The sequence below is a fragment of the Poecilia mexicana genome, unplaced genomic scaffold (assembly GCF_051168715.1).
Source record: "Poecilia mexicana isolate PSO_F unplaced genomic scaffold, ASM5116871v1 scaffold_22, whole genome shotgun sequence".
In the NCBI taxonomy this organism is placed as follows: Eukaryota; Metazoa; Chordata; class Actinopteri; order Cyprinodontiformes; family Poeciliidae; genus Poecilia; species Poecilia mexicana.
The window spans coordinates 20,068,709-20,140,797 of NW_028263391.1; the positions used below are offsets into that span (position 1 = coordinate 20,068,709).

At 38.8% G+C, this 72,089-nt stretch overlaps 1 protein-coding gene and 1 long non-coding RNA gene across 3 annotated transcripts; one reads left to right on the forward strand and one right to left on the reverse strand.

Moving 5' to 3' along the window:
* Positions 1–9,861: 9,861 nt before the first annotated feature.
* LOC106910252 (uncharacterized) lies at positions 9,862–59,406 on the reverse strand. Of its 2 annotated transcripts, XR_015762001.1 has the most exons (5): positions 58,418–59,406; positions 57,924–58,020; positions 23,662–23,764; positions 15,327–15,550; positions 9,862–10,236 (listed from the first exon to the last, which is right to left on the reverse strand). It is a non-coding gene; the product is annotated as an uncharacterized LOC106910252 (long non-coding RNA). The 2 variants fall into 2 exon arrangements; XR_015762000.1 differs by lacking the exon at positions 23,662–23,764.
* On the forward strand, positions 34,123–38,909 carry LOC106910251 (leucine-rich repeat transmembrane protein FLRT2). Its single transcript, XM_014976836.2, has 2 exons — positions 34,123–34,611; positions 35,720–38,909. Exon 2 carries the CDS (start codon positions 36,113–36,115, stop codon positions 38,066–38,068), a length of 1,956 nt encoding a protein of 651 aa, XP_014832322.1. The 5' UTR covers positions 34,123–34,611; positions 35,720–36,112; the 3' UTR covers positions 38,069–38,909.
* Positions 59,407–72,089: the final 12,683 nt, after the last annotated feature.

Sequence of the window (72,089 nt, forward strand, 5' to 3'; positions counted from 1 at the left end):
ACTGCAAGTCTGAATAAGCTGTTCAATTCTGAAATCTGATGACTGCACAGATGTGTGAAAGAAGCTGTTAGAGACATGGCAGCTGTTAGAAGAAATATGCTCTACTACCAATAAAATGAATGATTAGAAATGCTTTTTTTTTTAAATTCACAACTTAACAGTGGTTGGGAGTTCTTGCTTGTCAGTGTGAGAAAGGTCTCTTGCACTAAGTACTGCTAGTCATTACTGCTCTAAATAATGCACATTAAACATTTGAGCAAAGCAAATTTTACTATTTTTTATTCCTGTCAGTTAGATACTAAACACACCAACATGCCAATACACTAGCAACTAGTTCCTAGTTACAAGTGCTAACTAGGAACAGGAAGTCCATATTTTTATTTCTGTTTTATTCAAAATTCCTTTATTTTTGCCTCTAGAAGTGATCTTTAACTCTCAGTCTTTACCACTCTGCAGGATGTTTCCCCTCCAACAGAGCAAAGCTTCAACTTTGGTCCTATCACTTGTAGCTCCACTATAAACGTGTAAAACAGCAAGTTCCACATGCTGACAGCCTTTTCTCTACTCTGTTGCCTCTCCTCTTTTTGTTCTTTTGTTCCCGAGAGGCCTGGGAGGTGAGAATTCAAACGTGGCTCCATCATCTTTAAAAGAGCCAGACCAAGAGGGATCAATGTGTGATAATTCCTCTCATTTCATGCCTTGAGATTTGAGAAGGTTTTTAAAAATGGAGACCACAAACCAGAGGTTGGTGCAGTGCCGCAGCAAAGAACAGAACGCTGAGTATTTTTGCAAAAATAATCCTACAAGCATTTTGCTGTTATTTTTAAATAATTTACTGAATTCCTTGTAATACGCACACTTAATTTTGTGCACAGTCCTCCTGATATTCTGCTCTCTGATTATTTATTGCCTCAGTTTTATTTTTCCCCTGCTCCTCTCCTGCCCTCAGCTCAACTGGTGCACCAATATGCTGCAAATGTTTCCCAGCAGAACTGAATCCAATTGAAAATATGTGACCAGGCTTGAAAATGGTGCTGAGAAACACTTTACACCCAATCTCACTGAGCTGTTGCTGTGTACTGTGAGCCACTGTTTTTGCATCACTGTGTGTTTATGTCACCTAAATATTTTCTGGTATCACTGATTATTTTCAGTGGATTGTATGTCATGCAAGAATATTTCATTATTCATGAAATATGCTGTCTACTAAAACAGCCGCTGTCAGTAAAAGTCACAAATACTTGGAGTCCAACATCCGAATCATTTGTTAGAAAGAGTTTTTGGTTTCTTTTCTAGAGACATGAGTCACCAGATTTTTTTTTTAACATCCTTCTCTTCTGGAGACGTTCACACTGAACTCAGATCAGCTTGCAGTGACAGATCATCTTTTTAAGGATCTCTCTTATCCAGCTGTAAAAAAGAAAACCGTCACCTCGCATCTTTTTTTCTTTCTCTCTTCTTCCCTTCGTCTTTTTCCTGCCTCTGAAAGTCTGCCAGAGTGTCGCTGCCACACACTCCTGAGGACAGCTGCCAGTGACGGAGGATTCAAAGGTGCTGCCGCCATTATAAATAATCTCAGAATTGGAGCGCACCTGTCAGACGCCACTGCAGATTCACAACTTCACCCCTGGGGGATAATGATAGCCCTGGAAACTGATAAATGTGGAGACTGTAATCAGGCCCGCCAGCTCACCCAGGATGGTCTATTCTAGGAGGTGTAGAGCAGTCAGGGAGGGGTCCGGAAAGATCCTCCGTAACCTTGTGCAGTCATCCATCCCACTCCTCTCGTGGAGGAGACGTCCAGAGAGGCAGGCTGGGATTTTCAGACTCACATACAGTTAGAGTCACAGAGGGGGGTTGTTTGATCAATTCTCCAGGATATTGTTCTTGTCAGGCTGGAAAATTCCCTAAAACAGCATTTACAGCTGTGTGAGACAGTAAAAGTTGTACTAATGAAATTCTGTCAGAAGACTTGGCTCCCTGAGCAGGCGTGATTCTGAACAGCTCTGACATCACGACTCGCCGACCAGAAAGTTTTAAATCTTCTCTTCAGCAGAATCCTATTACTGCAGGCAGAATCGGGCCAATTAAAACTATTTAACTCCGCCATTAATATTTCATTCATAGATTAAAGCTGCCGGAGGCAACTGTGGGGTCCTCGTGCACATTCGGATACGGCATTGTTATTTCAGGACTGAACATCGTTTTCAGAAGACTTGAACTGTGTGTCCCTTAAGGAGAGGAGCGAGCAGAAGATTTTCAGACTCATCTGTAAGCTGCTCGCCACATAGTTAAAACAGCCTCTTTAAGCCGCAGTGGGGAGTTTTGAGAAAACCTTGGACTTTTTGAGCAAACACATCGTACAGGTCCCTACCTCCTCCCCCTCCCCGGTGGAATATGCCATGAACTCCAGAAATTGACAGTTTTTCTGTAGCATTAACTTGTTTCCCTGCCAATAACACAGCTGAAACACATCGAAAATCTTGAATTTGAACAACGGTGCCTGCTATGCAGGGGAAGGGTGCATGTAGCATTTACATGAGCATGATTGTCAGACTAAGGCTCTGGGTCTGATTGGTTGTTTCTGACCAGGAGATGTAAGATCATCTTTTATCCGTCTCTAACATCATTGTTGAAGAATTTTGATCAAATCTTCTTTACAGGCAGATTCACTTTACTTTTATTTAGAAACATTACTTTTCACAGAACTCTGTTACAGGACCAAAAAAACGTTTTTGAATCAGGTTGAGGTCTTGATTTCCACTGGGTTGGTACATAAGTCCATATAATAAGTCTTCATTATATGGAAACAATACACCTTACTGGTGTATTGTTTTTATGCTCATATAGTCTCTTTAACTTTCCTAAAGCATTTCACAGTGCATTTTACTGTGAATGTACTCAGTCTTGTGGTTGTCCTTGCATCTCCCTTTTTTTAGCGAGAAGAGAGCTTGCCCTCCAATTTCTCCAAAGTACAGTTTCTCTGGAAGGATTACCAGCACTTTTGTCTAACTTTTCTCAAAAAAAAACAAAAAAAAACATAAATATTCATAATTTTTCAACTGTTTCCAAAAATCCAGAGACTTTACACACCAACAGACTTCTGAAGATTCTGAGATGATTGTCTTTGATTTATTATTAATTCTCTGGGCATAATGTGCTTTGACCTTGATGTGAATCTGCTGGGGTGTCCATTCCTGATAGAATTAGCATCTGCTTTTTCCCATTGAGGAATGATGGATTACAAACACGTTGGGAATGGCATTGAAACGCTTCCCAGATTGATGGGCAGAAACAATTGCTGAGCAAGGCCAACCTATCAACCCTCCACCACCGTGTTTGACAGCTGATGTGACTTGTTTATGCTAATATCCCAAGTTTCCTCCAACTATAGCGCCCTGTGTCAGGTCCAAGTCTTTTGACTTCGGTTTCATCTTTCTGATCGACATTTTCCTAGCACTCTCTTGGTGCCAACTTTACAAATCATCATTGTCATCATCTTCTTTTCAAATGAAAGATTCAGAATACCCACTTTGTGCAGTCCTGTTGCATTTCCTTCAACGTTGTCTCTAACATTCCAAACTCTTCTCTTAATGGTCTCACTTCTTATCTCTGTATTTCTGCCTGATTCCTATCAGATCAGCTGTGTTCTGTCGTCTCTGAGGTCTAACTTTTTATCTGCAGTTCAAATCTAAAGATCAATTGGATCAACTTGTTTTATCTCCTGCTACTCCACTGTAGTGTCTGAGTCTGTGTGTGATATAGAGACACTGTGTCAGCGAGGGGGTATCGGTGCCGCTCCTGCAAGTGGAGTATGCAAAGATTAATGTGCTCATTGCTTTACCTCATAAATATTTAAAATTCTATATTTTTTCCAACCAGGAGGGGTTTCTGTGGTTTATTTTGCTATCGAAGGAGCAGATTAACACCATAAAACGTATTTAAAGTTAACTACCTCAAACATCATGGATTTTCAAAGCAGCTGTGTGAGTATTACGCTGCTCCCTCTTGCTGGGCAGCCTCATGAATGTATATCATATATAAAACTATCTCAGGTGTGAAAGACAGAGCATCTGTAAAAGCTTTGGTATTGTTATCCATCCTTTTATTAATTCTCAAAAAAAAAGAACAGCATAGCAGGAGATAAAAGGCAGCAGCTCAGAAGTGCCTGTGTGTACGTTTGGAGGATTTCAGTGTTTCTAAACCTCGGCGTGTGTTCCCCAGCAGAGCAGCAGTCAGGCCACATCGTCACAGCGTGACACTACAACCCACAGGAGGGTATCTGCCAACGTTTCTGCAAACACACACCAACTATATTTGGGTATTGCAAAACACGGGCCGACATCTTGCAAAACCAAAGTGGCTAAGTGTTTTTGGAAGATCAGTGTTTTGATATTTAACCCTTTAATCAGAAAACATCAGTTTTATTACATTGATTTGATTTGACTTTGGGAGTTTCATCGTCACACATGAAAGGTTCATACATAGAAATGATGAAACTGGATGAAAATTCATTAAATTCATTGAGTTGGCAATAGTTTAGTAAACAAATTTAGTAATTTGGGATTCTTATGGTATTTAAAAAAAAAAAAGATATCTTTTATTTTTTTGGTATGTGGGTTAATATTTTGCAATGTTTTTATTTGATCTCCAGCATGTTAAGCAGATATTCATTTTCTTATGAAATACCATCTTTAAAAGTAGATATTTTTATTTGTAAACACGGAGAAATGCACAAAAACCTCGTCAAGGACACAAACTAGTCAACTAGTCAATAATAAAACTCTACACTAAAAACATAAATTAATATATTATTTGCCTTATTTTTAGGAGTTGCAATATGAACAATCTTTTTTTAAGGCTCAAAAATAAAAACAATAAAATAAAATCTAGTTCACTGTGACGTAAATGACTATCAGATGAATATTTCTGGATGGAGTGATGATGTGATGCTTTCTGACAGTCATCTCATTTCCACACAGGAAGCTGCTGATTCCTCCTTCCTTTAATACTCATCTGCATGCTGACATGGTCCTAAACGCCCTTATTTGGACCCAAGGTTAGCTCTCTGACATTTCCAGCTGATTAAGAATTTGGCTGGGCCGTGACCTTTGCGTAGCGTGAATGTGGCTGTCATTGCATTAGTGCCTCCATTATCATGCAGTCACATCTAATCTCACCTGGAGCTGCATGCTGCCCTGTTGGATGGGACCTCTCAGTGCATGTGTGGATCATTTGAATACACCAGAGAAGGAGACGGCACTGAGGGCGAGGCGTTCAGGTGAGGCCGAATCAAATCAATGTCATTAGAGGGAATGGATTCATTATTTCTGGCTGAATTACGCCCCAATCGCGCTTCTGTTTAATAAGCTAAATGATATGAGGGGGAAATAGGTGCTGATCCTGTAACATTTACCTCCTGCAGCTGGAGGAAGGGCTCAATTTCTGCAGTTAGGCTGGAGGATGTGAGTGACACTGAAAGGAAGAAGGTCACAGAATGAAAAGATTGAAGTGAAAGATAACAGAAAGCAACATCTGCAGTCTGTTGCTGTCTGGTTTTTGAATGCTTTACATTTAATGTTCAAAGGATAATTTTGCTTTTTAAAGCTACAAAGATTGTGTAGTTGCTGTGGTTTACATCCCACATAATCCAACTACAGAAGAAAAAGTTTTAGAAATTTATTTTAGATTTTGCTGTAGAATTTTAAAAAGTCAGTGGTGACATAAGGAAAGCTTAAAAAAAAGACCAACTCCCTTCCAGACTCTAAAACTGTCTGTTAGTTTTCTCATATTACTCACCCTCTAACCAGTTGATCACAGAAAGTTACATTTGAGTTCCTCATTTTGACAATTATGAACTTTAATGGATTTAATTTAATGAAATTCTTAGATCTCCAGACATATGTGCAGCTTTTTATCAAAAGAACTTGAGCAGTAATTAATTGTTCCTTTTAAGATCAGTTGTTTTTCCCAAAATGTGTGGCATACATCCTTATTTAGCCCAAATGAGTCAATATTCTGTGAATCCACTTTACTTTTCTTTGTATTTAGATTTGCCAGTGAGTCTATATCAGTTTTTTAAAAGCTCAAGCTCAGTCAGATTTATCAGAGTGTCTGAACATGGAGTCTTTGATTTAAATTTAATCAAATTTAAATGTGTGAATTGAAATGAACCTCTCTAAACCTCTACACCCTCTTCAGTCTCACGTTTCTTTTCTATCTTTAAAAGGCTGTTTTTTGATCATCATTGTATTTAGCTCCTTTCATCTTCTTCAGAAACTAAGCTCTCCATCCCTGGAGTGAGGCTGTGAGTCATGCTCTCCTTGCCCAGCCTTTGACTAGACAGTCAACACCATTTCTTTGCAGGTTCGCAGCTCTACCATGCTGTTTTTATTTTTGGGTGATAGATAGATGGAACCGAGCGCTGCGAGACGTTCAATACTTTTTCTGGTTGTCTTATGACCTAAAACTGCTTTAAACGTCATCACAACTTTATCCCTGTGCTGTCTGGCTTCTATGCAGGCTTTGCAACACTGACAAACATAATCTTTGTAAAGAAAAGTTCAAATAACTGCATGGGTACATAGAAACTGTGAGATGGTATGACAGCCCTGCGCCTATCTCTCATTGGCTACAGGCAGGATATAGAGTGTTTACATTGTCTGAGATCACCTACAAAGACATTTCACTACACAACAGTCTGGTCTTTTCCACCTTAAGAACCAGTGTACTGTACTGTCTGCAGAAATGTCTGCACACATCAGATCGCTGCCTTGGAGAAAGTCGAGGAGCTTCGTCATCCCCCGCTAGAATTCTCCCTTCGCATCGAAAGCAGTTTTCTTTTAAAAGATATTTTAAAATTTCTTGGGCTATTTGACAGCCAGAAAGCACTATAATGAAGTTGACACAAAGATGGTATAAATAGGTGTTAGGTAATTCCGTACGGCTTTGTTCATGGAGTTAAAATGAAAGGATACAGCGTGGGACTTCTCACCCGTCCTCCAGCTCTTTTGACTTGTTTTAATGACCCATTTCCTGGCTTTTATCTCAGTTTTCAGTGTCACCTTTCTGAAGAATCTCTCTTGCATCATTAACTCAAAATCATCTATGTTGTCAACAAACTTTCATCTGTCAAAGAACAACATGGGATGTCGTTTCCAGGGACTTTTCAGACCTGCCAAACATCGATTCTTACATCAGTTATTGAGATTCCTCCAGCAGCTCCAAGGACCAGATCTGTCCTAATGATCAGAGAGATGACTGAGATTTATGTCAGTCTGGGGCTAAGGAAGCGAAACATGCAAATACATTCCGGATAATGATGCCGGGCTCCTGAAGGCGAATCAGGAAAATAATGTACACTCATCGTCTAACTGAACTGTCTCCCACTGGGCCAATCAGAGCAATCTGCAGAATGCTGGAGCGGAGTGATGCTGTACATCGTTTCCGCGAGTTTCATCCATGTTTAATTAGCCGGTGGAGCCGTTACGGCATGCAGGAGGCTGAAATGATATGAGTAAAATGAGAGACAGCAGAAACACAAACACCCAGCTCAAACCGCAGCCCTGGTATTGATCATGTTCAGTGTTGACATTTCAGTTGGAAGATTCAGTGATTCCTCGTCACTTTTTCCTGAAAACACTCGCAGATAAATCTGCCTGCCGCAGAGAGAGCGCCGCTTCCTCTGCGAGCTCACTTTCATCTGCGCACCTTATTTTACTGAAAGTCGGAGGCGGCTGGCTCACAGAGGAGGAGGAGGAGGAGGAGGATGCAGAGCAGAGACAAAACCAAGAGGAAGCAGAGGAAGTAAAGCAAAAGCAAATCTCAGCAGCCAAAAAATAAATACATAAATAAATAAAAAATGAATAAATACAAATCCTGAACCCTGCATTTCAGGGTACATTTTTTTAAATATGTGGCATAAAATTTCATTGCAGCATGCTTCATTTGTGTTTGGAAAATATTCTAAGGGCATATGCACATAAAAAAAATAATCTGTTGTAAAATTATACTGTATTCTGGTCTGCATCAAGACACTGGTCTGCTTAGGTTTACTGCAATTCGTCAAGCTTTTGGAGCACCTAAGGTTTAGTACATGAAGATCCAGATGGACTTTACAGAGTTTTGCATCATTACATCCAACGTGATCCAATACTCTTTTTTTGTTTGTTTATTTCTGGTTTAGCTGCAATATTTCCCACCAAAACAGCAGTAAAAAAAATCAGTACTGCTCCAAAAACTGGCTGATTTTTCCAAGTTTTTGCTACATGAAAAGAAGAAAAATTAAGGAATAAAGTGAAACAATTTGCATTTGGTACAAGATTGCCACCATGTTTATGATTTTGTGAGGATATACTCTTTGTGTCACATTAATGCTGTAAACATCGATCCACTCATTCCTTTTAAATCAACTTAAAAGTGGTAAATTTGCACAGATGTTGGTTTGAAAAGGAAAACTCTTGATCCCTCTGCACATGGACACTCCCTAAAACCTCCAGGATACAAAGATACAAGAACGGATTCTTGTTCCCCATAAAGTGCCGACAAAGTATTGAAGTGCCATCATGTTTCAGTTCAAATAAAGCTCCTCAGCTGACTGCTTTCGCTGTGGAGTAGAAACTTTACTCTGTTACTCCTCAGGTTGACCAGAAGCTCATTTCCCCAACTTGTTTCTAAGATAACCACCTAAACGTAGAAGTTTGGATCATTTTTACCACAACAAACCCAATGCCCTGAACAAAATACCGATGTAGAGCAGGAAGAATTTCCCCAGTTTTTAGTAGGGAATCATGGCATCAGAGGTTACAGATGCATTACTCATATTATGAAATAGATTGTTTTTTAGGACCTTAATTTGGTGTGAATTAATATATAAAGCAACTGTAAAAACGTTCTTGGTCCAACTTTCAAAGGAAAGCAGGCATTTTACTTAGCACTCAGCTGTCCATGTAGCCAACAAATGATCAGCAGATGAAGACCTGGATTAACTCTGGAATCTTCCATCGCTGTTAATGACTGATTAGCTTCAGGCGCAAAAGTAACAGAAGACATTGTAGTTTCATTGTGCAGTATATTCTCTCATAAATCAAAACTTGTCCCCTCTGTAGGAGTCCCACCTGCTGCAAAAGTGATTCAAGCTGAGTGCAACTAAGATAAATATTTAAACATGAGGTCAGATTGGTCAGATCTCTTCTGACTATAAGAGGCTTTATGTGTTTTATTTATTTGTTTTTTTACAAGCTACAGCAAACACTTTGCTCTCTGCTCAAGAACTGCATAGTTTCTGTCTGATATGTGGAAAAGTTTTCTCTTTGTGGGTCCTGGAACAGCTCAGTGTCTCCCTGTGCTTGGAGGTCAGCTCTGTGACATTCTGCATGATGAACAGCTGTCAGGGAAGAAGGCAAAGGAAGCTGCTGGAAGCAGATGCTGATTGGTTATCGGTGAGGATCGGCTCAGCCGCTTGCTTCACTGTCACCTCCTTATCACCGCTGCCAACAAACTGTCAGTCCAGGTCAGGCCAGGTCTGACCTTTCAGCACCACTCCAGGTCCATCAAGTCATATATTTGTTTATTTTTCAATGTTTCTGGAATGCCGGATCATTTATCTTTATAAAAACAAAAAGTTAAACAATGTTTTGTTTTAATTCTGCTTCAAAATTATGCAGTATTTGGGTTTAAATTCAAATAAAGCACATTGAAATTTGAGACTGTAAAACATTTGGAAAAGTTAAAGTAGTATGACAGTTATCCCTAATTTCTCATCAGTTTTTTTTTTTTTTTTTTTTTTTTTTTTGCTTGCTTGTTTGGAAATGTTTTGGGAATCCCGCTGTGATCTTGGCACAAAAAAGTCAATTTCAACGGTTTTCATTTTCTCAGTTTTACTCCGTCATAAATCAGTTTACACCATCAGAAAAAGACAGAGTCATTCATGATTCAGGTCGCCTCTTGTTTGGACTTCTGTAAGCATAAGGATAACTGATGAGACAACCTGAACTCTGCTGTGAAAGGCAGGACGCCGTCTGTCAGCTCGACTCTGCGCGTCCGGCTGCTGAAAAGCCTCAGATTAATAATTCAGGCCGGTCTCAGTCTCATCAGGTCAGCAGGTCATTTCCTCCTGGGAGACGCTGGATGGTTATCAGCAGAGATGAGGTTACAGTTTGGGCTGAAAGAGGGGGGGAAACGCTCGCACAAAGAGGAGTCCGCTGTCCTTGTGGTGAAGGCAGAGCAGGCGTGAAGCTGTCGGGATAACAACAGGATCAGTATCAGTCAGACGTGGACGTCAACACGTCTGCCTAATGAGTCTGACATTGGAAGTCTGAGACAGTTAGATATGACACGCCTGACAGTCAAATGACCTGAAGACGCTCCACTCCTCTCTCTGATTGTTCTGCGAGTCGGTTGTTTGGAGCAACAAACTAAAATTAGACTGGAGTTACACTTTACTCACAATCGGCAGCAATTTTAGACTCTTTTTGATCACTTGGCTTTAAGCATGCTCTGAATTCAGACTCCAAACTTTAGACCCATTTCCAACTTTCAAAGAGAAACGGCATGAAAACCAATTTGGTGTTATTAGAAATGTTGCAGGAGCACGACTTCCTTCCTAATCCCTTGGGAGGCTTCCAATTTTCTTAATATCCAGCCACGTTCTAATGGGTCACAGAGGTCCTGGAGAGCTGAGTCAGCTCCTAATACATAACTGAAAATTAAAACAAAATAAAGTCGTCTAAAGGTAAGACACTTTGCAAGCTCTAATGAGAAAAGCATATTTTGCAAATAACCTTTTTTGGTATAAAACAGTCAGTCCTGTGTTCATCAAAACATATTCTAATAGAAAGAAAAAGACAAACTAAGGAAAGGTTATAATGAAATAAGATGAAATAATTTCTAGGCAAAATAGTTTACATGAATGACCTAGTTACTTTGTGGGGTGAAAAATGTACCCAGCAGGATGCCATCAACATGTTTTCTTATCCCTAAAATATAGTTTGCAATTTCCTTTGATGTAGAGTTATTGCTTTAGTCTCAGGTCTGAACCCTTAGTAATCCCTCCCCAGTGATAAGTTTGATTTTTGACTGCTTTAATTTATACCACACATCAAAAGAACAACAGATTTGAATTCCTATGAAGTTTCTTGTTTAAAATGATTTTTATGAACACGGTTTTTAACTCATAGTTTTCATGTCTTTTTATCTGGAGAACTTTGGCACAAGAGCTTCTTATGATACTTTGAACGATTTGTATTTGTTGAAGGAACTGTTCTACAGTGGACCAGTTCAATATTTCATCAACTAGCTTTAGCTAGCTTGAGTTTCAGAAACATATTGGTTTGACTGAAAACTTTGTGCTGCAACCTAATCAAGAAATTCAGGATCTAAAATTTCTCTCCATCTCATTTTAAAACGTTTATGTAAATCTTCCCTAAAATGACGGAAACCTGTTTTTTCTTCCATTTTGTCTGTTTTCAGCTGAACGTCCCCAAACATTAACATGACAGTGACTGATGCTCGTTAGCAGGATGTTCATTATTGGAGCACAAGAATGTGTTTTGCATCTGCTCCAAATAAATCACAGCTTGGCTCTATTCACTGCTGTGTTGTGATTCATATCATCTCCCATAATCATAACTCATTCTGTCACCATAATTAGTTAACTGTGTTTAATCACATGTAAAATTGATCCCGGGATAAGTAATGTTTCTGGAAATCTCCTCCCAACTGTGATTGCGCTGTCCGCTCATCTGTAACACTACCGCGCTAATGACTGCGCTCACGTTGTGGCCGTCTGGTTTAGCGACATCCTCATGTTTTGCTAAAACCAGGAGTCCAGGGCAGTTCTTGATCAATAATTCCTTTTGCCTGCTGCCATGAAGTTCCAAGGAAAAACACAGTGGAGGCTGGCAAGTCTCAGAAACATTCAGGCGTGTCGTTTCTGCAGGACAGATCCTCCCGAGACGGACACAGATTCCTTCAGGCTCTGTGTTTTTATTTTTGCCTCCCTTCTTGCTGCATGTTTTTTTTTTTTTTTTTTTTTTTTTTTGGTGTGTTTCGGTGTGAAATGCGACTCTAATTAATTAGTCCTGGAAGATCTTTATGAGTTTATGAAAACAGGATGTCCCCCTGAAGCATTGCAGGTTTTTGACTCTTTGCTTCACTGAATTTCACAGTTATTCAAGTTTGTAGTTTAGCTAGAAGTAGGTGAAATTTTTAGCAAGTATTTTATTTTATGCTTCAGTGACAATTTCATGGTTAAATTGTGTCTGAAGAAATTTTTAGCAATTAATCAGATGAGAAAGAAATTAAACTATCCCACCAATAACTAATTCGTAGTTATTCATCTTTTTCCATGAGACAGACTTTTTTTTATTGTTACATCTTAGTTAATCGTAAGTTGTGTGAATTAGCAAAGCGCGTCATATTTGCTCACCATGTTTATTTCCATCTGCATGATTCTGTGCTGAGTTATCTGTTCACATAATACATTTATTTAAACTGTATGTCAGTATTCCTTTGATATTCAGCTACATCTCAGAAAGAAATGCAGCTGAGTTTTAATTATTTTTATTTATTGGGTATAAATTTGCTCAACCTGGAGCTTGAAGCCGGATGAATACTGAGCCGGATTCTTCTACAGCTTTCTTTCAGTTGATAGGACAGTTCCTTTTTACCTTTGCAACATGCTAGGCTTCCTTAGATATTTTACATTTTAATCTGGAGAGACGCAAACAGAGAAAAGAAGCGATTAGAGAGTTTTATTTGACTTGAAAGTAGGTTTGTTTGGCACAAGACGTATACGCTGCGAATCACCACCAGCTTGAATACACAGTTTAGGGCGAAGGACCTAAATTTGACTACATTTCATTATCATTTTGACAGAACTGGCATGTAACTGGAAGGGAATGCATCTGAATAATTTGGGCATTTTGTAAAAGTGGACATGAATTGGACTTGTTTTGCTCTGAAGTGCTGAAGCGCTGCATTAAGAATAAATTCAACTGAATTTAGAGTTGGAATAATGTGTGGCTAAAGGTTTCCATTAAGTTTGAATTTTGGACATAATATAATCTTCTGGGAGTTTTCTAAACAAGGTGCAGCTTCAGTGATCAGTTCAGAAGGATATGAAGACATGTATGAGAGTTTCCGCTCCAGAGTCACACAGTTATGTGGATCTGCGTAAAATTTGGATCCAAATTAAATTGGAGGCCATGATAATAAATAATTATAATAGCACATACCATTCACCATCATTTAAAATTACGTAGGTGCAAATTTTGTTGACCTGTGGGAGGCCTCAAGGCTGTGTACTTAAATCACAGTACATAGTCATGTACTGTTGCATGATGGTTAAAAAAAATAGAAAAATCTCAACATTTCAAATCTAATTTCCCCTCCTCTTCTCCGTCAGCCAAGATCTGGTGTAGATAAAAGAAAACTAGATGCTGACCCTTTCTGCCACAGGAAATGTCCTAACTTTTGTCCTGGCAATCTTTCAAGGCAAATTAAATCTTATTTTTATTTGCTCTCGGTTCAAGTTACTCAACTAAACAACAGCAATGATCATTTCAAAGTTAAAGGTTCTAATAAAGGCCCTTGGAGCTTTAACTAAAAAAAAAAATAATAAAGCAGGAGTTTAGCTCATACGGTAAAATCATCAGAAGAGTCAAGCATATAATGTTTTGGTGTCTGTTTACTCCATGCAGAGCAGACACACACCAAAAGAAAGAGTTATTTTTCTTCTGACTTCATGCTGGTATTTCCCCATCAGTAGGAAGTCGGCAGCAGCCACCAACCTGGATGATTATTTATTTACTGCATACATTATGGATAAAGACCAGAGTCAATATGGAGCATAAATATTGTCCTGGATTGTGGGAGTAATCCGAAACTACTTCTTTAACAGCTGTGGCTTTTCCACTTATCTTCTTTTACAGGTTCAGCAGAGAAGAGAAAATAAATTATTTGTCTAAAAAAAAGGAGACTTTATTGTAAATTTTCCTCAGAGTTCTGTGAAATATGTAGCCATGGGACTTCCACCGGCTCCCAGGGGTACGGACTTGTGTTTGTGACAAGGAAAATTACATGCATGGGTGTGGGGTGTGTTTACAGGCCACAGAGTGTTAAATGAAGTTTTATTTATGGATGACAGCAGAAGCTGGGAAGTGAATCCTATCCTCACGGTCATTGAATAAGCGATCTGAACTGTCCCTCCACAGTGATCGGGCTGTTGGGTCCGGTCCTGTTGTGGGCAAACCAACTCTTTTTGAACCAGTGAGTTGGGCTGGACAGACACCTCCACCTGTCACCACCATCCGATGTCATCCCCACCCCCTGATGGAGGCGAGGAAGATGAATGGGTCGAGTTGCCAGGTGAGCCCCTGTGCAGGTTCAGATCCATTCATTCACGCCAGCAGACTCTTTGTTCAAAGTTCATTTAAATGCTAATTTGGCCTTAGGAAACTGAACCCTGCTGGCTTCTTAACTGAGGAGCTTTGGTCTCAGTCATATCCATCAGTCACCGTTTGAAGCTCGGTGCAAAAATATTCCCTCTGATTACATGAATTTTATCCTGATTACACTACCTGTAGAGGCAGACCTTCTGTCTTCCTGCAGACTTAAACAACATTCACAAAGAGACGTTCAGTGGAAGGCTGGATGTTTCTAAAACCTATGAGCTGTTTGTGCTAAATATGCTGCGATCAGTGATTAGAGCTGATCAGCAATCAGTGAGAATCTGCCTCATTTAACGGTGAAGACGACTTTAAGACGTGACGGAAACTTTCTACTTGATTTACAAATCTTAATACTTCCAACCTCTGTTCTGACCGAATCCATGTTTCCATTAACAGACTTCAAAAATTGTACAAATGTCTGTATGCAAATTTTTGATTCATGCTTACAATTTGAACTAGTAGAAAATTATATTTAACTGCAATCGGGTTAAATGTACACACCAAACAGATTTCCCCCTCCTCCTACATTCTTATCCCTTGGTTCACAAAACAAGATTTTAACTTTCAAAACCCAAGAGGCTGTAAACATGCCAATAAAAATATAATAGAAATAACAGGTTTGGCCTTAATGTATAGTGACAAGGCAAATACAGAACATAATTTGGTGCTCAACTCTTTGTAAAATGGAATCATTGAGATTTTTGTGAACATCTCCCTCAAAAAGATATGCTTGTTTTTTTTTGTTGTACAGGATAAATGTCACATTAAACCTGGAAATATTTCTGATTTATGTCACAAAGCCCGGCATTTTAACAGGCGTGTGCAGACATTGGCGCTATCAGATTGCCGTGGGAGGAAGCTTCAGAGGATGTTTACCTTTCGTTGTCCTCCTTCTGAGGAAACCTTTCCAATTCTTGAATTCCTTCTGGATCCATTCTCTCTGCCTCTTTGTCCTCAAAGTTTTCTGGTGAACTTATCAAAGCATTTCCTCCGTCAATCTCCTCCCACTCCTCTGGCTGTCCCTTCGATCCTCCACATCCCATCACCAAGTTCTCCCACCTGTCCGTCATCCAGCGCTGCACCGTCCGTCTCATCACGGTCTGGAAGAAAAGAGAGTGGAATCATAAACACAAACCACCATCTACCGACCCCAGATTCCCTGGAAACCCAATCAACTCATCTGGCAGAAAGGATTTTGCCCTTTTCTCAGTCTCAGTTCAACCCATGCCTTACTCTTCATGGGAATCGGCCACGCTGGAATAAAGTCAGAGATTCCATCACTGAGTCTTCGTTTAGATTGAAGGAGCTGCCTCAATTATTTATTCTCCAGCTGAATCAGAACAGAAAATGCATTCAAAGCTGTGGCCATGAAGATTATATCAGATGGGTTTTGTGCAACTTCCTGAAAAGCTCATTTCGTGCCAAAAAACTTGGCAAAAACAAAAAAATTGACTATTAAACAGTGTAGTTCTGCCACCGGTTGTGATCAGTGTTACTTTAAATTCACTATTCCTGTGACTGAGCATCTGTGGGTGAACTTCTGAAGTTCCCCCAGCTTCCTCTTTCACCAGCATCATAAACCGGAGCATTAAGCTGCAGTCTTATTATTTCCCCCCCATTCTGGCCAACATTAAAATATTTAAGAACACCTTCAGCAGTAGTTTTCCTGTCCTTGACCAGAACATGCGCGCCCAGCCCCTCCGGCTGTGCTGGATTATTAATGGAACAGCAAAAAGAATTCCAAGGACTTGCTGAGGAAAATCTCCAGCAGCTCCGCGCAGCTTCAGTCAAACACTTTGAGCTGAGGTGTCTGAGCTGCAGAGCCGCTCGGAAAGAGGAATGATTTATGTTTGGATGTCCTGTGAAATGAACACCTCCTTCAGTGAAATAACAGACTCAGAACCCCACCTCAGGGCTAGAATGATCTCACCGCACTTTAACAGCACACAGATGGGACATCTTTATTATTCTACTCCTCTGTAAATCCACAGTTTTCCAAGTCTGGATAAAAACAACAACCACCTATCATGGAAACTTTAAAGGGGAAACTGATGGTTTTCTTTTTCTTCTTTTTTTTCCATCTTATATAAGGTCATAGTGCTGGATGCTCATGATAAATTGGACAGGAGCTGGAAATAACATGATGTACAAGTGAAATTATCCTCTGCACGAGGAAAGCTCCGGCTTTCGGCTGATGTGAATACAAATCCATGGAGCTGTTGAACACATCAGAGGAGTCACGCAGAAAAAGATGTTTGACTAAATAACCAAAACACAGTTGTGTCTCAAAGAGCACTGCAGAGATATACGCAAGGAGAGCGCTGTATTTCAGGGCATTACCGGAAAGCTGAGTGGAAGGAAGAAGTGTGGCGGAAAGAGGTGCATGACCAACAGGGATATTCAGAACCTTGAGCGGAAAACAAAGCAAAACCTCAGAAGGAGTTGACTGTGAGCGGAGTCATTTCTTATTGAACCACCACACTGAGAATGTGATCCAAAAGTCTTACATTTGTTGTGTTAAGTTATTTCAGAACCAGCATCAGTATAACATCTACCTGAGCGAAAGTGAACACATAAACTGCTGTTCAATTATCCAAAGTCCTCTTCTCGGATGGAAGTAAAGAAAAACATGTATTCTGCATTTTATTTTGTCTTAGTGTCTGGGAGAAGAATGAGGAGGGACAGAAAACAAGATGGTCCTGCTTCAGGCTGAAACATCCAGTCAGTAAAGGGTTTATGAGCCGTGTCATCTGCTGCTGGTCCAACATGTTTTATCAAGTCCGAGATCAAAGCAGATGTATTGGACATTTTTAATTACTTTACACTTTCAGACAAGATAATTCACTATGTTTTGGACACCTTCATCACAGATTATTTGTTTTGCTTTTGTTTCTTATCCTGCAGGAATCTAAGAACTTCCCTGTTGCTCCCTGCCGATGTTTGACTCTAAATCAGGAACTCCTTTTCTTGATTTCCCAGAAAACAAGCAGGGTACCATGTAATGCGTAGCTACTCCGATAGCTCCTAAACAAACCCACTACCGCCACCTGCTCTGTGCCCACAGTCTCTCCTCTCATGCTTTGGGCCAGTTACTTGTCCTGAATGTGGAGAGCCTCTAAAGAGAGTTCTGCCCCCAAGGCAGCACTCAAAAATGCAAGGGGAGCACACCACTGGAAAACCAAGCTCAAATGGTTTCTGTGGGGTTTTTTTCCCCACTTATATAAATAATGTGAGATGTATTCTGGCTGAAGGAGTACTTCTTCCTTTCAGGTTAAAATCTGAGACCAACAGAGCAGCAGGGATTCTTTTTCTACATCTCTGACCTGCTTTTTGTCTCCAAGTTTAAGGCTTTAGTGGCTTAGGGTTTTTGTTGCAGGCAGATCTTATGGTTTGTTAAAAGGTTTTTACTGTCTTTGAAGTCCACAGGCGACTTGAGCGGCAGAGAATATGATATGAAAAACATCAGACTTGTGTTTTAGGTGGAAAAACTATAAAAGATTCACTGATTAGGATGAAGAAATTAAACACGCCCACCCTCTACACCCACCTTAAAATCCGTCCACATGTTACACTCACATCGAAATTTTGAATAATGGCATCAAGTTTTCAGTCTTAATGCAGGAAAGGAAATTACAAAACAATTCCAAAATTTAACGATTACTTAATAACGGTTAATTATTACATCGTTAACTTGATTAGAGAGATTTATTCAACTTATTTTGCATCAAGAGTTATCGAATAAAGAATGATTTAAAACGGGATTTGGTAACAGTAACCAGGGTTTCCCAAATACTGAATCATTCCACCAATACATTTGTAACTGCAGGCAAGTTTCAGACTGACTTTAGAAATTTGTTCAGCGTCTCGCTGGATTACAGCGGCTTCTTCTGCAGAGGGCAGCCAAGATTACCGAACACTTAAACTAAAAAACAATTAGACATTACTGAAAGAAAAGGTAACTGACTAAAAGTCACCTGGAGCAAAAGGGAGGAACGAGGAAAGGACACAGCGTGACTAGATAGATGTCCCGTAGCTGTGCACCACGCAGCTGTGTGATGCACTTCAGCGTCTCTTCAGGCTGGAGAGGAGCTGGAGGAAGCTTAGTTCAGACCAAAAATTGTTTGCTGTACTAATCAGTTAATCTCTACCGCTGCTCAACACACGCACTCAGCTTCCACATCACTGAGTCACTGAGATGTTCAGAGCAAATTGTTTCTGACTGATGCACTTTGCAATTACAGCTGTGCAGGACAGAAATGACAGGACTGGCTGCAAAACATGCAGAGTTCAGCAACAGGTGAGTCCATGGTTTCTATGGGGAAATGATGCTGGTGGCTTAACCAAACTGTTTATCTATTTATTAGTGTTCTGTTTGACATGTTTCTTATTAGAGATTCAAATATGTTAGAGTCTTTTAAAGTGTGTTTCAGTTTGGTACCAACAATTTGCAGTTAAAATTAAAACCTGACAGCATTTTATGTGCACACTACCTTTCTTTTTTGTACTTTTTTGCTTTTACGGCTTCTCATATCTCAACTTATTTCACTTTTCCCTTTGCTCTATAAAGTGCGTAGTTGCACAAAACAGGCTGAGACTCCTGTAATGTGGCCTTTTGAGAGTCGCTGCAGCTGCCAGCAACACTGTGGCCTTTCACTGACTCTTCTCAATGACTGTAGGTTGGAAACCCTGGCATCACAGACAGGCTGAGGAAGACATGAAGTTGTGTGACTGAACTCATTTCTCCTGCATGTCCCCGGATGAGTTCAACAGACGACTGGAGGTTTGCGTTTGAAAAGACGTTGGCAGGAACTGAAGCAGAAACAGAGGAAGCGGCAACGTCTGCCAGAAACTGGGATGCATGAAATCTTTAATTAAAGCTCAAGTCTCAATCAGCACTGCCAGTGCCAGCTAAATAATTCTTCCTTTATTAGGACACCCAAACTTGGGTCTGTCTCTGGCAGAGGTGCCAAAAAATGCTCTTTTACTGCTCATGTGTGAAATGAACAAAATGATGCAATGTCTCGTAAATACTTGCATAAATTCTGAGAAGATATCACAGCGCAGCAACAGCAGCTCCGCTATATTTCATGCAGGATTCTTTGTGTTTCTTGCTGCAAGAAAACTGCAATGATCTATTCTTTCTGTATGTCTGATATGAGGAAGATGCTCAGAGATGATTGCAGGGACAGTTTCCTCCTTGTCAGCCTCATGGGAGACAATTTCAGGATATTCCAGCTAGGCAAGTAGCAATCATAAATTGCAGTTACTTATGCTTGATCACCAAAAATAAATAAATAATAAGAAATATAAGAACAGTTGTAGTTTGCCATGAAATTTGTATGAACAGTGTTTGTAAAATTCACACAGAAAATCTCCATTGACTGGAACAGTAATGTGGAGACAGGGAGTGATGAGGAAAAAAAAAAACATCCTGGTTTTATCAACATAGCTTAGCAATACTTTACAGCAAAAACATCATTCACCATTTAAACTGGTCACAGATGGATTTTAGATCCATCTGAATTTGTATTCTGATATGTTTTAAATGATCATACTCCAAGTTTTTCTGCTTCTGTTTATTTTCTATTTTACCACGCAGAATCACATGTGAAACTCAATAAAACACACATAAAAATTTGGATTGAAATTAGTGTCATTATCAGACATTATTTTATCCTGACCTTGGGTTTAACTCCAACATCATGGAACAGGTTTCCATTAAATACCAGACATGCTTCACTTGCCATCTGTCCTCACTGGCTTTTCACATAGTTTGGGTCATTCATTTCCATTTGTTGGAAATGAATATCCATTTTATTGGACATACTTTTTGCTATATTTTATTACTATCTATGTTTTGATTTGTTTTCATGGTATACAGCACTGGTCAAACAAATTGTTAAATTAAACGTGTTTTATAAATAAATGTGAATTTATGTCCACTTGTATAGTTTTTACATCTCTCTCTCTCTCTCTCTCTCTCTCTCTCTCTCTCTATATATATATATATATATATATATATATATATATTATTTATTTTTATTTTTCTATTTTCTATAAAAGCATACAATATGAGGTTCTGGGACAACTCTGGTACAGCCAATCAGTGCCAAGGAAAATAAATGGTGCTCCTTGATTGGTGGATTTGCAAACGCTAGTATGTCAAGTAGCGCTGCACCAAGGCATTTTAGCTGTCCAAGCTGCATTTCTTCTTTAAAATATTTTAGATATACGCTACAAAACCATCTATGGAAATAATCCACAAATAGGAGAATCCATGACTAGTAAACCACTATTCACAGTTTATTATTCAAGGGTACAGTGGAGCCTTGTACTGTGTTTCAAAGTCTTAGTAGCCTCAAGGATGAAAACCTAGATGATTTTCAGCCAGGCGCACGTCTTCTGAAGGTTCTCAGTTTTAGTCAGTACATCAAGCCTGTAGGAGATAATAAAGACCATACTCCTGTTCAGACGTCCAAGTTCCAATTTATAGGAGATCCAAGAGATGATCCGAAACATGCTTCCTGCATAGTAGAGGAGATTTGGTCAAACTAAGGGAACCATGTGTTTGAGTGATGACAGCTCGTCACTCGGTGCTGCTTTCAGAGCCGCTCTGACTTAGGCTGAACCAGCCACCGCTTTAATGGATATTGTTTTCATTCTGTATTTGCTTAGGAGGCCTTCCACTGACTTTTCCGGTTAATATGTGGAAGTGTGTGTTGGCCGGGAGGCTGCAGCTGAGCCCTGCCAAAATACACTCTCTCACTACTCAGGATCATTCAATTGGCCTCCATAAATCTGAGCAGAGAGCAGCCAATATCCTGATATTCTACACTCTGCATCTGTGGGACTGTATTTCTGTGGATTCTTATTTGTTCAATTCATCTTGTAGGTCCTGAGTGTGTGAGTTTTCTGCGAGAGCTGCCTCGGTTGTTCTTTATTGTTCCCATTTAATATTCTGTGGTCATCTTCTGCCAGTAACAGGCAGTAAAAAGACTTAATGACATGTTCTGACTCCTAATCAAACCTTAAACTGAAACAAGGAGGATGCTCAAACACACAGAATTACCTGAACAGCCTAACATCTGCAGCATTTCAGCAGATAAAAGAAGAGAACATCAACATGGATATCATTTTAGGTGCTGCAGCAGATTTTTCAGATGATAGTTTGATGTTGTTCTTTTCTGATCACCTATTTTATAATCAGCTCATCGTCAGAGCAGTTTTTATAGATCACAAGTACAGAAATGCTGTTTTTTATGTGCAAATAATGGCCCAAGCAACAGTAAACTTCCTGCAGTCTGTTTCAAAATCTGTCCTCTAAATACATGCAGATGCTGCTCAGTTGTCATTTTTAAGACGCTAACAACAATAAAAATTGACTGCAGTTTTTGCCTTCAGAAACAGGTTTGTTCCTGTTGTGTATCAGGAGTGTCTCCTATCATTTCAGCCTGAGGTTGTTCATTTTGCCTCAGAAGTTGTGGAGCAGTTACAGACCGAATCCGACGATGTTTTTCCAGGTGAAAGTTTAAAAAAACAGCCGAGGGCTTAAGGGATTAATACAACCAGGAATGTATAATTTTAAACCTTGATACTCTGGCTCAAATATAGAACAACCCCCCTGAGTCATTTTAAAGTAATGCACTTCACATTAGTGGTGCTGGAAAAGTTAGAGACTATTAATGTAACCTGAAGAAAAAGGTGATTTTTAAAATTCAGTCTGAGCATCAAAAGATCATAAAAAACTTACAATGTAGTGGGCAACAAGCAGAGTGAGCAGGTAAAATATTAATGTTCCAAAGGGGAAAAAAAAGGTAAAAGAAATATGAAAAAAAGAAAAAAGCAAGTTCTTGTTCTATTGTAGTGTTTAAATATTAAGATTCACTAAAACAAATGTGGTACTGAACTGGTTCTAAAATGTTTTATAAGTGTAAAAAAATCACCACAGTTCCATGTTTTCTTCAACAATGAAGTGAAAATAGAGAAACTAAGTGAAAACCTAAATCTAACCCTGCTGTATTTGTAGGATTGTAGAGGGGAAACCGAATGTGTGCATGATGACTATTGACTGTTGCTGTTCATCAATATCGGGATGTTTTATAATCTTAATTCCAAAATATTTGAACTCTGTCATCCTATAATGTATGAGAAAAATTCTTCACAACTGGAAAACAAAAAGAAAGCTGATAGCGGCAAGCTTTGAGGGGGTAAATACTGCAGAAAATATTCCCCAAGGTCAGAGAAATTACAAAAAATGACAAAGAGCTTTGTCTCCTCTTCGGGCCTCAGTGGCAGCACCACTTAGTTTAAGATGCATATGGATAAACCACATAACATCTGAAGCATTGTCCTTTGGACACATGAGACAAAAGTTGAGATGTTTGGTCATAATCTTAGGACCTGGTCTGGAGAAAAAAAACAAACATAATGCCTCATATCAACTATTAAGCTTGGTAGTGGAGGATTCATCATCTGAACTTCTACCATGATCTCAGTACACCAATTTATGAATGGGAGGACATCTGTTGGACGTCTGAAACAGGAAAATAATCTCAAATCCTGCAGCAAATCTATAACAGAATAGTTGAAACAAAAAGAATCAAGGTGTTGAAATGGTGTAGTCAAAGATCAGACCCTAACCCCATTGAAATGCTTTAGTGGGACCCCTTATACAACCTGAATTCATTGACAATTTACCAATAAATATTTCTATATATCAAGTACATGTTAATTTAATTATTCATAAAATTTTGCAGAAAGGTGTGTATATATAATGATTTTCAGAGTTAAATGAACATTAAACAGCAGCAGGAGGATGTATCTTTAAACTTGGGTAACTTATTACTGCACAAGCATTTGCAAATATTATACCACCTTTGAAAACTGCCTGTTTAAATACAAACCATGACTTTTACTTGAATGTATTCAAGGAATGTACATTATTGGATCGAAGTTACAAATAAAATGAGCAGGTGAAAACATATTTTAAAGAGTGATGAACAGTTCAGCGTTTTCTACTTAAATGTCTAAAGGAAATCCAAAAACAATGATTTCAAAAAAGATATTGCAAACTTTTTGCTAAAAAATTCAAAACTTTTAGAAACGGGCATCTTGAGATTATGTTACCAACTTCATAAGACATTCAGTAAACAGCTGCATCTCTCTGCTGCAGCCAGGCCTTTGATGGGAAACACCTTTCTGTTATTTTCACCTCTGACCTTCTTCCGCCATCTGACCTTCTTCTCACAGACAGCACTACTTTCTCTTCCACCTCCTCACAATACGGCACAAGGCTTGTTTCACACACTGGTATCCTACGGGAATATAAGAACAACATACGAGATAACAATGTAAGAGCTGAGCTGCATTTTCATCCAAATTGCTTCTTGTCGCTCAGTACTGCTGCATCTCCCACAAGCAAACAAGGAAGAAGTGTTTCCTAAAGAAACAACAGACCCAAGAGTCCAAACCCACAACCAGTCACTGTGGAAAACCCTATGTATTTCCTCTCAGCACAGATTCATCTATAGCTTGGGTGAACAAAAGCATAGTCCAGGACTGTTTAGAGCAAAGTTGAAGGAAACAAGTTTCTTCAAAGTCGGTAAAAACTTTGAGATATAAAGGTAGAAGAAATTCCCAAGACTTCATTCAATATTAAGTATGACTCGGGAAGGTGACCAGTTCAACCAGCAGTTTATTGTCTGACATAAAATGTGTTTTTAATAAGAAAATTACAACTTTTGAGAAGATACTGGAGCAACAACCTTCAGTATTTAGAGCTACAACTTGCTACATAAATTATTGGAACAATTTATTTGGTATAATATTTAGTTAAATGAACATCAGGACACACAGATTGATTCTTGTTTAGCTCAAAGTTGAGAAAAGAACAGGATATTGTGAAAGACCAAGTGCTGCTGTGTGTGTGTGTGTGACTTTTGATGTGAACTCTCTGAACAGTGCATGTATCCTGGAACCAGTGATGTGTATTTTATGTTTTTAGGCATCACTTTACATTTCTTTCATGTCACTTTTTAAAATGTTATTAAAAGGACTGACTAACCACTTGGGAATAAAGTTTCAAGAACTCCTAAGTGATCCGATATTTTTTTTAGCTAAATTAATAAGACAGTAAAAAATGTCTCATCACTTCTGTCTGTTTCACTTCCTGTTCTCAGGCATCTAGCATCTTGAGGTGAGTGAAGCAATGACAAAGCAATGTAAGAGATTAAATAATATTACCAGGTCATTAGGCAATATTTGAGTTGCAGTTGCATTAATTCTGTTGTTTCTGTGTAAAGTTACAAAGACCCACTGTAAGTGTAAACTGAAAAAAAAAAAAAAAGCCAACTTAACTGCATTTTTCCTGCAGTGGTTAAAAGAATTGCAATATTAAGTCCGACAAAGCATTCCAGTACAGACTCCAGCAATGTAGCAAAGTACTAAATGTGTCAATAGCTTTCTGTTAACCTTCCTGACACAATTTGTCCCATCAACTGTCCACTAACACAGAATCTCCATCTGAAGCCAGAACAGCTGTAATGTGTTATCCAGAAGATTCTGCTGTCAGCATATCTAAAAATATAATGTGTGTATTTTAGTTGTTAAAAATCAACACATTGTATAAATTTCTGTCACCCAATTTCATCAAAAGAGGATTATTTTTTTTATTTTTTTTTGATTCACTAATAGCTGTCCAGGTCTATTTTTATAGTGTTACAATATTATTACTTATTTAATCAAAATACTGAAATGTGTGTTTTTGTTGGAATGGATGCCAAGCCAGCTAGCCTTGAATGGCAGAAGACCAGAATATTGGTGCTGGACCAAGAACGCCGTCCAAGAAGGACCAATCAAAAGGTAATCCATTTGGTTTTATGTTCTTAAGGAATTTGGTGCTGGATGCAAGCAGCCATAGGACCTATAAATCTGAGAAACTATTGAGTATAGATGTGTGCTGTGTGAGGTGTTTAAATTCTGTTTAAATAGGGAGAAAATCCTACCGGAGAGTAAGTTGAGCTTTGGCTGTGCTTAAATATTTCTGTTTACCGGCCAGGCATGATGAATGGAGCCTTTTGAGCTATGAAATTCAAGTAAAGCGTTAGGTGGAAGAGTTGGTTAGCAACCTAATAGAGCGCAACTAAATGGAAACATTTATCCACTCTTGAATCTTCTTAGATACAATGAATAAAGTGATGTTATAGCTTTAAAAATATATGAAGAATCCAGATTTAACAGGTTAAATCTTTAACATGACATCCTAAATGTGTGACATCTGATATATTGAAACAGAATAACATTTCATTAAAAGATTTTAAAAAAAAGAATACTAGAAGTGACAAAACATGTTAGAAACGTGAGGATGTGGATGCTACATGCAGGAGGGAAGAAGTTTTTGAAACAAAAAGTTTAAATAAACTAAATCTGAAAGTTCTGCTGAAATCGGAGCTCGTATGAAACAAACAAGGCCAAATAAACAACACAGCGAGCATCTGTGGGGGGTGAAGCATATATCTGACAGGGAGGCTGATTAGGGAAGTGGCTGCAGGTGAGGTAAAGAGAATCAGAGCAGGTGGTGGCATTGTTATCAAGGAGGTGATCAGGGAAGCTGGAGAAAAACGCAGAATAGAAGGCAGAAGAGACAAAAACTGAAACTTAAAGAAAATAAGTTCTGACAAAAACACAACTCTGAAGAACAAAATATTCAAGCAATTCTTTCTTGTTTGGAGGTCTTCCTCAGCAGCGGCTGCTTTTGTCTGAAAGCTTTCTCCCCTGTTCAAACTACAGCTTACGTTCAAGCTAAAGTGTTTCAATGAAAGGTCCTTCTACATTCATGTCTACTCATTTTTTAATCGGATATTTTTCTTTTTCGGAGGATGCCTCCACATGCTCAGGAAGTTCAGCAGCTGAAGTTCCTCGTTGTTCTTTGCGGGGCTCTGAACTTCCCACCTGTTGTAATTTTGTTTTCCTCTCATTCAACATCTGTGGTGCGTTAGTATGTGGAAAATGTTTTCAGTTCTTTGCTCCCCTGGAGGAGAACCGGGTCCAGCACCATGAGACGGTTTTTAAGCACTACTGCTCCAACCTTTCATTATATCAATCAGCAACTAAATGACAAATGAGTGATCCATGAGTTACATTAAGTTTTTGGAGATCGTTTTGTTTAAAAAGACTGTTTTTCATATTACAAACTTGAACTTGAGTCCAGCTCTCTGTAGAGATTTAAATGTTGCTCAATAAGGAAGTGAAAGAGAGATGGACAAAGAGGAAACATTTTAGCTTTTCTTTTGCGTGTTCATGCTGCTGCACTTTATTAATGGAAATGGGTGTATTTTATCTTACTTATAACATTATAAAGATAAAATAGAACTGAAAAAAGTTTTTCAAAACTGTTTCTCCCTGCTTAATTCCACAACAATGAGTTTGAGAATTTTGGTCGAATTGCTTTTGAAATTATACGACTTGGGTCAAACGTTTCAGTGTTCTTCCGCAAGAATCTTTTACTCCCATGCTTTAACTTTCTGGTCAATGTTTTGATGTTGCAGCTATTTTTGCAAAGTGCACCAATCCATCCTGTAGCAAAAGACCAACACATGATTCCCAGTACTTCACAGCTGGAATAGGCAGGCTGCCCCGTCCCCCGTTTTTCATCCAGCTCCTCAGTTTCATTAGCCCACAGGACATATTTCCTGAAAGCAAGGTCTTTTTTTCAGCTGAAAAATAATCTAAGCTTTTATGCTGATTTTGCTGTAATGGTTTATTTTCTTTCTGAGTGGCACTTCAGCCCATATTGGTACCGGATTTATTTCTCTGTGGATAATGACGTTCTTAATAGCTTTGGAGAGTATCTTAACAACACCTTCTGTTTTTGTTTCATACTGTTCACATTAAAACATTTTGTTCTCCGGGACATAAATCCATCTCCTGTCATTCAGCATATAGAAATAATTCTCATGAACCCAACTAATCTCAAAAATCAGTCAGACGGAAGGTTTGTCTTTTATGTAGTGAACAAATATATCTGGTTTAGCTAAATGTAAAGGAGAGCAGAACTTTTCTTCAAAATATTCGGCTATAAGAAGGATTTATGGTTTTTTAAGGTCGCTTCAGGTTCAGTTTCCAAGGTTCATTATCGCCCTGATATTTCACATCTCACCTGGGTTTGTTACCATGGTAACTAATGATCAATGGCAATTCTATATTTACACATTCGTACTCATGTGTGCAGGGTAAAGTGGAGTTCAGCATGCGGCTGATGAGGAGCCTGGACTCGAACCCACAATTCTCTGGTTGCAACTATCCGCCCCACTGAACCAAAGTTTCTTCAAACTTAAAAACACCGTCTTCTCAATCTGTCATTGCCCTGAAAAAATAAAAATAAAAAGAAACTGAAATTAATGTTGATGCATTAAGCTGTCCTTTTAATGTTCCTCTCAGATGTACGTTGGGGTCATATAGGACTCGTGAATTAATGGCACAGGACCCCTATCATCGCTTGGAGACATTTAAGCTTCAGTCAGGACTAAATATTTTCTGGCATCTGAGCTCTTCCTTTATAATCCATCTGAAGGAGAGGAGCAGCCATCAATCTGCCATCAGACAAAGAGGAGTATCATCCTGTCCAAACCGCCAGTACATAATGAAAGCACAAATTGGTTTTACGCCTTGAGTACAGCTGTTTTGAGCATCAGTCACTAGGCTGTTTAGAGTCGCAGTGCGAAAGAGGAAGACAGACAGCTGGATCTGCTGATGAGTTGAGAGACCCGCAAAGAAAACTGTTGTCAACATAATAGCATTTCATTCAGAGCGAGGCGATAGCATAACGCAAAAATGTAATCAAAAAACAGTTTTTCTACCTCCATTCATTCAGATCAAACAATTTTAGCTGGATAGCCATTCCTGCAGCCTATCCTTCATCATCATAAATACTTTAGTTTTTGGATTCTGGCCTGGGGTTTTCAGCCTGTTCATCAGGTAACATAAAGACCATGCAGAAAACACCTGTAGAGATGTGGACCTGATGATAAAAATGCATAAAAAAAAATTACCCCTAAAACATTTCATCTAAAACACAAAGAAAAGCTCTTTTTAGCTGAGAGCAACCTTCACTACGTCTCTGCAGGAAGCTGCTTTGATGCCTGCTGACGATGGAGACATGATGCAAGCCATGATCTGCCCGGGAGCTGATGGAGACCAGATCTAACAAAGAATTTATGCTGGAGTGTAAAACATGATGAAATCTGATTTAAATTCACAAAGGAGCGACGTGTGAAGTGACGAACCTTCAGCAGACTTTGACTTTGTGTTTTCCTACGCAGATAAAAACCCACATGAAGCAGGTGGCGGTAAACAACGTTTCACACAAACAACAGACAAATGTCCTCTTGAGCAAACGCTTCTCAAGCAAAGGTCCAGCTTAATCATGAGAGTTCAGATATACTTTCAATCCTGGAACTGAATCTATTCAAATGATCTCTGGATGTTATTAGAAATTCCTGTGTAAAGAAATAATTCAACAGCTTCTGGAATGAAGCAGTCTTGCCCAACATGAGCACTAAGTGGACAATATTTTCAGCAGTTGAAGCCCAGTCAAACCGATACGTTTTCACACCAACAGATAGGATTTTCTGAGGCAGGCCTGCTTCAAGTCCAGTCCCTGAAAGCTAATTATGAAACTTCTGGAAGGCACAGTTTGAGGGAAAACCTTTATCCTCATCCTTGAATTCTCTCTTTTAGAAACAGTCAGGCAAATGGTAAAAATAAGTAATGTAATTTTAACTGAAAACTTCAGTTAAATGTAGATTTAAATCTCTTCAGAAAATCTATCAAACCAACAGGCTGGGATTTAGTTCTGATTGATCGCATATAGGTTCCAACTTTCCATGACACACAAATTATCATGGTTCTGGCTCCTCCCCTTTTCTGAATCGAAAGCATATTGTGCATCAAACAATTAAAACATGATATGTAGCCAAGAAATTAAGAAATTTCACACAGTTCTCCGTGTCTCAGGAACATGTGTGTTTTCTCCACCAAGTCATTTCTGGAGCTCTCGTTTGATTTTTCATGTTAATCGCCAACTTTAAGCTTCATTTAAACTGATTCTATAAACACTTGCATACACAAACATCTCTTGACAGCATTCCAGACATTCCCAACTGGAGAGCAGAAATACCTTTGGGACTTTGCACAATGCTTATTTATCAAAAATTAACCTGTATTTTTTTTTTTTAATGAAAGTTTAATGCTAAATAATCCCCTCAAACTATCAGGGCTGTTAGGATATCAGAAACAGATCGTCTGTGTCCTCCCTGAAGTCAAACCACCCAAACAGATGGAAGACTGGGAGCGTTTTTTCCTGCTTAATAATCCAGCCCTGACTGAGCTTTCCTCTCAGCACAGAAACCTGACTCTCACTGAAGCTCATGTCACAGCAGCCTCACCTGAAGTCCTGACAGAAACCTCTTTGTTGTTGTCTCAGCTGCTCTCTGTCTGTCTGAGCTCTGCTCCTTCATGGAAAGCAGAAGATGTGGAGCAAAGACTGAGGCGCGGTGCCAGAGTCTGGGCTCCAAAGGACGTCTGCAGAAATACTTTGGAAGCACTGAAACAGGTCGACTGTGTTTCGGTGGGTATTAAAGTCTCATCCAGAGCTTCAGGCAAAGTTTTAGGTAAGATTCAAATCAGCTGAAAGCATTTATACTGGGAGATCAAAAGACTGATTGTCAGAGTGCCGTTTCCTGAAAGTATCGAAGAGTATATTTAGAAAATTTAACCAACAACATCAATTATATTTATTGACGTGGCTTTATGGATTGTAGTCGTCATCTTTCTGGGCTGCTCAATACCAGAGTAAGCCTTGGAGAAAATAAGATCAACATGCATAGAGACCAATTCCTAAATACTTGATTACGCAACTAAAACAGCTACAACAGCATCCTGAAATAAGTTAAGATAAAAATGACAAAACATTTCCAAAACACATCTTCCACCAGGAACACTAGAGCTGCTTGCTGACCAGACTTACTTATTTATTTATTTTTTTTAGGTTTTGCAAGTTTTTTTTTTATCTGCCTACCTCCTGCTCTTCTCCCTGCATTTGCATCCTGCTCTGTACCTTCACATATAAAATGCAAAATGTGTGAGACCGAACTTCTATTGTGCTTCAGAACCCGTCTCAGTGTGATCAGCTGTTACTGCCGCTCCACAGTGATAAATAATCCCTGCTTCTCCAAACTGAGGCCATTCCAACAGATTTTTTTTTATCTTAAACTGGACCTCTTTTTGTAGAAGGGATTCAACTGAAGACAGACGATCTGATAAGGATGCCGTGTGGGAATCTCTCTTAGAGGCATATTCTGCTGGAGGGAGACACTGGGGTGACCCAGACATCTCTGGAGGGCTGTCTGTCAATTATAACCTCTGCATTCCCCTAAGTTCTTCAAAAATAGCCTGCAGGAAATGTTACCTCTGTGTCCAAACCTCAAAACAGAAGCTAATGCTGGCTGGCTTTGGTCACGGACAGATGGATGATTTAGGTAATGATAGATGGATGTGCATCATTCATGCCTGGGTATCATGGTCCACAAGCCATCTGAGTTTGGATTCAACTTATTTAAAACTCATTGTGTAATTCAATTTTCTCTGCACCAAAGAATTTAATCAAAACTAACTTGACTACTTGTCTATTTCTGCACATTTAGCCAAAAACATTTCAGGATTCCCATTCTGTTCGGTAAATTTAGATCCATGTAATCCGGTCACAGATCCAGGTAATCCATTACACTTCAAGCCAGTACAGTTAATCTGACTCTTGGAGCAGCCTTTCAGGTTCCTGCAGGGTTAAGCCACAGCATCCAGATTACATTGACGTGGCAAAAATATTGTCATGTTGGACACAAGCTCAATGCACAATGATGAGCTGCAGGCGGATTGAGTCTGAATTTTAATTTCATAGATTGGAGCATTGAGACGCAGTAGCAGCTGTCATATTTGGCAGATGGAGTAAAAGCCTCCGAGTTGAGAACAGATGATCTAAATCAGCCACAGACCGTGTTTGTGACAGTGGTGCTTTGGGCCCAGTTTGGTCTGCTGCTCTCCTTTAAGTTTTGTTTTTCATTCATTACAGCACTTTGTTGGAAATTTGTTGACAGGAGTGCTTCCTCCTACAAGCGGCCGCTCTTCTTGCAAACAATAACAACATGAAAAGGCACTCTACACAAAAAAATGTCTCCAAAGTCCAACGGGAAGCTTCATCTCCTGCAGGAGCTGCTGCCACTCAACAACTTCGCTACAAGAATTAGGAGTCTGAGGACTTCAAAAAAACTGAGTTATTTTTCCCCCCCTGTTTTTAAAAGAAATAATTATTAAAGGAAAGATTGTTGAAAGCAAAAATTAAGATTCCTTCCATGTCAATGCTGATCATTGATGTTAAAACTGTAAATACATATTCAATAAGGTAGAAAAAAAAACATATATTTTTGAATTAAAAAGTAATAAATCCAGATAGGGAATACTGAAAACTGAACTCAAGGCAATGAATCAGCAGAAGATGTTCCCTGAAAAAGAAAATCTTATAAACAGGTGCAGTTCAGAATCTTGGAGAAGTTTTTTTTATTTTTTTCAGGGTATACAACTGAAACTCGCATAATAAACTGTAATTGCAATGTTTTATGAGATGAGTTTAGATATGATTGGAATTTATCAAATAGATACTTCTGAAAATTATTTAGTACATTGGGACAGCAATAGTTGTGAATTGATGTTAAATATTCAATAAATTGGAATATATGTCTCAATATGCTTGTCAGATTAAAAGCACCTAGTTTTGAAAATAAAAACCTATCAGCAGGTGCTAATGCTGTTAAGCCCACATCTGAGTGTTTTTCCTTAACTTGTTGCTCTCATGTAATATTCTAACTTCACTTTGTGATAAAGTTCCAAAAACAATGACTTTTCAGTTATATTCTAATATACTGAATGGGTCTGGAAATAAACTGAACTGAAACTGAATTGGGCATCTCAGCAGAGGCAAACACTAAGTGTCAACAACAACAGATTTCATCGTCCTGCAAATTGTGGGAACTTCACAGAAACGTGGATGTCTCCTGTCCCTTCCTCCAGATTCTGGGAACTTGATTTCCAAATCAAATGCAAAATGATCTTTGACCTCTGATAGGACTTCGGGAACTCTGTCGGATGGTGGCTGATGCACTGGTCTCAGCTACAGTCCATGCCTTGTGAATCTTCCCCACAGTCTATAACTGGCTTTGCTTCACAATCCTCCTGAGGCGGCAATTATCCCTGTTGCTTGAGCACCTTTTACAACCACACATTTCCTTCTACTCAACTTCACATTAATATGCTTGGATACAGAGTATTAATGTGAACGTAATCATCATCATCGTATTTAGCGATGATGTTTTGCGGCTTGTGACACTTTTGGATTGTATCAAATAACGTTCTGCCAGCCATTTGACAAGTTAGCAGTCTATATCATGTTTATAAAAAAAAAAAATATATATATATATATATATATATATATATATATATATATATATATATATATGTTTTCTTTTGGTGCAATAAAACATTGTGATAATGAACAGTAAATTTAAGGCAATAATTATAAAAATGTAAATGTCACAATGTCATTGTAATAGATCTATATGTGAGCTTAAATATTTTAATTATAAAAACAAATTATCTTTACACTAAAAGTCAGTTTATTCCAACTTATCTCCCATTCAATAATTACCAGTTACCTAAAAGCCCATATATATTAGGAACTTAATCACTAAGTCAAGTGTATCACATAATACACATTAAATACATAGAGATGGATGTTTGAAAGCTTCTTTTTTTCAGTTAATTGTAATATTTTTCCACTTAAAGTTAATGAAAACATGACTTTTAAAATATTCAAATTTATTGTATAGAAATTACTAAATGAAAAAGTCTACATATATATATATATATATATATATATATATATATATATATATATATATATATATATATATATATACTGCTCAAAAAAATAAAGGGAACATTTCACTTTAATTTTGTGTGTGGCTCCAAATCCAGGCCTCCATTGGTTAATAAATTTGATTTCCATTGATGATTTTTGTGTGATTTTGTTGTCAGCACATTCAACTTTGTACAGAACAAAGTATTCAATGAGAATATTTCATTCATTCAGATCTAGGATGTGTTATTTGAGTGTTCCCTTTATTTTTTTGAGCAGTGTATATGGAATAACCCACTGAAAACTTCATGGTTATTCCACCAAATAAATTAACTCTTAAAACATTACTATTGTTGTTTCTAAATGAATATGAACTTGTTCTCTTTGGATTATTTGATGTCTAAAAGATCTGCATCTTTCTCGTTATTTTGACTGTTTTTCTGCAAATAAATACAACATTTTTGCTCGGAATTTCAGAGACATGTCAGTAGTTAATAGAATAAAAGAAGAATGTTCATTTTACTCAAATATATACCTATAAAAAGTAAAATAAAAGAAGCTGATCATTTTAGTGGACTCATTTTTTTTCTCCATATTATTAAAACATATACATGTTTAAAAGCTCACATAGAGGAGGGGTAGGAAGGAAGGAGGGAGGGGGATAAGAAATGAGGATGAGAGACATGAGCAGAGAGAGAGACGGGGTGTAGCAGAAGGAGGGAGAACACCGACTCGGTTATTCGCGGACCGAGTCCAGGACCAGAACCGAACAAGGCACCCTCAAACAGTTAACACCGATCATGGACTTCCAATCCCGGGGAGCGGGCGGCGGAGCGACGGTCAGACTGGAAGCTGCTGACTTTGGCCCCATCCCGGGTTTGTGGCCCCCTCTCGTCCTCTGAAGCCGGCGGAGGAACTTCACCGGAAGCCCCGGAGAGGCGCAGCCGGGCACAGGCTCAATAGACTCCGTGTATGAGAATCTGAAAGGAAGATCCTGTGCTATAAAAGTCCATGCGTCCCAAGGAGTTTGGTTTTGGGTCAGAACCATGCACACTCAGCGCGATGTCATTTATTTAAACTGCAGCGGAGCGCAGCGGTAAGGATGCGGAGTTTATTCTCGCTGTGTGCGCAGCGCTGTGCGTGGAGCCAGGCGGAGCGAGTCGGCGTGAACAGGGGAGACTTTCTACTTTCCTGAAGGTGAGAAAATCCAGGATTGGGAAGCCTTTTTTAATTTATTAAACAGAAAACTTTGTTCTCTGAAAAATTTTTTTTAAAAATCCTCTTTATAAGGCTTAAAATGTATCTGTTCAATCAAAAAGGATTTAGAATGTTCCTCTGACAGAGCTCCTGTCCAATAAATCCCGAACTTTCTTCTCCAAACTGGAGCAAAGAGCATCAATTATCATGCTTCAAGTCTGATGCTGAAAACCACGCTCAAGAAACGCGGTCATCATAATCAGCCGCAGCTTGATGGCTTATTTTCCCCCCAACACCCCAAGCCGAGAACATTACATAACTATTGAGCTGCCTTGGCCAGAAATCAATGCAATCTGTCAACAGGCTGCTGCCGTTTCATCACTTCTCCCTGTCCGACTAACAAACACAAAGAATGCATCCCAATCACGCTGTCATCAGAGCTCCAGCAGGAGGTTTTAATGATGAGTTTTCTTGATTTTTGACAATAATAACAGATTGCTCCCTCTCCTGCTGAACCCAGTGATGAAGAAACTCTCCACACTTTGTTTAAATGCTCTGACCTTGTAGTCACAGCAGTACCTTTCCTCTCTGTGAGAGGCCCACATCGATCTTAGTTGTGTCCCTCTGCAAGGAATTTGTTTCATCTTATCTGTGCTGACAGGCTGCGTTCATCACCTTCCCACAGTCCTCCTCTCCTCCGGCACCAGCAGACTTAATGAATCAGACACGGGGAAGAATACAAAGTCTCGCTCAGAAAAAAATGCAGAGCAGGAATTTGACTTTGGAGCAAGCAGGCTGCTCTTATCTTGAGGTTGAACTCAGTAGAGGAATGCTGCTCTGTGCAGTATTTTTGCTGGTTAGTTGTTTTCGGCGTATATTTTTGCTTCATTGTCAACTTGTGAAGCAGAGAAACTCCTTTTCATGCGTTCTCTCAGTATCCATTTAAATATTGTGCTACACCTATGCGTCTGAATAAATACATTTGTATTAAATGTATTCTCTCTTGCTCCAATTTACAATAACTTAATGCAGTTTGGTAGAATAAAAGCTTTTTTTTGACGAGCAGAAATGAAACCTAATTTTTTTGTAAATTGTGTTTCTGCTGCAGGTTTGCGTGTGAAGCCACAGTGGTGTTTTGTTGAGGAACTGTCATCAGGTCATGACGTGATGATCCCCAGGAATGCATGCGACTTCATCGATCCTCAGCACCACGCTCTGAATTCTGCTTTGTAAGCCGATGGAGAAAATGTGATGGACTTTATGAACCAGTTCAGAAATGGGTGGGTGTGGGTGAAGGAATAACATCCATTAGCGTATTCCCAATTTTTGGGGGGGAACCTCAGGACAACCGATTACTGAGGAATTGCTGAGGACCTTTTGCAGCACCAGGATGGACAAAGTGCATAGATCTTATGATTCCTCTGCTGGAATTTCTGATTCTTATCATTTCATTAAATCCTATAGTTACTTTCTCTGATGTTGCTGTATTGAATCATATGAAATGGAGATACTGTGGCGTTTATGGAGTAAGGACTGGACCTCCTTAGTAAGACCGTGGATTCCTATACTGCTAGGCCTTCATCTCCAGTTTTCACGAGCCTCTAACTGTCCCGAAGAGTGCCGCTGTGACCGGACCTTTGTTTACTGCAACGAGCGGAGCTTGACCTCAGTGCCTCTGGGAATCGGTGAGGGCTACAAGACCATTTACCTACACAACAATCAGATCAATAATGCCGGCTTTCCGCTGGAGCTACACCATGTGGCCTCTGTGGAAACTGTGTATCTATATGGTAACCAGCTTGACGAGTTTCCAGTTAACCTGCCAAAAAATGTAAGAGTTCTCCATCTGCAGGAGAACAACATTCAGACCATCTCTCGGGCAGCTCTGGCTCAGCTTCTTCGACTGGAGGAGCTGCATTTGGATGATAACTCCATTTCTACTGTTGGAGTGGAAGAAGGGGCATTTAGGGAAGCCTTGAGCCTAAAGATGCTCTTCTTGACCAAAAACCACCTGAGCAGTGTGCCTATTGGTCTCCCAGATGACCTGAAAGAACTAAGGCTGGATGAGAATCGGATTGCGGTCATTGCAGAGGAAGCATTTCAGAATGTCACCCGACTGGAACGCCTGTTGTTAGATGGGAACTTGCTAACAGATGAAGGGATCTCACCTGGGACTTTTCAAGACCTGGTCACCCTGAGAGACCTGTCACTAGCACGAAACTCATTAACTTACCCTCCCCCGCTCCTTCCTGGGGAGATGCTTGTCAAGTTAAACTTTCAGGAAAATCAGATAACCAAGATCCCTGTGAAAGCATTGGCAAGTCTGCACAGGCTAGAGAAGTTAGATCTTTCTAACAACCAGCTGCAGTCACTGGTGACGGGAGTCTTTGATGGGCTTGGGAGTCTCAGGCAGCTCACCGTCCGGAACAACCCGTGGCTCTGTGATTGCGGCATGCATTGGGTGGTGTCATGGCTCAAATCTCTTCCTGCATCGTTGAATGTGCGTGGGTTCATGTGCCATAAACCTGAAAAGTTCAGAGGTATGGTGATCAGAGAGCTGAGCGCTGACCTGGTCCACTGCACACAGCCTGCTTCTACATTTGGCACTGCTATGAACTCAACCGTTTCCATCTCAACAGACTTTCCTTTGGTTACTCGACATGTTTCCTCCTCAAAACGACCCCTAACCACACTGCCCACCCTCTACACCATCTACACAACCAGGGAGGATGGACTGCGGACTAAGCAGCCTCTACAGGTTACGTTCACAATTTTAAATGGGTCGGATATCCATGTACGCTGGTTGGCTTCTTTTCCAGTCACTGCCTACAAGGTGACCTGGGCCAGGATGGAGCCCAGTCTGACCGGAGACACGGTCAGAGAGAGGATAGTGGGTGGGGATCATCGGGGGATCCGACTGACTAATCTTGAACCCAAGTCCACGTATCGGATCTGCGTTATTCCCTTGGATGCGTTCAATAATTACAGGCCCAAGGATGACACTCTGTGCACTGAGGCTGTGACAACTGCAGCCTTTTTCAGCCCAGATAACAACAACAGGAGACGCTCTGGGCCCGAGCAGGCAACACAGCCAGAGTCTGGCTCGCCACTCCTTCTGGCTGGGCTCATCGGTGGGGCTGTGATTGTGGTGCTGGTGGTCCTGCTCAGTATCTTCTGCTGGCACATGCACAAGAAGAGTCACTCGGAGTGGAAGTACAACCGGGGACGTAGAAAAGACGATTATTGTGAGGCTGGCACCAAGAAAGATAATTCCCTCCTGGAAATGACTGAAACAGGCTTCCAGATAGTGTCGCTCAACAATGAGCAGCTCCTCAAGGGAGATTTCCGCATTCAGCCTATCTACAGCCCTAATGGAGGAGTCAGCTTCAGAGACTGCCCCCCAGTGAACAACACCACAGTGTACTGCAAGAACAACGTTCAGGATCATGAATCATGATGGCTCAAGAAAACCATCAGGAATTTCCTAAAACTGCTCGGACATTTTTGAACTCTGTAAAGTTAAAATGATTTGAAAATTGTCTTCAAAAATGTAATTTATACATCTGACTTGACCATCTCTTTTACATAGCATTGTCAGATTTAAAGGTTGTTGTTTTTTGGAGTAGTGATGTTGCAGTTCTGTGCACAAATGCATATAAAGAAACATTTTTTTTCTTAAGAATTGAGGATGACTTGTTTTACTGTTATTGTGTAAGGTTTTTGCTGATGAATTTTATAAGGAATCTTGATAGACACGAGGATAACATTTTTTCACCACCAGAGGGTGTAGTTTTCCTCCTATGAGCTGTGTTGGTTGCAGCAGAAGTCAGGTGAGAATATTAGATTCTCCAAGAAGTGTTGGACCATATGCAAACCATTTTCTCTCTGCTTTAGAAAGAAATTTAAAGGTCACACTCATTAAACACTCAGAAAGTGGCAAGCTGCAGAGCTTTCACCTGCATCTCCAGTTTAATACATCATCATAGCAAAGTGGGTCTTGTTATCAGCACCTGCTGTGATTGGTGTTGGTGTCAAAGTAAGCTGCAAAGAAGCACAACCTCTGAATGTTAAACTCCTTAAAACAAAAGTATTTTCTTTGAGTTTAATATTGACTTTTTTCAGCAGAAGGATTTATTAATGTGCCTTGAAGTTATCAGCTTAAAATGTGTTTAACATCCATGTTTTTGCACAAGATGTATCCTTGTATATACAATTTAATGGAATATTGTGAATAATACTTTTGCTTCTCTTTATTTATCTCGTGATACATTTAATTAAAACTTATCTCCAAATGGGAATTTATTCCAGACTCTGGCTTAGCATGAGCAACATTTGATGGTATGTAATGAGGGATAGCACAGGGTCCTGAATTACAAAGAGATGGATACACAGAACTAAAACACAGCAGTGAAACTCAGATACATAAACAGTAAAGTTTAGACCACAGTATCTATAGTCTATGAGCACATATATGTAGTAATTTTAAATTTGGATGAGGAGTTCATTAAGACAACAGGTGGGGTCTTTGCTTGTAATATGAAGCATTCTTAACAGGGGAGATGAATGAAAGAAATCTACAACTACTTTTCAATTACTGGGATTATATTTAGATAGAACATAATCTCAACCATGGTGAGATTCTGTTTCTAACAAATGAGTCCAAGCATCTCATTTTAGTAATGCAAGGTGGAACAAGAGACAGGCAGGTGGATCGGCTCCATCCATATTTAAACCCTTTCCTATGGTAATGAGATATGGATCATGGCTGAGAGATCCTGAATAAAAGTGACTTAAATGAGATTCTTATAGGCCATTGGGGCTCTGTCGGAAAGGCCTAGAAACCACTGGAGGGATTATGTGTGTATCCAATATTTTGGGAACTCCAAAATTGAGTCGAGAAATGTCACTGGGTAGAAAACAGCATCCTAGATCTGTTTTTTCTAGCATCCAGAATGAACGCTTCAAATGCAGAAGCATCAGTTTCAATCTGTTGAAAACTATTTTATCAGTCAATCCAACTGTTTCTTTGATGCTCTCCACTTATTTAATATTCCTTTCCAAAAATGCCAGGGCTAGAAGAGAAACCCAGACATCCCCTGTTTTCAGTGACATCTGATTAGACATAGAGGCAACTTTATCAGATTGTCAAAGCCCTTGAACATATTCAGTTTGAGCTCTTAACTTTATCTCTAAGCCTTCATGGTCACCCAACAGAAGAATCAAATTTAATCAATTTGTATCCAAAATTGCATACTTTTAGCACTGACCACATTTAGAAGTTGGAAATAGCTGACCAGTAAATCCAGAGAAGCAACTTTCAGTTCAGCTTTCTTCACCACAACAGACCTAATCAACAGCTTTAAACGCTGCTATTTCCTGCTCACTCCTGTCAACATCCAGATACTAAAATGTCCCAGATTGGGAGAATTTAATCTGTTTCTAGTTGAGAGACAGCTATTACTATGTTTTCCATATATTTCTATTTTCCCCATGAAAAAATTATCTCAGAACCTTTAGATTTAATCATAAAGATTTTTCTGGTCACTGTGTGAGAAATTGATTCAGAAGAATAGAAAGACAACATCAATAAGTAAATGTTCATAGACTTCTGGTGAGCTTAACACGTCGGTATCTTACCCGATATTGATCAACTTCTGGAACCGTATTACTAAATCATACATACTTTGCTGTGGATACGTTACAAAATATATTTTAAAAATCTTAAAACAGCTGAAAGCATTGCAGTGTAATGTTTTTAAAAAGGAGAGATAAAAAATGGGCCTACTCTGAAGTCCTCCCTTCAAAGTCACACAAACACAAGAAATCTTTTAAATAGAGTGCATACACAATAGATTTCAGTACTTCACAAAAAACACGAGTGTAGGTGTTAGATAAAAATCTGAACAGCCCAGTTCATTGCACCAGGGTACCACACAGTAGTAAAACCTCTGAGGGAAAAACTGATGAAAATATTCAGTCTAAACAACATCAGGTCCTGCAGCAAAACTGACTGGAATTTATTTTTTTATATTTGCAACCCTAAATGTTGGCAACAGCTTCTTATTAACAAGTCCATATTGTTATTGTGTTTGTCTTTAAACGGCTTCCAGTTGCAATCGATAAGTCTTCTTTAGGTCGGCAGGGGGAATCCTGAATCCTCCCACCAGCTTAAAAAATATGATTACCTGGTCAATTATTTATACAAACTGTCTTGCATTTGGTTTTAATTATCTAAGTTTGTGATACACAAGAGTCCACTCCAACAGAAAACACCATTGTAATTGAAGGATTGTTGAGGGCTAGTGCCAATCTGCAGCGGCCATTAGGCGAGAAGCGGGGCGCAGACCATCACAGGGCAACACTGAGGCATTTTAAAAGACCAAACAAATTCCCACAGCAGAAGGTATTCACATCAAAATGGTTTATTTACCCTTTCTATTGCTTTTACAAACCAATCATGATCAGCAAAATGTGTCTTATTTGACAAAAGACAAAAAGCCTTTTAATGACAAAGATTTCATTTCCATAAAATATTGAAAATTAAATAAAATAGGAAAGATAAAGTAGGTGATTGCATTAATATTCACCCCCTTTAAAGTGAATGACGTAACTCAACAGAGGTCCAGCCAACTGGTACTAGGAGTCTCAGAATGAGCGGAATCGAAATCACCCAAGTCCAGTGAGTGTGTATCCAGTGATTGTAGTATAAAAACACCTGGTTTTGGAAGGTCCATTCACTGGGTGATCTGTAAATAACTCCAAGAAAATCAAAGAAAAGGTCTCTGAACAGCATAAGTCAAGGAATGGATAAACAAAAACTTTAAGGCACTGAAGATCCCCTTGGAGGGTTGGAGGGAGCATGTTTCATATATAAATCTAGATCAGGAAGGCCTAGCAAATGAGTGCAAAAAGGAGACTAAGGAGAGAGGACACCAGGAATCCTCTGTCTATCCTGAAGGAGCTACAAGTATCTGCAATTGAGATGGAAGAGACTCTGCATTCAACAACTGCTGCCCAAGTTCTTCACCAGTCAAAGCTTCATGGCAGAGTGATTATGAGAAAGCCACTGCTGAAGAAAACTTATATCAAGGCTCAACTGGAGACTCCTTGGTCAAGTGGGAGAAAGTTCTTTGGTCTGATGAGACCCAGATTGAGCTTTTTGTCCATTCGGATGCCAAACATCACCACAAACACACCATCTAAACTGTGAACCATGGTGATGGAACCATCATGTTGTGGAGATGCTTCTCAGCATCTTAAAAAGACTTAAAAAGGTAGAAGGTAAGCTACAGAGCGAGCCTGTAGCTTCCATGCAACCTGACAGAGCTTGACGAGTTAGTAAAGCTGCAGCCTGATAGGCTTCATGCTGTGATGGCAGGCTCAGGTGCATAAACTAAATATTAACTTAAAGGGGATGAATACATATTCAATCACTCATTTTATGTTTAATATTTTGTCATTAGATTGTATAAATCAGTTGATACTTTGACATTAAAAGGTTTTTTGTTGTTTGTTTTGTTTTTTCCAAAAGAAGCCCAATTTTGTTTATCATGATTGATTTGTAAAAGCAATAGAAAGTGTAAAACATCCAAGGGGGTGAATGCTTTTTATAGGTACTATACATACATGCCTATTATACTTTTAGATTATAGACAACTGAACATACCAATATACTGTTAAACAGCTGTGATTATGGGAATCAATGACAATTCTCAATGCATTAGAAAAGAAACTACTGTTGAAAATGAAGATAACACAGATATTCAACTGTCAGTACGTGCAAACCAGCTGTGAAGACTCCCAGATCCAATTCACTGCTCCGGTTATCTTTCTATAAAGGTACATCGGAGCAGAAGTCAGGAAACTAATATGATATCCTACTCTGCACAGAGACAAAAAAAGAAAGAAAAACAAACATTTTCTCTGAAAGTAAGAACATGGGATTAGATCCACCCAATTCAGACTAGAAAAACAAACTGAAAAAGAGAAATCACTTAACACCAATGCTTTTAGAGTTTGCCACAACCACCTGCTAAAATGAGAACCGATGTCGACTAACATGGCAGACAACTAAGGACAAAGTTACAGGATTAAAAAGCTGATCTGCACAATCTGTGATGAAGCTCTAGATCTGCTGGTTTAAGACACTGACTGCTCTTTATTAATGCACAGCAGCACAAATGAGCTGCCTGCTAATTATCGGAACTCAATGAGGCTGGTTAAGGCAAATATAAGGCAGTGCTGACCACGAAGGACCAGAAAACAGCTATTCCATCAAACTACCAGAGCAGATGTTTGTGTTGTTCTGTGAAGAAGTATTTTTTGCCACAAATGTCTGAGATCATCAGCCTTTTATATCTGACAAACAGAAGGATCTTTCTTGATTAAGGGAAATAACCAACTTGTGTGAAAAGAATCACAAATTAACTGCAATTAATTCCAGATAGAATATATTTCACACGTTACACCTAAACTCAATCACTGTCATACCTGTAACACCAAATAACATAAACAGAACGTGTCTGAGAGCAAGGAGACGACCAAAAGATCTCAAAAAGCAACATGCTACGCCTGAATGAAAGGAATTAAAGAAAAGATGAGAAATAAAGTCACTGACATCGTCCAGGATGAGAGGGATACAACACAATCTAAGGCTGTAAAACACCAGCAAATCACAGAAACAGCTGTAATCCACAACATAAAACAGTAATGACCCTTTCAATTAGTAGCTAGGCTAATAAAACTACTCCATTACCAACTCACACAGCCAGTCTCAAAACAACCAGTATGATTTAAAACACCACAAGCTTCACTTTCCCTCATTCAGGTTGGCTTGATAATTACATATTTAGTTTTACACATAACATTGTTGAATAATATTGTGAAAATATGGCTTTGAAAAATTATCCCCCATTTTTTCTCTTATGACACGCTAAATAACCCAAGTTATTTCTGCCACCCTCAGAGAATGGCTTAATTTTGACATACTGATTGGATGTAATATGTGTTGAAAGGACACAGGAGAACATTGTCACAGGCAGAATCATGAATGAATGTCAACAGTTGCACACATGATGCCTTACAACAGTACCAGCCACAGATGTAGTTGGATTGGGATCACATTCATGGCTTACATGAATCCAGATGCTCATTTTCTGCTGTTGGCCAGGATGTTAGAGGTAAAAATGTCAGTTTCCCAGTAGCAGAGCCAATTAAGGCAACCTGACACATTCTGAGGCTTAAAGTTGCCCAAAACAAACCATACAAAAAAATCATCATATGGTGTGCCTATTACAAAACCATGCGACATGTGTGCCTTCGCGCTGAAAGCAGGTGATCTTTCCAGGCACCAGTTTCATCCCAACTCCCATTCTGAAGCTGCACTATGGATTCACCTTTCATACAGCCTGTAATTAGCACCAGAGCAGAAGCAGTTGCAGTGGGAGTGGTGCTAATTGTGCAGTATTTAATTATATCCTATAACATTTAGTGTTGTATTAACACCAGAGATAATTATATAAATACCAAGGCAAATATATATATATATTTTACATTAAGGCTGTTTGATCTGTTTTAAAGAAAAAATAATAATCCAGCACTAGTCAAACCAAATGTTACCATTCATTATCTATATATTATTTTCATATTTCATAATCTTCAGGATCGAGGTCTTACTGAGCAAACTTTCAATACAATCAGAGAAAGATAAAAGCACCCCAACAAGACTTTGACACCCTGAATATATTCATGGTTGTATTGATTTAAGAAAAATCCCACAGAGCAACTTAATAGTTTTTGCTCAAATTCCAGTGGCTAACATTTTATTGTAGGGTAATCCGGCCAACATTAGAAATGCCAAATGCAGTTGCATGGTAGGATCGATTCCCTTCTCCTAAGGGATTGATTCAGTCTGCGTAATTTTTATTTTTGTGGTTTTAAACAAACAGAAGCGCCTTTAACTCTCCATTACATGGTGGACAGATTAAAGGACTCTGATTCCCAGGAATGTTTGTTTTTCCATTGCTCCTGGTCATTACTGTGGTCAGCTTGCATTAAATTGCATTAAGGACCCACAAACAGCCTCCAGTCCCATTTCACACACACACACACACCCACACATATACACACACACACACACACACACACACACACACGTATTGATCTGTAGAAGTCCAGTGGATTATGAAAAATGGGCACCAAACTAAACGACACTTCACCCGAGATAGACTGCCTCTCTCTGTGGCTCGGTTAGAGAGGTGAAAATGCGTGCACAGGGAAATCAGCAGTAAAATGTCACCCCATCCCCATCCCTGTATCCTTTTGCATTGATTTACTGTTAAAGCAAAGATATAAAGGAATAATTTATGCTGGAAATGATTAATAGATCACAGAGCAGGGGGTTATTTGGTTGTATTACAGTTTACTTTGTGGTAAACAGGGCAATCGTTTCATCAAACTTGGAGAAAATGTTTGCACTCCAGTAGTGTTGTGTATGATTCCTCATTTGCAATGCAGCAACATTATTTATTAATTTCAACTGAACCTCCAGAACAGTGAGAATGAATCAACACATAAGCACTACATTCTGTCAATATGAACGTATTTAAGTACAGATTTCTTACTCCTACCATGAGTTGATAGAAAGCGGAGATCAAGTCATTCAATCAGTGAAATTTAAAATACTGCTGTTCATAAAACCAGAAACATGAAGAAACTGTTTTCAGTTTTTGCCTATTCTCCATTTATGTTGTCTAAAGCTCAGTTCATCCTGTATGTTTTGTGCAAAGAGCATTGAGTTTGAGACAGGGCCTCTCTGATTCACACAATGCGTCACAATCTTAGCAGCATATTGATCCTCAAGAGTGCATTAGACACAGTGTACCTCAGAGCTGTTTCATCACGGATAAAAAGGAAAAGAGTCTTATTTATCACTGAACCAATATCATGCAGCTTTTTGCATTTGAAAGAGGAGCTCGTCTGGCAGAGTTCCAACTCTTCTGGTGTCAAACCAGTGGTTTTATTACAACAAGGTCAAAATCACTGGTCATCTGACCTGTGAACTGACGGCAATAAACCGCGGAGGAGTCAAAGTAGGGGGCAAAGCCCTTAAAAGAATTGGATCGTGGATTATTCAAAGCCCCCCAAGAATTAAGATGACATCTCTGCGGAGGGGCTTTAAACTAGTTGCTGAATGGAGGTGCATGGAGTTTTTCCCCACAAAACAAAAAGAAACATGTTCAGTGAAATGGTTGCTCCAAAAGTGCCATTTGGTAGAAGTATGTGTGCATTGTTTTCTATTCTGTGTTGCCCTGCGATGGACTGGCAACACATCCAAGGTGAACCCTGTCTCTCATCAATGGACGCTGGAGACAGATGCCAGTCCCAATGATCCTGCTGAGAGTAGATGAGTATAAAAACAGACGGATGGCTTTTAATAAGCCTTGCTATAGCAGTATTTTATGTTACTAACTGTAATATATTAAAGAATATTTGGAAATCTAGACTGAAGACAGCTTTTAGTGGCATTCGTATTATAGGTAAGGAACATTACGGCATGTGGAAATTACAGTAAAAAGTATTTCTAAAAGAGAAAAGCAGGCCTCTAAACATGTTTATGCTTTACTCCATCACAAATGTCAAAGTAGACTTACATTTTTATAAGAAAGTGTCATTTCCATGAAGCACCGCTGGTCCTATATGCCTCCCATTTAAATATAAGGACATTACCATGAGAACGGTTTGACTGAAGCACTGAATAAATGTTGATTGACAGACACATGTGGTGGGAGGGTGACTGCTGATGAAAAGCGCTGGAGAAACTGCCTGTTCTGAATCACAAAACTCAGGTGGTTTTATTCTTGTCTGGGCACTTAACCCTCAGCTAATAACAAACTGACAGGTGAAACTCAGATGTGCGTCTGGATATACTCACTGAATCTGCACACGTCAAGGCTGACGGGCCCTGTGAGTACCCATTGATTCCCAATACAGCAAACCCGCCCCTTGGGTTCACCCTCATATCCAGAAAGACAGCCTTGATAGATCCATGGCATATTTTCTGATTCATTAGACGAGCATTTGGCATTAACCTCACCCTGGGAGAGGATTCCTGCAGCAGCTTTGATGTTAATCCATTCAGCCGCCTCACTCAGGCTCAGCAACACGCTGACACTGATGAAGAAATGATGAAACACTGATGCCTAGGAGAGATCCCTACTATTTAGCCTATCGACAGGCAGACGAGACACCCATCGGCTTTTCACAGTCATCATATGTCATTTAGAGGCCTGATTATTGCTAATTGGTTTCCTATAAATCCTTGTTTTCTTGCTGAGGGTAACCTTTTTAAGTACATGAACATTCTGTGGCATTGGAAGGTTAGGGCCATCATATGCTTCAAACTTTTCAGAAGTCTGATGAAGTCAAACCCTGACTGACTGATATAGAAGGGTTATAAAGTCCTTAAAGACAAAATGAAACCAGCTAAAGCTACTAGTTCCTTTAACTTGAGTTTCTGTACCATAAACGATTTACTACACTGCTTTCCAGGTCAATGAAACTGTTACAGTGCTAGTAAAAATAAAAGCAGCAAAAACTCTTTGACAGACAACTGGTAGTCACATTTTTCCTTCGTTCTAAAAGTTAAAATGAACAACAAAACTTTTGGTTGGACTTTCAGAACTTAATATGTTTTGTTTCTGCTATGGAACTTGTTGATTGTGATGTGACACAAGGAAGTTTGCTATTGCATGCCAGAACTGCACTCTCCAAATCACCCTGGCTTCAGTGTTGGCAGATATTATTGACAACATGGTCTGTTACACGGATGGTTCTCTGGGGCTTTGTTTACTTTTTTAGGTTTCTGTTCTGAAACACACAGCCTCACAGTTGGATCCAATTTTGGTTAAAAAAGTAACAGTACCCCTTTAAATATTTACCATTTTGTCTCCTTCTAACTACTAACATGAACATATTTTATGGGATTTGTGTGACATTTTGACACAAGGTAGTTAAAAATTGTGAAGATATGGAGGAAAACCCATTTTACATATTGAATTTGTTAAATTCGATATGCAATTCGAAATCTTTTTGAGTTCTGTTCTTTTACAGAACCATTAATGAACATCAACATACTTTAAAGTTTGACATTGCTGAATAATGGTGATTCTACTTAAGGCAAGATATAAATTATTGACTTTATTTATAGGCACCAAGTCCTTCCCTCTGTGCTTGGAGGATTGTTTTTACTTGTAACAAAATTTTGAACTAAGCTGAGTCCGGTGAACTGAAAGTTTATTGGTGATGAGGATTCCAACTGAAAACGGCAACGTTATTTTTCATACTGCAGATGTTTTTGTCAGCTTGTAAAATTGTTTTATTTATTTTTTTTTAAGAGTCTGCATTGGTCTGAATCCCCAGCGGACGTGTCAGGGTTACTAACAACAAACCATGAGGCCAGCCAGTACTCCAGACTGTCTGAGAGGCAACAAGAATTACTGTAAAGAAGAGCAGAAACAGAAAGCATTCACACATCTTTCCTCCCTTTATCTCGTACAACACCCCCTTTTCCCCATTCTCTCAGGGAAGGAGATTCTTCCTTGAACATTTGGAAAGATCTGATGTCCTTTCATATCTGTTGGTCTGCAATGACCTGGTCTTCTTCCCTCCTCCTTCTCCTCCCATTCCATCCCCATCATTCATCACTGCTGGGACACTTAATGAGAAACCTTTCCAGAGCTGAATCATAAGGACAGTCATTTAGATTCAATCGATACTTGGTGAAGACATTAGAGCGTGTGCTCCTTTTCCATTATGTAACTGAGAGCAATAAGGGACGCAGTCAGTGATTCATGTACACAGATAACTAAAGCAGAATGGGACTATAAAAGAAAGAGCCATTCGGCCCAGTAATGAAACATTAAAACATACACAAAAGGAAGATAATAAGATTTCACAAAGCATGGATCATAAAATGTGAGCTTTGCAAAGGAAGCACAACTGGTTTTCTTTGAATCTCCTGCAAAACCTAATCTTCCCCACGAATGGTGCACATTAATGATAAAAACAAGCTTTAGAGGTAAAATCACTGTTTATGTTTGTGAACAGTCAATATGACATTACACTGTCACAGCTTCATCTCAGTGATTCTTTCTGATTAAATTTATTGATTCAGCAAATCAAACACTAAAATCCTGCAGAGCGCACAGTCTGGAAATACGTGAAGAGCTGTAATCTCAACCTCTAGGAAGGCTGGCAGCTGTGCAAAACATATGAGTGTGAATAATATTCTTTTCTATAGAGTGGTGGACCAGTTTTAATATCTTAAAACTGGCCCAGATTTGGAGGGTAGAAATGCTTGCATCTAACAGAAAATGCATTTCCATCTTTCGCTGGTATGTGCCTGCCAAAACTCCTGACCAGACACCCTGGTCAGCACTGCTGTGAAAGAAGTATTTTAAGTGGGAAAGAAAAGCTTTTTAAACAAACATATATGTGAAAAAGTAATTGGTGGGCCCACCCATGCCACCATCGCTGTTATGGAATTTTAATCCATTTTTCTTACTGGATTTCTATCAGTTCAGCCACGTTGGAGGGTTTTTTAAGAATGAAAAGGCTGGTTCATGTCAGTAACAGTTTCTTTTTTTGGTTTACAACTACACTTTGACTTGACCTCTCCAAGACCTTGTTGTTGTTTTTGAGCCAATAATAATGGACTTCCTGTTGTGTTTTGGATCATTGCTCCAGTGAATAACTGCAGTACACTTGAAGTAAGATCAAGATTTGATGGCCAGATAAAATTTATTGTTCCATCAATCAGGGAAAGTCTACAACATCACACTACCACCAGCTTTGTTTACTGTTGAATAACAATCTCAGATCTTTAATGACTCCTGCATGAGTTATTGATGCACTCTTGGAGTAATTTGGTAAAAACCAGACTCCTGAAAAGGTTCACCACAATTCCATGTTTTCTTAATTTGTGGATAATTCTTCTCCCTGCTGATTCTTGACACCAAACCCTTACAAATGACCTTGCAACCCTTTCCAGACTGAAAGATGTCAATGTCTTTGCTCTTGAATTTCTTTAGATTGGGCTATGATGTGTTGCTTTCCAATATCCATTAGCCTACTTCATGCCTTAAGACAAGTTGTGTTTAAGCAATTTATTGATTCAACAGGTCTCCCAGGTCTATTGAATGTGGTTAATCACAGTTAAGTTGTGTTAACAAGGTAGAGGAAGGTAAGAAAGCATGTAGACAATTAACGGGAGGAAATAGCAGAAAGGGAAGACATTAATGAGGCAAATGCTTTTTTCAAAGCACTGTCAGTGTAAGCTTTCTCTGTTGGAACTTAACGATCAGATTGTACGATTTATAAAGTGTAATAAGTGTCAATTTTCACTTTAAGATCTGCAAATTTGCTGTGTGCTCAGCAGTTTGGTGTTTGAATTACCAGCAGGAAAAAAACAAACTTTGTTTTTTCCATCAATTACAGAAGAACAGCTTGGAAGAAGGTTTTAAAGGTACTGATTCGAGAAAAACAACTGAAGTTCTAAACATTAGTTTATTCTGAGCAGTAGAAATTGGATACTTTACAAAAGCCTGATTGGTTTGGTTTCACTACAGTGAACAAAGTTGCATGAACTGCTTGTTCTCTGGCAAACCTTTTTGGGTCGGCTGTATCAATATTGACCCCACTGTGGACAGAGAAAGCTTCATCCTGGCACTCACTTTCCACAGTGTCCCAAAACGTCTCTGTTCCTTCTCCCTAATGTGCAACTGTGCTAACACACAATTGCTCGCGCACACACAGCCACCCTATGACAGATTACGAGCAACAGATGCTGTGTAATGTTAATCTTACACTTTAAACCAGCAGTGGGGAAAAAAAAACTCAAAACCACTGCGACTACAAACTTTTAATGTCAATTTATTTAAATACTTTGCTGATGAATTGTTCTTTTTTTTTAACATTGAAGCATTACAACATGTCCACTTTTACTCACTTTTTCTGTGTAAATAATCTCAGTGCATCTGCTTTGTCAGATTATCAGTTAATCTGACTGATTAAAGCCAAAACAATTCAGATGGACTTAAAATAAAATGTCATAAACAGAATCAGAAGATTTCAACTCTAATCTGTAAAATCACTTCGCCAATGTAAATTTTTATTACTGTGGCGTTTTTATGCAGTACAGATGAATCATCAGGCGAGCTTGAATTACTCATGATGCAACATGTTATTTATAGTTTTCAATATTAACCACACTCTGACTTTTCCCATTTAAAAATCCAATCTAGGCTTGCAGCTCCCTGATGGAACATCAGACTTCACCCAGCAAAGGAACAAATGAGTGTTCTCTTCTCGATTTGACCACATGCTTCACACACTTCAGCCTTCTGCGGGTTTATAGGTTGCCTTTTAAATCTCCCCTCTGTGGTCTCGGCTCTCTGCGGGCCTTCAAATAAATGGACTGCCTCTCTCAGAAACAATGAGAATTTCTGTGGCCCTGACAAAGATCAATCTTGGCCGCGAGCGCTGGAAGCAGCCGAGTGCAGCGGGGTTTTTGGCCTCTTATACAGACAAATAAATCCACTGAACTGTCACTCACAGTTTTCCTGCAGTAAAGCTGTCTTTTCACTCAATATTTGAGCAGTTAATGTTCTGTTTAAAGGATATAAATCCGCTTTATTACAACTTCAATCTTGTCTCTGTTGTTCTGTCAGTAATAAAGACATTTCAATTCATAGAAGTACTGTTCGTTCAGAGAAAGTTGAAATTAAAACAAATCGGATGGATAACTCAATGCAAAAAAACAAACCCCAAAAAATGTTTTACAGAGGACGAACTTTGGACTTTTGTCATATAAACACTTGAACTGCAGAGATCCATAACTTTTCACAAATGCATTTTTTTTTTAAAGTTTGGATGTCCATACATATAATTTCTCCTCACAAAACCAGAGCTACCACAAACTAAACAATAGGTAGCATCTGGTAATGAAAAGCTTAACAAGTAGAGATTTGACTTTATGCACTTTAACACATAAACCCAAACTATTATGAATTTAAATTTAAAAAGTTTTTTTTTGTTTGTTTTGTTTTTTCCCTGCATTTTTGGTCTTTTTCCAAATAATATTGCATTTAACAAGCACGCTGAGTACTAGAAATAATTTTCTGGGCTCATAACCTCACATTTAATGAACACATTTCAATATTCTTCCAGAATTGAGATGTATTTTTAAGCAGAGCAGATGGTTGAAGCCGATGTGTGAAAAGCATCCTGTCACAGAGGATTTATCCCCTCCATAATGTTTTTTTATATATAATTTGGCTTGATTAATAAGATATTTCATTGGTTAATGTCTTTCAAAAGACAGATACATTGCAGTAAAAACAAGCAAATGCAACATAAAACATAATAATGTAGAGGGTCTAAGGCAGTTCGCCCATTCACTAATTAATTCCTGTATTTTATGCAAACTCTGCAATTTCAAGTATTTTCTCTCTCATACCTCTAAACCAACAATTGTATTCCTTCATGCTTAAACTATTGCGTTTATATTTCTTTTTTTTACTAGTTAAGTATTTTCATGATTCATGTTGAGAATTAATCTGAAATATCATATCATATATCTAGGCCTGTCGCAATAACAACTTTTACTGGATGATAAATTGTCTCAGAAGTTATTGCGATAAATGACAGTATTGTTGCTTTGAGACAATTTTCAAACATTGTAATTGTAAAGGCATAATAATGCAAGAATATATTCTCAAAGATTAACAAACCTTAAATTTTAGTGAACATTTAACACTGGAACTGAAAGACATTTTAAACATCCAGAAAAAACGACAGAAAAATATGATATGTGATATAATCACATTTCAGTTTAGCAGACAAATATAGCATGATTCTTTGCATCAGGGGTCATCAATGTAAGTACAAAACATCCTTCTGGCAGGTACAAATTGATCTATGGGTAACTAGAAAGAGTGGCAGTTCTACAAACTGATCAGAATGTATGAGAAAAAGAAGGAAACAGACTTATAGATTCCCAAAGAGCAAGATGTCCAAGGGTATTTTAAACTGTCTAAATCTGACTTTAACCAAACCGTAACAAGCCACAGAAAAGTCTTTTTTTTTTCTTCTTTTTTTGGTTTTAAACAACCACATAAAAAGTCAGCACCTGCTACAGCAGGAATTTCAAGTATCACAGCATTTATCGCCGAGTAAAAAACTCAGGACTTCAAAAGATTTATTGGTAACTTTAGGGCTTTCATTTTAAAACTGATACCCCGTTTCACCTCCGTTAATTTCCAACTATATGTACAGCTTTTGCCTACAGTGGCTTCTTCTCTGGAAAATTAGAGTCCTCTCACAGAACAAACAAGGACTCTGCCTCTCACGATACAGCAAACCGTTTTCTCCAGCTGTATTTAATTGCTGCTCATTTGCCCGACCACCTGGATTCAGTCACATATAAACTTTGAGCAAAATGTAATCTCCGATCGGCGAAGACGGTGATTACCACAGTCAGTATTCCTGATGGAGATTTAATTGTCTTCCCGAAAACTGGGATTTTATTTGTGAGATAAACCTAAAGGTTTAAACATGTTGTCAGTGCTTTGAATGTATGTGTTAAAGTTTATATTTCTGCGTATGCACAGGATTATCTGTCACTTTATTCATAAAAAGAAATAGCAGTTTACAAAAAGTACATAGAAAACATTATTCTCGTTGATTAATGCCAGCTTACAGAGCACTGACATTTAAAAAGGTGTTGAAAACAGTGATTTCATTGGCTGTTTTCTCAAACTGCAGGCATCAACTGTCTTCGGTTTGGTTTTATGAAGATGAACGCTCCTGAACGCCATGTTGAAATGAATATTAAAGCAAGAAAGCGACTCTAATTTGCTGTTATTAACAGGGAATTTGGAAGAGTGGAACGGAGAGCAGCGGAAACACTGCAGTATTTACACTTCATTACTGTCAAAATGTGTCTGCACTGCTGTCTCAAACAATTACTATGACAAGCTTCAAACGATGAAACAAGGTCTGCAGAGATTAACAAAACTTTAAAGCTTGAGCCTCATGCAGGATTAACTTGTAGTCGTCAAAATAACACCTAAATAAACAGCAGAAATGCAAATGATACGGCTCTGAACACTCCAAACAGAAAAACAAGTTTCCCCAGAGGACGGCAAGTCCAATCAGGTCAAAAGAAAAGCAGATAATAACAGAGGCATCACTCATGGTAATTTCATTAAATTATGGAGAATTATTAGTTTAATTTAAAGTAAATCCAGTATTCATGTAAATGTATATTTTGCATAATGAACTTGCTAGATTGTGAACCTGTGTTCCACATTCAATGTGTGATTTTCATTGCCAAAACACAGAATTTCCATTGCTCTTTTCAAATTAAAATTGGATTTGATGGGACACTATGTCAGTAGTCATAGATTTGTGGGACAAAAAGCATCAGGTGGGGTTTGCTCCAACCGTGTTGCCACCGTCGGCTGTTTGCTGAAATACATCAAACGCTCCTGTTGTTTGAAATAAAGTCAACTTTTGCTCGGGTTGTTGCAGATTTTTTCGGATGTGTCATTTGTCACCACCTGTTAGGCACTACACTGGTAATATGGCCATTTCTGAATGCCACATGGAAACAAATCCACTAGGTTCTGCAAACTTGGTGTGTGAAGATGACACATCTGTTACAATCACTGACCTCTAGGGGCTTCCTCCTCTTCTAGTTCATGTCTACCACAGGTGAGATGTGCCAGCCACTGCAAGAGCTTACTTTCAAAGTGCCGAGTCTCTTTTACCAGAGCCTTGATCTGCAGTCATCCTGTCTGTTGTGTACACTTTTGCAGCCTATTGTGAATAGTTCTGTGTGAGCAATTTAAAGCAGATATTCCAAAAGAGACGTTTCTTTTATTGTTATTCACAGCACTGGTAGGGGTTCTCTGCCATTTTTGTTCCAGTCCCTTTTTCTCAGTTTTGTGGATAACCACTGAGCTCAGTTTTTGTATTTTTCTTTTTACCTCTATTTAGTGGTATTTCATTTCAAAGTTGGAAGAGGGGCTTTTGTTTATTTTGGCCTTGGAGTACCTGAAGCTTAAAACTTCCCTGTGTTGATTCTTTTCTTCTCCTGTATTTGATTTTTGCCTGAAATATAAACTTTTATTTCAACCGTTGAGTGGTAAATAGCTTTTATTTGGATAATTTCAGCAACTCTCATAAGCAATATCTACTGACTTTCAGAGTGTTTTAGATGTAAATGAACATCCAGTACATCCAGATTTCTCAATTTTGTACAGGAGTCGGCTAAAACAGTTTTGCTTCAAACTGATTACGCTCAAAGGTTACAAAAGCATGTAGGAAGACTTAATTTCTTTAAAGTGTTTGCATGGTGGAAGTTTGCTAGAAAACAAAATGGTGACAAGATCTAAACGATTTGTAATCGACCCAGCTGCAGAACGTAAAGTTGGCAACTGCTTTTACGGTTGAATGAGCGTTAGATATTTTTCTAAGAACTCTGAACTGCATTTATGTCTCCCTTGTTCAAAATCTAAAATATTTGAAAAGATTTAGCTTTAGCTGAGAAATTTCAGAGTGAACAGATTTATTAAAATTAATCCCGAACTGCATTAAAAGTGCAGTTTGGGATTCTATTTTATGATTAATTGGTTAAATAATTATCCAACCACTTGAAGGCACTCAAAACTCTTTTCTCTCTCTCTAGAAGGATAGTTCAACTTTAAATATGGGGAAATCTACAATGAGACAGTGACATCAAAGCACAGTAGATTACTGTGAATTCATCCCAGTGCAAAAAACACTATTCAGAACAGAGATGCATCAAAAGCAAAACATACTTCAAAGATGTGAGAGGACATCATTTTACTGACCATGTTTATAACCAACTGACATGGTTTTCAGTATCTGAAGTTCGCTAAATACTGTCTGAGGAAGCTGTAGCCAAAATGTGGAAATGTTCAACATAGGAAATGATTGCAAGAACGCTAGAGTTGTGAAGTTAAAGTTTGCCTTTAGTAATTACTTCAAGTGAACGTATTGCACTACACCTAAGGTGTCCATGTTTTGTTATATTAAATTAGTCTATATAAGTACATGTGTATGGTAAACTTCTTGTCAGTAAATTGGCTTTCATAGAGTTAAGAATAAATCATATATTTTATATAATTTGCTTGTACCGGTGGGGTTTGTAATCAAAAGAAAAAAACAACGGTAACACTTTATTTGAAGAGGGTTGAATAAGACTGTCATGACACCGTCATAAACATGACATAACTCCTGTCATGAACATCAATAAGCCTTCATGAATATTTATGACTGTTGTCATAAAGCGTCATTCGGTAAATTATGACACTTTTAATACAAAGTTGACATTATTCAAAATGTCTGTTATGACAACTTCACATTAACCAGGAAATCATTACTGTTTAAACTTTACCTTTAATAACAAAGTTACCTAATTTTTAAAGTGCAATCAGTAATACTTTTTATAACAAATTTATGTCAGTAATGATAAACAATTTAAGAATTATATACATATTTCCCATATGGGTAGCAGACATAGGAACATAAAAAACAGAGTGACATCAGTATCTTACAGTTATGGAGGTTTAGTTGTTAATGAGCCCAAAATAATCCCTGTTGTTCTTAGAAAATGGTGGGTGGAAACTTTATTGACAAAGGAGCCTCCACATATTAACCACTTCAGGAAGACTTTAAAGATATTCAAACCCTCACCTCATCAATGCTATTGTAATCAGGACTTCAGAAGACCGTCACAGATAAAGTGTCAGCATCGCTTCCTGCACTAAGCCGGATTCCTCGGACCGTTATGATTCTCACTTTGATTATCTGGAGTGAACCTCGCTCTGGTTCATCACGGGCCCAGACTGCTGAGGATTCCTTAATGTGACGCCCAGCAAATTGATAACTCTAATCTTGCTGGAAGGAGAATCCTATTAACTGAGCCGTGCCCTCTCTCATGGGACCATTCCCTCTTTATGCTTTGATCATTTCAGATGGAGCTCTTAAACTGAATCGGGGCAGGGAGGGAGGGAACGTTCTGTGCACAATCCAAAATATATTACAGTTTCATTACCAAGATACATTCAAGGTAAAAGGAAAGTACTGACTCTTTCAATTCCGAAGGTTTTACAGTTCTTTCGCAATTTATAAAGATCAGTGGTAAGTTACATATTCTTTTAGTCTATGGAATATTCTTTAGGCCTCAAATCTGTGTGAATTACAATTTTACATCACTGTGGGAGTGTTTAGGCGACTGATCGACTTAACCACATTTACATGTGTTCTGATGTTCCTCATGTAAGAAAATCTGTAGAATATTATCTGAGGAAAACTTTGTGTCAAAAAGTATATGTCGGGGTGCTGTGGTGGTGCAGGGGCAAAGCACAACCCACGTATTGAGGCCTTGGTCCTCGTGGCGGTGGTCGCAGGTTCGATTCCCGGCCTGGTGACGTGTTGCATGTCTTCCCCCTCTCATTGCCCTCTTCCCTGTCAAACTACTTTCAAATAAAGGCCACTAGAGCCAACAAAACCTTAAAAAAAAAGTATATGTCAAACACTTGACAACTAAAAAGGTGCATTGTGAAATTATAACCTGACCTCCATCTTCTAACAATTACGCTAGAGTGGATCGCAGAGCCAACAGCTAAAGCAGATTTTTACATCTCATTTTAAATGTTTATAAACTTATTAACATGCCAGGCTTTAATGTAAAGCAAATAAAAAAAAATATTTTTTTTTTCATTTTGAAATATCTGTGTTCATCTTTAGCTCTCTATCAGATTCAAGTCACGATTCCACCATTACGCCACTAAAATGCTTCCATACAAAAGTACCATCTTACTTTTAACAAAAATCTTCCAGGGGTAAGATAATGTAAATCCTCTGAAGTAATGCTTGGGGGATTCAGTTTCATCAATGGGTCTCAAGTTTATGCCTGCTGTCACAACAGGGAATCTGATTACTATAAACAGGGTCAGGAGTACTCCAGACGTCCAGGGCTGCTATATTTCAAGTTCTAGATGTAGGCGTTTGGCAGCATGTCATAACTGAATTATGTGATATGACCACAAATGCAATCATGCTGTTATGTTTTTCACCTTCGCTGATTTTACGTTTTTTTTCAGTTGTGCAAAACCATGTCACATTCTAGATGAAAAATATTTAGATTTTTGTTTGATTTTTTTTTTAAATCATGCTCCCACTTTCCTACATTGTAAAAATAAAAATGTGGCATTTTGACTTACTGGTAGACTTTTGAGAACCGCTCTACCTTCTCCACATCATCTTTCTGGTGATGGACTTGGAGAAAAACAATAATCCCCTTAGCTGGTCCTCTGTCTTCTGCAAAAAAAATTGGCCCAATGGAAACGTAACCATACAAAAAAACAAAAAAACACGACCCTCAACCATAATCCTTTAATGCAGAGAAGGAAGGTAAACCCAGACCTCCTCCTGAATTGCTGAGCTACATAGTGGTTTCCTGAAGGTTAGCCCTGCTGTTTGCAGCTTGTCTGCGAGTTCAGCAGCTTGTTTTTCACATTTAAATTTTTAATACATTACATATAGGTCATGACTGTAGGCAAGAAAAGAAACAGCTCGTCAGCGTTCAGTAACAGTTTGTATTATAATCTCAATTTCACCTTGTCCACCTTGTGACGGAAGAGCCGTCACGACCTGGGACGGTCCTACAGTAAAGGTACGAGCCGACATGCAAGCGCGCACATGCGGCATATCTTACCTTTTGGTTTCAGCACAAACTGGCGCGTTTCCTCGTGGACGCACACGCGGAGTTCCTGCCTCAGTTGTCATATTCATCCTAGCTTGTGATTTTCAGCGTCAAACATTTTCCCGGTTCAGATGTTCAAACAAAGCTGTTTCCGGATTAAAGCGCACCGGGAGGGAGACGCGTGATGACGTAATGACGTCATGCTAATTGAGCGTTTTCTCTTAAATTGAGTATTGTATTTTTGGTCACAGGCTTCTTTTTTTCAGTGTTATGATTACTTTATTTATTTTGTATACATTGATAAGAATTTACTTTAATTAGAAGTAATTGTTTTCCTTTGTTTTGTTTTTTTTTATTGTTGTTTTTTGTTGTTGTCTTGTTTTCAATTGTTGTGGGTGGAGCCTGTGGCAATAAAACTTTTTTCACCTGAAGATAAGCACAGTAAACACCATCTAAACTAAACGGCATTAACGGCCAACAGGGATGATTGTCCTATCATTTTTTTTTTTTTTTTTTTTTTTTTGTCCAAGTCATAACAGAGCCCTGACACACGCCCTTTTTTATCTGGGAAACATGGCTTCAGACCCTTAGGTGCCAGTCTTCATCATAGCCACTTCAAACATATCATGAAACCACTTGGTTTCTGCTCAGGGTTTCTGCTCAATGAACAACCCTGGAGGGCAGGGCTGCACCATGTGTTTTTTAAAAAAATAAGTGAAATCCAAAGCCTTGAATCGAAAGTCCTTTAAGTTGAAACTCCTTGCAGAAAAATTGAGGACAAAATCTTTTAAAAGGGACAAGCCATGGATGACTCAAAGAATCTCTGGAAACACGTCTTTCTTTCTTTGAATTGCAAATGCTATGAGCTCTTTGTCATGAAGTACAGACACCAAGTGAGATTTAGTTCAGGGTCCATAAACTCATTCTATCTTCTCTATCATATAATTTTTATTACAAGAAACTTCAGAGCAAACTAAAATGTAGAAAAATCTGTATTCTGCTTTCACATCATTCACTCACAATGGTTCTTTTTGCTGCACAAAGTTGCTCTTCAGAGAAACCAAAATGTTACCAAACCTGTCCAAAAACTTTTTCATACAAGTTGAAAAAAATATACTGGCATTTTCACAAGAAGCAGAAATTAAAAGTTCAGGAAGAAGCCAAGAATTTCCTTGGATACTGTTTTCTGATTTGATGTCCTGCTGGGATGTGGACACGCTGCAGGTCCCTCAGCATGTTGTGACAGAGTCGGCCAACTGTCAGATAACAAGATTAGTTGCATTTGTCGAAATCTAATACACAATCAATACTTCTATAGGAATCAGAGCACTGAAATGACCTTAGGTCGACTTCCCTTAAGAGCAACAATCAAGACATTTATCAAAATGGATTTTCTGCACAAATCTCAATACAATTAGGAAGAAAAAGCAGCCCATCTAATCACAGGAGTAGACTGATCTTTGAATGTTAAATTTACAGACTAATAAATTTCCACGGATGGTACTACGTAATCTACATTTCCACACAGAGTATCTCATGTCTCGGTGATGCTATAATAGTTATGATATTCCGACGCATGCATCAGACCTGTAACAGGCAAAGCTCTGTTCCTAAAGTAGAAAAATGAGTCTTTTATTGAACGGGCAGCAGCAGCTTCTCCCACTTTATCATGGCTGACAGCTTGTCGCCGCTTCATGATAAAGGATCAGCCAGCTCATGCAGCCTCGCCGTGTTACCACTGACCTCCATGTTCCTCGGCCGCCTTTGCTGAGGCAGCCTGCCACACCAGCCCTAGACAAATGGAGGCGTCCTGCAGGTCATCGACGGACAAGGTGGAAGCAGAGCACTACGAGGAGAAAGAAGTATTTAAGACACTGGCAAACTTTAAATAACAATTCAGGCACCACAATAAAAATAAATTGTGTTCCTACAGTTGCAGTTTCTCTTCACAGGCTCTCTGTTACTTCCAAAATAGAATTTAAAATGAGTTTTCTTGCCTTTAAAGTCCTGAATGACCATGTTCCATATTGTATTAACCATATATGTTTTTTCTCTATTTTGCCACATTGATTTTTGATTTCAGACCACAGGACTTGTGGTTCCCAGGTTGAATGAGAGGAAAAAAATATTATGTTTATGAGACTTAGCTTTCAGTGGAAGATTTCAGTTGTCTAGAAAGAGATGATTCACTAAGAAAACATTTAATTTAAAATGCATTTGATACTGTAGCTTCACAATTTGATCACCAAATAAAACAGGCTGCTGCTGACATTTAGAGCATATAAAGGAAATAAGTTCTGTTTATTAATATAATACTGAATAGTACTGTACCTGCACATGATGCATCAGAACACTGAGTTGCTCACCATTTATCCTGAGATACACTCACTCTTAAAACTTAAAGCTCATCAAAAGTGATACAAACTTCAAAGACTGCAGGACTTGATGTTCCACAAAATCCCTCTGCTATTCTCAGCTGTAGACCCACCGGTGTTTTTCCACCACAGGAAAAGTTTTAGTAAAATGTTCAGCAAAGACAACTTATTGGATGTTATACAATCATTTCCCAACAATTTGAAGGTCAGTTTTCTGTTAAAACAAAAAAAAAAATCACAAGTTGAACTCATTTAAGAAAACTACCAAAGATCAGACTTTGTAAGGAAACAAAGCTAAGAACTTCATGTCTATGCGCCTTAGCATCTTTAATGCATGTTAAAAGTTCAGGTCAGGTTCAGAAAGAGACTGAACAGGTATTGCTTTTTTGAATTCTTCTTAAATTAATCCACTATTTGGCCATAATGCAGAGCACAGTGTTAGAGAAAAACCCAACAACATGTCAGCATAACACCTCAAATCAGTATTCTATAGCTGATTAAATTTGGGCCGGTTCCACTTGGGAAGTTTGCCATTTTTAAATCAAACACAAACTCCTCTGTTTTATAATCAGATGTGAGGGCATCTGTCCAACATGTGAAGCTTGGTCCAAACCGCTTAATCCAAATTTATGACGGCTTTACAAGCTCTTGAATCATGTGGGGTGCTTAGAGTTTTCAATCAGTGTAGTTAGATTGTGCTATTGTCAATTCACGCTCGGGTGTTAAAATTAAAAAAAAAAAGAAAAAAAAGAATGCTCTTTCATGACAAAGATTATTCTTTATTTTTTGCATACAAATTTCCCTGTTTGTTGGTTGGTTGCTCAGCTCAGGTTTCTGAGGCTGGAGGCGTAAAAACACTACCCTGCAGGAGTTTCCGCACCCCCTGCTGTTTGATGCTTCTGATTTATTTTATTTACTTGACATTTTGAGTTCTTAACAAAGGTTTGACAGGCTTTACGGTGGGTCACTGAGCACACACTGTGGTGGAAGAAATCTGACTTTTTCATCCTGATAGCTGAGTTCTTGTTTATTATGCGACTGTCAGAATGAAGGCATGTAAAACTCCCTGTGCTGCTGAGCATGAGGACCGAATGAGTCAGGAATTCAACCGTTGGCTCAAACTGACTCCACTTCCAGTCTTTTGAAAGAGCAGAGGTTTACATTCAACTGATTTACACTGCACATGCAGCTACATCCTGCTACAGTCATAAGACAAATACCTCTTCACAAACAAACATATTAATGAGGAGATGTAAAAGCTGATCCTGTTTGTGCTTCATCTCTTATTAATCCGATGGATTCGGGGATGTTTCTGACAGCTTGTTTTGGTGAGCTGAGTTTTATTCCTCGCGTGTTGTATAATTTCTTTCAGATTTACAACCCTGGGTGGAATTAAAACAAAGTTATGTGATTAATTTATCTTGTAGCATACCTTTCCATAGAAAATAATTGTTCTAATTCAGCTCAAGCACATACTTCAAGAATAATAGCTTCTTTATCTTCGTGAGGCTCGTTCAGCTGACCTGCCGCGCACGAACTCTGTGGGCAATTAATTAATTAGAAGTGTACGAGTTTAACACGGAGCTCATTTTATCTATAATTAGAAGTCCTTTTCCGGAAACATCCACCGAGTCCGACAGACACATCCGTTCCTCTTTGTTGTCAGTAAGTGACAAAGATAAAAAAGACGGGAACAGGATGTGGAGAGCCTTTCAGCAGAGAATGTAACAGTCACTAAATTATGATGACTTATTTGGGTTCATGTCATTTCATCATTTAGAGTTGAATTAGTTTCAGGTTGCTTTTGGCTGCTCTCTCATGTTCATCCTTCATCACTGACAGAGCTGGAAGATACCAGCCATCTGTTAGAGACTAACAATCTATACACTTTGCTTTGGTGTATAGATTGATTTTTATCAATCTATACACCAATCAAACCAAGATGTTTGATTCTGCATTGCGACAGATTCCAACTGAATTTTGGTCCTGACTTGGACTGATCCATTTTAAAACATGAATGAAAATCATATCAGCCTGATCCCATCCCAACTTTGCAAGCTGCACTTTGTATCTGAGTTTAAACATGCTTTCTGCTGGCTCCACTGGCAGTGAAGGTCTTTCAGATCGGATCCCGCTGCAAGGAAACAGAACGCTAATAACGCGGTAGCATTTCAGGACAGAAGAAACCGCAGACCATTTATAACCTCGAGGTTACTGCGTTTCTGTGAGCTGCATAGTTTGAGTTGAATCAGATTTCTGTTAATATTTACATGTGCAGGAGGACATAGATGTGTGAAAAGCCGTTGAAGGCTGCAGCCGCAATAAATCATGATAAAGATATCTGTCTTGCATAACTCCCTTTGTTTGCCATTTGAGGTGAAAGTGTCAAGATCATTTCAGTTTGAGTCCCTGCCCTTGGAGAACATAGCAGCATTCAATAAATTATAGCAATGTTTCTTTGTTCTTATTCATAAATCTTGAGAGCTTTCCATGTGTGTATATATAGTCCCTCAGCTTTGACACATTTTAATAAGCCACAGTAGCCTGGGAGCGAGTGACCTCTTCTTTGCTTTGTCCACATCTTATAGCTAATTCCTTTGCGGTGGTGGGTGGAGAGGAAAAGGTCACTGGCACCTCGCTAACGGCCGTCCAGCTTCTCTCCAGACGCCTTTGTGCTGACGTGCCGCATGTGTGCAACTTCCTGCTGCTTTGTTCTCAGGGGAAAGGCCTCCTGTTGGGTCAGTGGAACCAAAGAAAGTCTGCTGAGGCAAAAAAAAGATTTAAAAAAATACTTTGCTACTAAGATGTTGCATGGCTTATTTCCACGAGGGTCTCCCTGCTGAATAAAGCTCATGAAAAAAAGTTCATATTCTATTTAAGCTCTTTTAATAATCCATCCAGTCATTGTCTTCTGCTTATTTAAGATTGGAGCAAGAAGGAAAAAGAAACCCAGACATTTCTGGCTCCATCTGGAGGGCCTCAAGGGTTTCCTGCACAAAAAAAGTGTCTGTCTCTTTCCCTGGATCTTTTATGAATAAAAAGTATGTTTGGAACTGGCTGCACAGTGATGTTGTTGGAAGCAATGTTGCCCTGCAGCAAGAAGGTCCTGGGTTCGAATCCCAGCCAAGGGTCTTTCTGTGTGGAGTTTGCATCTTCTCCCTGTGCATGGCCGAATTTTCTTCACTTACTGGTGAGCAATGTATAAAAGGAACATGTGCTTAAATATTTTCTTATTAATCAAATCAAAGGTGATGCGCCCAGGTGAAGGGGGTTTCTTTAAACTGGGCTAGCTTGATTTCCAGTTGCTCACTCACAGAGTTCCCCGCCTCCAGGGTGAGGTTTGCGCATTGCTTTCTTTCGCAGATGGGTAAGCATCTTCTGTTCTGAATGCTGAAGGACTTGACCACCTGTTTGGGCTTCTGGGACAGTGCAGTGCATGGCATTCATTACTCACTGAGAAAGTAAGAAGGTTGAAGGCTTTTATATCTCCAAAGTTTACCATGTCACCAGAAGAAGTCACCAGATTTGTTATCAGTCATGATTTTTCTGACAAAATCTAACTCCCAGGTTACCACAGACCTGAGCAACACCTTTATTACTGCAGATTAAGCCACAGTCTGTTACACGGAAGAAGCATTTCATCATTTTTTTTGTTGAGAATCCTCTTTTTTTTTTTCTTTAACGAAGCTACTTGTGCATGTAATTAGCACCTGCCGGGAGAGATGTCCAATAATCTAAAAACAAAGAGTAAATTCCTCTAAAAGAGCTGGATTTCATTAAAACTTCACTGCCATCCAGGAAAACCTTCTTCACACACTGTTCCTGCAGCCGGAGCGGTAATCAATAATCCTGCCTCCTCTAATCTCACAGTTAATGTTGATCCTGATGAGAAGGAGGAGGAAACATTAGCTCCTCAATGAGCACTTTGAACAGATTAATGAGTGTACATTAGTCCAGGACTGCCTTAGTTATTAATTCAGAGATGATGTGTAAAACCAACTATTTACTACAGAATGTGAGCTCACATTTAGACCTGTGCACCGAGTCATTTGGGAACTCTTACATGAAACCAGACATACTCTGAACATTCGTTCCCTCACTCAAAACTTGATTGAAAGAGTTCAAGTCAGAATAGTTATACTTCTGAGTTAAACAGGATTCAAAATAGGCATAAAAGTTTCTGGTAAACGTTGGTTGTCTCTGGTGAAGGCAGAAGATTTCCTCCAAAAATTAGGCTAATGCAAAAACATAAACGAATGTTATCTAAAAATGTTAAAGTGTGATTATCACCACTGTGTTTTTAATACTGTGGAATAGAATAGAATAGAATAGAATAGAAATGTCTTTATTGTCCCACAGTGGAGAAACTCAAGCACATTTATGTTAACATATAAACAATACTCTCCTCCTCAGTGCCTAAAGAGAAATTATGCTGGTTTCACATCTGTCCATCAGACCTTCCAGTTTGGTTACCATAGAGACAATAAGTGCTGGTTTATATAAATAGTATTTCTATGAATTTTGCTGATATTCATAGATATCAGCAAAAGGTCGCATTTCAGTCTGTTAAAAATAATGTCATAAATCAAGAGACCTTGAATATTAACTAAATGTTGTCTCAACATAGCATTATATTCAACATAATGTATTTTAGTAAATTTACATTTACTTTAATAGTGTGTTTGTACTTTATAAGTGCCCCATACATTTAATCAAAACATCCCTTCAGAGGTTCCCAATAAGGCGCCTGTAAAATATTCCTTTTGGTAGCTGGTAAGTACCCATATGTAGCCTTTAGTCACTTTAAAAAAGTACTGCTATGTATTTACCTCATAGGATCCCTGAAAGTAACCTGAAAGTATCACATATTCCACCAGTACTTCTGTAATATCCTTTAATTTCTCCCATGAAATCCTTCAGGTTCTTAAGTTCCTTAGAAACAGATTTTCCAGTTTGCTCCGATACTCTGTCCTATGAATGTGCTTGAAGGAATCCAGGTGTCATTCCTCTATTCATGAAATTCCCAAAGCATAACCTCTGAACAACAAATACCAAGATTATACATGCAAACTGCATCTATGGCGCGTTTAAGTCTTCAGTGAGTTGAGAGAACGGAAACATCAACAGCTGCTGGTAATATCAATCAGCAGGTAGCAGCAGAGTCAGACTAACAATGAGGAAATGAGCCTTGAAGATGCTGCACACTTCACTGAAACAACAATGACTGAGGGATCAGCACAGGTGAAACTGTTGTAGCAAAGACTTTCAAGCAGAACAAAGTTTTTGCATCACCCCTAAAACCAGTAAGGTGATGATGATCGTTTACACACGATGTGGAGTTTCCCAATGAGTTTTGGAAATGTATTATGGAAATAATCTCAAGAGTTACAGAAAATCACGTCGAGCCCATTGGAGTTGAACGTTGTGTAATTTCTTCAAAGAGACCTATGTGCACAGACATTATTATTTGCTGAAAGATATAAGTATTAAATGTTACATGACTGTGTAGGAGTATAAATGCACACAAACTGAGAGATATATGGGGAAGAAGGGTGGGATGGGAAAAGTATTTTTCGTTTCTTATCTTTTCTCTAATGTTCAAATTATCCTTACATAGTTTGCTTAAAAGGTTATATGTTTGTTTCTGTCCCTGCTGGAAATAGCTTGTTTTTTTACAATGTAACAAAATGTAGATGTATTCCATACACTGTGTATATGAGTAAAATATATATTTAAAGAAAAAAAAAAAAAAGACTTAATCTTTGCGGATTCCTTGTATGTAAACAGTTGAGGTATCAGCCTGCAATGCATTAGAACATGTGCTTCCATTGACACTTGCTTATCCAAGATTAAATCATAGTTGTAGCTTCCTTCTTATTAATATGCTAAATGCAGGGTCAGGACCAACAATGAGTGAAAATGAGGTTCAGACTCCATCTGTGTGTTCCTGTTCACCAATCAAGACTTTTTATAAAGTTCATAAAAAAACAACCTTTCATTCCAACTACGACTGAATGAGCTGTTCAATCAAACCTGCTCTGATAAACACTTTGAAAGACATTCAAACAGAACCCGTGCCCTTTCGACCCCTTTTGTTTGTGTAATGTTAATGAAAACACCTATTATGAGTAGCAGTCAGGAGTCTCACTGGTTTAATACTGAAGGACAACAGAAAGCAATCAGAGCCATAATGTGATCATCACCTCTGACTCCGGTGTCCACACTTTGATCATTTCACACAGTTAATGGAGCCAGTCACTCACCAGCCCTCACAATTACAGCAGCAAATCAGATTTTTAATGGAACACCGGCTTTAATTTAACATGCGTGCTCAGATAAACCTCCCAGTCATTTATTCTGGCACCGCCAGACCTCTGTTATAATTGAGATGCTGAAAAGCTCCCCTGGCTGCTCTCATTCATTCCTTCAGTACAGAGGATTTTCACTGGGTGTCTCCTGGGTGTCACTGTGATTGTGGGAAATGATGCAGCGACACGAGACGAGAAATGAAAGGTTCTGTCGTTTGAAGAGATCCAAACATGACCTGATTATCATCCAGAGAATAAACCGCCTGCATGATGCGCTGCACACACGAGTCCTGTAAAAGCACTTTTGGCTCTTTCCCCCATTTGGAAGGGTTGTAACATTACGCTAACATGACATGGAATCTAATTTAACTATAAAACTAACAAGAAATAAGAAACATGAAATGAAAACTTGAGATGTGAGGCTCTGGAGATTTATATTTCTTGTCTTTTATGTGTTTCATTGCAATCCGCTATCAAAGGAAAGGGCCGATCGAATTCAGTTTGAAACTGGTGGAAAGACCCAGTTTTGTTGGCTTGATGTTCAGCAGCAGCTCTCTCGATGGTGCAGTGTTAATTTTTTTGATGAAATATTTTCTTAATTTTCTCTGATGTAAATAATAATAAGAAGAAAAGGAAATAAAAACTCACACAGGATCTCTGGAACTACGAGAAAAAGGAATCTTCATGCTGATGAGTTTGCTTTGCAAACTGCTATGTATTGCATATTGGTACTAAAGTTTCAACTTATTTATTACACACATATTCATATTCACAATTCAAATGCCGTAATATATATGTTAGAAAACTATTTATTTGAAAAGGAGGTAGGCAGAAGTATAAACTTTTTCAATCCTGCACCATTTGTTTTGTATGTCTCATCTTTCAAGAGGGCAATTCCAACCTGTTCCAAGATGAAACTGTGCACCTTATTAAAACGAAGAGCCTGAAAACAGCAGCACATCGTAAACTACACAACTGACTAAATTCAGTCAGGGAAGTTCTCTTCTCCTAGCAACAGCCAATCCCAGATTTGTTCACTGGATTGCGAGAGAAGGGAGCGTAAGGTTTGGCAGCTTCTGCTCTCAATCTATGAAGCTCTTTACACAACGTGTGTGAGATAATCTGAAGGTGCCAAGGGGTTTGGTGGTCTGCAAGCTCTGACTCTGCAGGAAGTTGTCAACCTCTGGGAATGATATGGATGTGAGCAAAAATGTTATGCAACATAGTGCAGAATAAAGTTTAAAAACGTAAATTTTTTTTTGCTTAGTTTCTTTTTTCTCCTCTTGGCCTGAACTGTAACTTCTCACATTATGTAACACGTTCCCCTTTTCTCTGACAGATCTAACAATGGGCAGAAACTCTCATCTCGGCTTTCATGGAGATTTCAGATTTGGGAAGCATTTGGATCACAAATCCAGCTGTTGAATGCAGCTCTGCGTGCAGCATTTGTTGCTTTTTGCTTCAGGGGTCACTCCTACATGCAGCCACGTCTTCTTTATCTCAGCTCTTTGTTTTCTGAGCACAGAACCCACATTTATGTAAAGCTGAATGTTACAGACTGCCAGCATGCTGTCACAAAGAAACAATATTGATTGTTGCAGATAGAGCAATCTCTTTATTTCAGTTCTGGGTCACAGCCGCAGGCTTCCACTGCGATGCTTCGCCTCAAGAATTGCACAGTTGTGCACAAACAAGCACAAAAATTTGAAAAAATAAGAAAAATCTCTTGTTTTCTTCATTTTCTTTAACCCCAGACTGCACTAAAACTCCAACCTCCCAATGTTGCAAGAACAATCATTTAAAACGTTGCTTTTGTTGACAGTTTCATTGATCTCTGCTGCATCGGGCAGTTTACTAGCTGTCATTCCCTTTCTGTGAGAAAAAAAAAAGATAAGATGTTTACTTCTGTTAAGCACTGTAAACACAGAGAACATCCTCTCACTCTCATCACTTCTCAGAAGATTAAAAAAGTGACATAAAAGCCATCAAAAAGCGCTTGAAGCTCCAGAAAACATCCTGAGATGCTGTCTACCCATCAGAGTCAAACAAACAAAAGAAACATTTCATTTCTGCTGCTTCTGCAAAACAAAGAAGTAGCTCTGCACAGGCAACTGTTCATATTAAAACTCTCTCCACTGATTTATTAACCGATTGTTGTGAATATTTATGCATCAAACCAGCAAATAGCCAAAACCTGCAGCTTCAACTTTTTAGGTGGCAAATAAACCTTCTGGTCTTAAAACTATTGGAGCTACAAACAGATGGGCTTTAGTGGGTCTGCAACAAACTTCAGCATCTGCTCCCAATCCAGTACAGACTGTAACTCCACATTATTTTACCGGAGTTGCAGATGTAGTAAACGCTTTCAACCGAACATCCAGTTTAATCTGCAGCAGCAGTAAACAGAGGTGAAGGGGCTGCACAAATCAGAGCCAGGAAAACTGAATTTTCACACATTTGCAGTCAAGAGAAAATACAGCAGACCAGACCGGCTCTGTGCTTTCAGCTGATCTGTGATTATCTTCCACCACTTATACGTATTTATTTACAGGCATACGGCAATAAACACACAAAAACCTTAGTTCATTTTATCATTTTAAAAAAGTGAAACTCATTTACATTAGAGCTTTATTGGACACCAAGTGACAATATTTCCAATGTTCATTTCATTAATTTTGAAGGATTGTTTTTCAGTTTCTCTTAAATATTAATAAACAAAAGAAAATTGTTGATTTACTGAGTGCACAATATAAAGTATACGCTTAAAACATAGTCAAGGTCCCACATATGCAGTTTGAATTAGTGCATGAAAAGATTATCTTGTGAAGCTGCTGAAGTCCAGGTTGCTTTTAATAGAGGCTGTGATTTATTTGGTGTCTCATCTTCTTGTTAGGAATAGCTTTGTTTGAAGTTTTAATCATTGAACCAGCTTTGTACCTCTGGTAGTGTGAGCAGGTACCAAGTCCAGCTGGAAAATTAAATTAGCATCTCCACAATACTTTAAATTTGACTCAGACGCAGCGTGACGCTGGACTTGATAAAACACAGCAGACCAACACCAGTATAGGACATGAATCTGACCTTAAATTAAATACAAAATGTACTTTCATGTGAAAAATGGACTTTAAGCTACTGAGCAGAAGGTCAGTCGTTTTTTGTAGCCCAGGCAAGACACTTCTGAAGTCTCTGATTCACAAGGAATGCAACAGAAGCAGCTCATATCATCTATCGTGCAAGTTGTGTTTTTTTATTAGCCTTCAGCTGTACAGAAATAAACACTTGAAATATGTCCCTCTGTGTGCAGTGAATCTGTGCATGAGCTTCCCAGTTTGAACTGAATCATTGAAATAATAACTTCCCCAGCATCTCTGTGTTCTCACATTTTCGCTATTAAACACGTTGAAGCAGAGATAAAATGGTGCGGCTCTTATTTTCAAATTTCTTGTCAGAATCCAGGTATCTGTTCATTATAAAATTCTTTGATCAAAACACAATATAATAGCTAGAAATAATGATTTTTTTAAATGAAAGACCTAAAATTAGCAGCTAACCAAGAGAGACACTTTAAGTGTCCATGGATGAACATCATCTGATGTGCTGCCTTTTTAAACTCTTCATCAGTGACATTTTCTCCTGCAGCAAGAGCTCCTGTCACCCAGGAAACAGAGATGTTTCGGCGGAGAGAACAAGCGCAGCCGAAGAGACACACACAGACTTGTGGTGTGCAGATGACATGATAACACACGCACACGTTATTGTGGAGTTGGTTGTTCATCCTTGAGTGTCTGTCTGCACCATCCTCCACGCTCCCAGGAGGTTACAGTGACATGTAGTAATGGCTTTTAAAAGGATGATGGATGAGCAGAGCACAACCTGTCCTCAGAAACACACACTCTCACTCACACATACACACACACGCACACACACACACACACCACACACACACACACCCACACTTAAAGGCCTCATTTTACAGGAGATTATTACACGCAGGTTTGCACTTATTATCACAGTAGGAAGTCTGTGTTAATAGATCTGCATTTATTCTACCGAACAAAGTCGTATTAACCCAGAAGATTACGGCTCTCAGATGAAGCTCAAAATCTACATCTTGTTCTCCTTTTTTTCCCCCCCGCATTTAGCAGAACTCATCGCTAAAGCCAGCAAGCAGAAATAGAAATGAGTCGGAAGTAAAGAAATAAAGATGGAATCAATCATCATCACAAAGCTAAATTTCCACCTCATGGGATCTTTCCCCCCTCTGTTTTAAACATCTGCCCTCCTCTTGGCACCGCTTATTCACATGCAAACACAGGTTTTGGGAGGACAAATTCAAACTTACAGTTTTTACTTTTCTTTGACGGTACTTTTTTTCTTCTGTTTTTGGGCAAGTCAAAGCAGGGGAAAGAGAGAAACAGACTTTTGTTATGTTAAGGCAACTACAATCTCCAAAGTGTCTTTGCAGGTCATGACACCAGTTAACGTGTTGGTGAAGAAGCCAGAATCAAACTCAATATTTTCAGCTCTGCTTCCCAACTACACTGGGACCCTGAACTTGAATTAAACCCATCTGTTACTAAAACAAGCAACGCAGTAATACTCCTTGATATACATGATTTATTACAGTGAGTACTTGGCTCAGTAGCTCACAGAAGAGCCTCTCTTTGTGAGGTCTAATATGTCTTTGCAGAGTGTGTTCCACTGGCTGGGATTGGAGTCTTTCTAATTTGACTTTGCAGGATTGTGGGTCAAATGTACTTCGACCCAAACAGTGGTGTGGGTGTCAGTGTGTGTGAAAGAGGTAATTGCTGTGGGACAGGGCCAACCAGAGAACACACTTATTGATCTTCCTTTACACCAGATGTTCAGAGCTATACGGCTCAGCAGAATCACTACTTTCAGTTTCTTTCTTTCATTTTACTCTGCACTCATGGAAGAGTGCTTTGAGAAATGCATCATTACTCACTTAAAACAATCTCAAAGCTTTTTGCTACATTCATA

Coding starts and splice junctions, on each gene's coding strand:
- LOC106910251 (XM_014976836.2), top strand. CDS start 36,113: ATGGAGATACTGTGGCGTTTATGGAGTAAGGACTGGACCTCCTTAGTA.